Source organism: Sapajus apella, unplaced genomic scaffold (assembly GCF_009761245.1).
Source record: "Sapajus apella isolate SASKATOON/1434 unplaced genomic scaffold, GSC_monkey_1.0 scaffold64, whole genome shotgun sequence".
Classification (NCBI taxonomy): Eukaryota; Metazoa; Chordata; class Mammalia; order Primates; family Cebidae; genus Sapajus; species Sapajus apella.
In genome coordinates this window covers 7,074,672-7,146,760 of record NW_022437004.1, presented here as the reverse complement: position 1 = coordinate 7,146,760, position 72,089 = coordinate 7,074,672, and the positions used below count along the sequence as shown (strand labels likewise).

Here is a 72,089-nt window from a genome sequence, read left to right as displayed (position 1 = left end):
CCTTCTTCCTCTGGAGTACTAGGATGCAATGATTTGTTTGCATATTCAAGTCAACAGGTTTTAACTTTGCTGCTTCCATTAGGTGCTTGGCAGCGAGCTGCACACAGTTAGCAAACACAAACCCACCGCCACCACATCCCAGCACTCACCACCCAGTACAGAGACAGATGGGAAGCCTTTAACTAGAGCAAACATGGTATGAGACAGCTGTCTGGACCTTCAGGGTAGCCATGCAACCCAAGGGAGGAGGGAGAGATTGAGTCACTGGGAGAATCGAACAGCCCAGAAGAAAAGATATCTGTGTAGGGTTTCCAAGGATGAGCTTGTCACCAGGCAGACAGGGGAAGTGAGCATCTTGTTCATGGAAAACAGAAACAGGTTTCAAACAGAGGCAAAAGATATTCATTTGATATTCATCAGCAAGGTGGCACTCTAGAAATCCATGGCATGAAGAGGCTTCTGCAATGGTTGAAAATGGTAGTTTTCAGAAGGAAAATCAGCATGGGGAGCAGGAGGGATCTAGAAGAATAGGGGGTCTTCCCTGGCTCCCATGGCTCCCAGAAACTGCCAGAAGGTGGTATCACCAACCAAGTTTTTAAAAAAACAGTTTAGGAGGGAAAATAAGGAGCCCATCTTAGCTGTCAAGAGTTCAAGGTGCTAGTGGGAGCTCTGGGTGGAGATGTCCAGCACGGAGGTGGGTGTAGGGGGCTGATGGTGCCTGCAGCACAGGGCTGGGTCTGTGTCACAGCTTTAACTTCCAAAGGAAGAGCCTCAGCCTGATTCCCTTGTTGTGTACTGAGCTTGTTTTAAGCTTCTGCTCTGAGGGCTTTACTAAGTAGAATGTATTAAAATTGTGTGGTTTTTGTTTTCTTTGTCTCCTATCTAACTAGTAGAATCCAAACCCTATAAGCTTTTACCACAGTTAGTTGGGGATTACAGCCACACCTGAGAAACTGGTTTTCTCTATTGCATCTAAGCTAGGAAGCAAATTTATTTTAAGCAACAATAAAAATATACAACATTGAAAAAAGATAAAGCATCTGTCCAATTTAGTTCCATGCCATTTTTTTACAGAATAAAATTGGCATAATCTTACAAGCAAGAAAAGTAAGATATGAAGAAGGTAAATGTACAGCTGCCTAAACCAGGGAATCCTGTGATTATTCACAATTGAATTCAATCTACACATTTTCACCAAGTAATCTGTGGCACTGAAACACAACACTCAAATCATGGGAGATACTAAAAATGTAAGTCTAAGAAATAGCACATCAACTCCAGGAGCAGATTACTAATTGACTAGGTAAGCAAAATACAAAAATAATGACAATTTATCTGAGGTCACAGGCAATCCCAGAAGGGATTCTGAAGTGGGAAAAAACATAGAGCATAGGAAGAGTGGGAGTCAAGACAAACAGCTAAACCAGACTGCCAACCAATTATAAGCCAGGGCAGAAAATAATCAGGCCACCAGAGGGGCAGAGCAGAACAGAGGCAAGAGTGGCTTCATAAAGAAGAGAGCATGTGACACAGGTCTTGTAGTCTGGGCTGCTTTTGATGTTGAGATAGGAGGGCAAAGTCATTGAGGCTGGAAAATGTGGCACAGAAGGGGCAAAGGCACAAGGTCCAATTGCCTTAAATGTAGGGCGTGAGTCAGGAGTAAAAGAAGGTGAGGAAGAAAGGTGGCAGGAGCCGTGAGTGCTGGGCTACAAAGAATTTGGACTTTACCCAACAGGTAGTGAGACTCCCTAAAAGTGACTCACTAGACCAGACGCTGTTTTGAGGAACATTTGATGATAGTGCTACTACTAAACATTTGCAATATTCATGGCATTTAAATTTGGTAGTAAGCATGGTCTAGACAGGTCAGAAAAAGTTTCTGAGGCCAGGCAGAAGGGCTGGCAAGATCCAAGCACAAGGTAATGCCTACCTAAATTGGAATGTGGGCATCAGGAAGAGCAGGAAGGAAAGATGGAAGGGACATTGTGAAGGCCTAACATGAAAGACTGAATGTGTTGTGGGAGAGGAGGAGAAGTTGCATAAGCAAAAGAAGTGCTAAGAAGGAAGTTCATAGCAATGAACACTTGCATCAAAAAGGAAAAATATTTCTTTCTTTTTCTTTTTTTTTTTTTTTTTTTTTGAGACAGAGTCTCACTCTGTCACTCAGGCTGGAGTGTAGTGGTGTGATCTCCGCTCACTGCAACCTCCACCTCCCGGGTTCAAGTGATTCTCCTGTCTCAGCCTCCCAAGTAGCTGGGACTACAGACATCGACCACCATGCCTGGCTAATTTTTGTATTTTTATTACAAGTGGGGTTTTACCATGTTGGCCAGGCTGGTCTTGAACTCCTGACCTCAAATGATCTGCTCACCTTGGCCTCTCAAAGTGCTTGGATTACAGGCATGAGCCACTGCTCCCAGCTGTAAAAGACTTCATATAAGCAATCTAACAATATACCACAAGGAACTAGAAAAGCAAAAACATAGCAAACCAAAATTACTAAAAGAAATAATAAAGATCAGAGCAAAAATAAATGAAATAGAGACTAAAAAAAACACACAAAGAATTAATGATGCAAAGAATAGTTTTTTTAAAAAGATAAATTGATAAACTGGTAGCTAGACTAGCCAAGAAAAAAGAAAGAAGACCCAAATAAACAAAATCAGAAATTAAAAAGGAGACATAACAACTGATAGCATATAAATATAAAAGATCATCAGAGACTATTGTGAACAACTGTATGCTAACAAATTAGAAAACCTAGAGGAAATGGATAAATTGCTAGACACATACAACCTACCAAGATGGAATCAGGAATAAATAAAAAACTGAACAGACCAGTAATGAGCAACAAGGTTAAATCCATAATAAAAAGACTCCCAACGAAGAAATGCCCAGGATCTGAAGGCTTCATTGCCAAATTCTACCAAATTTATAAAGAACTAATATCTATTCTTCTCAAACTATTAAAAAAATTAAAGAGGAAGAAATTCTCTCTAACTCATTCTAGGAGGCTAGCAACAGCCTGACACCAAAACCAGAGAAAGACACACAGGAAAGAAAACTACACACCAATATCCCTGATGAACATTGATTAAAAAAAAATCTTTAACAAAAACCTAGCAAACTGTACATCAAAAAGATATTATACCCCATTGTCAAGTGGAATTTATCCCAGGGATGCAAGGACAGTACAACATATGCAATCAATAAATGTGATTATGTCATATCAACAGAATGAAGGACAAAAACTGTATGATTGTCTCAACAGATGTTAAAAAAAAAAAAAAAGAGCACTTGATAAAATCCAACATCCCTTCATGACAAAAACTCTCAAGAAACTAGGCATTGAAAAAATGTACCTCAACATAAATTATATGGTTTGGCTTTGTGTCCCCACTCAAATCTCATCTTAAATTGTAATTCTCTATAAAAAAAAAAATCCCTAAGAAAGAACCCCATACTTAATTCCTGAAAAATCTGAATGCAAACCAAACACCTGAATTAAGCTAAATTCTTACTAGATAGGTTAGTGGCATCCAATCCTACAGAGAGTTAACTACTATTTCTAATCAACTGGCTTCAATCTACTTCTGTCATTGAGGGAAAAAAGGTGGGAGAAACTGTGGAAGAATTGGAGAAGCTCTTTTGAGTTTGCAATTCACTTTAAATATTCACCACAAGACTTGGTATAAAGAGAGCTCAATCTCTGTCTTTAGATTTATAGTGTAAAGCTTACTCAGCCATTTTTCCCTTGGTCACTGTTGGTGTATAGAAGAACTACTGATTTGTGTACATTAATCTTGTATCCAGTAACTTTGCTGAATTCTTTTATCAGCTCTAGGAGCTTTCTGGAGGATTCTTTAGAGTTTTCAAGGTAAATGATTATATCATCAGGAAACAGTGATAGTTTGACTTCCTCTTTACCGATTTGGATGTCCTTTATTTCTTTCTCTTGTCTGATTGCTCTGGGTAGGACTTCCATTACTATGTTGAAGAGGAGTGGTAAGAGTGGGTATCCTTATTTTGTTCCAGTTCTCAGAGGGAATGCTTTTCAATTTTTCCCCATTCAGTATTATGTTGGTGGTGGGTTTTTCATAAATGGTTTACATTGAGATATGTCTCCTGTATGCCAATTTTGCTGAGAGTTTTAATCATAAAGGGATGTTGTATTTTGTCAGTTGCTTTTTCTGCATCTATTGAGATGATCATGTGATTTTTGTTTTTAATTTTGTTTATGTCGTGTATCACATTTATTGACTTGCATATGTTAAACCATCCCTGAATACCTGGTTGAAAACCACTTGATCATAGTGGATTATTTTTTTGATATGTTGTTGGATTTGGTTAGCTAGTATTTTGTTAAGGATTTTAGCATCTATGTTCATTAGGGATATCAATCTGTAATTTTCTTTTTTGGTTATGTCCTTTCCTGGTTTTGGTATTAGGGTAATGCTAGCTTCATGAATGAATTAGGGAAGGTTCCCACATTTTCTGTCTTGTGGAGTAGTGTCAATAGGATTGGTACCAATTCTTCTTTGAATGTCTGGTAGAATTCTGCTGTGAATCCATCTGGTCTTGGACTTTTTTGTTGTTGGTTATTTTTTTTTTCTTTTTTTTGGAGACAGAGTCTTGCTCTGTCGCCAGTCGCCAGGCTGGAATGCAGTGGCACGATCTCAGCTCACTGCAACCTCCGCCTCCCAGGTTCAAGCAATTCTCCTGCCCCAGCCTCCCGAGTAGCTGGGACTACAGGTGCACACCACCACACCCAGCTAATTTTTGTATTTTTAGTAGAGACGGGGGTTTCACCATGTTGGCCAGGATGGTCTCGATCTCTTGACTTTGTGATCTGCCCGCCTCGGCCTCCCAAAGTGCTGGGATTACAGGCATGAGCCACTGCACCTGGCTGTTGGTTATTTTTTAATTACCATTTCAATCTCGCTGCTTGTTGTTGGTCTGTTCAGGATATCTAATTCTTTCTGACTTAAGGTAGGAGGGTTATATTTTTCCAGGAATTTAGCAATCTCTTCTAGGTTTTCTAGCTTATGCACATAAAGGTGTTTGTAGTAGCCTTAAGTGATCTTTTGTATTTCTGTGGTGTCAGTTGTACACTCTCCTGTTTCGTTTCTTATTGAGGTTATTTGGATTTTTCCTCTTCTTTTCTTAATCGTGCTAAAAGTCTATTTTATTTATCTTTTTCAAGCACCAGCTTTTTATTTCATTTATCCTTTGTATTTTTTTGGTGTTGTTCTTGTTGTTTCAATTTCATTTAGTTCTGCTCTGTGGTTATTTTCTTTCTTCTGCTGTGTTTGGGTTTGGTTTGTTCTTGTTTCTCTAGTTCCTTGAGGTGTGACCTTAGAATGTTAGTTTGTGCTTCTTCAGTCTTTTTGGCATTTAGGTATATGAACTTTCCTCTTAGCACCGCCTTTGCTGTATCCCAGAGGTTTTGATAGGTTGTGTCACTATTGTCATTCAGTTCAAAGAATTTTTTAATTTCCATCTTGATCTTGTTTTTGACCCAATGATCATTCAAGAGCAGGTTATTAATTTCCATGTGTTTGCATGGTTTTGAAGGCTCCTTTTTGAGTTGATTTCAGCTTTATTCCACTGTGGTCTGACAGAGTGCTTGATATAATTTCAATTTTCTTAAATTTGTTGAGGCTCATTTTGTGGCCTACCATATAGTCTACCTTGGAGAATGTTCCATGCATTGTTGAGTAGAATGTGTATTTTGCAGTCGTTGGATGGAATGTTCCATATATATCCATTAAGTCCATTTGTTCCAAGATATAGTTTAAATCCATTGTTTCTTTGTTGACTTTCTGTCTTGATAACCTGTCTAGTGCTGTCAGTGGAGTATTGAAGTCCCCTGCTATTATTATGTTGCTGTCTATCTCATTTCTTAGGTCTATTCATAATTGTTTCATAAATTTGGGAACTCCAGTATTAGGTGCATATATGTTTAGGATTATGATATTTTCCTGTTGGTCAAGGCCTTTTACCATTATATAATGTCCCTCTTCGTCTTTTTAAACTGCTGTTGCTTTAAAGTTTGTTTTTTTTCTGCTGTAAGAATAGCTACTCCTGCTTGCTTTTGGTGTACATTTGCGTGAAATGCCTTTTTCCACCCCTTTAAGTTTATGTGAGTCATTATATGTTAGGTGAGTCTCTTGAAGGCAGCAGATGGTTGGTGAATTCTTATCCATTCTGCAGTTCTGTAACTTTTAAGTAGAGCATCTAGGCCATTCACATTCAATGTTCATACTGACATGTCAGGTACCATTCCATTCATTGAGCTATTTGTTGCCTGTGTACCTTGGATTTTTGGTTTTTGTGTTTTTTTTTTCTTTTTAAATTGTATTTTTTTTTATAGGTCCCATTAGCTGTATGCTTTAAAGAGGTTCTCTTTTGATGTGTTTCCAGGATTTGTTTCAAGATTTAGAGTTCCTTTTAGTATTTCTCATAGTGGTGGCTTGGTAGTGCTGAATTCTCTAAGCATTTGTTTGTCTGAAAAAGACTGTCTTTCCTTCATATATGATGCTTAGTTTCACTGAATACAAACTTTATAGCTGATAATTGTTCTGTTGGAAAAGGCTGAAGATAGGGCCCCAATCTCTTCTGTATTGTAAGGTTTCTCCTGAAAAATCTGCTGCTAATCTGATGGGTTTTCTTTTATAGGTGACCTGGTGCTTTAATCTCACAGTTCTTAAGATTCTTTTCTTCATCTTAACTTTAGATATCCTGATGACAATATGCCTAGACAATTATCTTTTTGTGATGAATTTCCCAGGTTTTTTTGTTTGTTTGTTTGTTTCTTGCATTTGGATGTCTAGGTCTCTAGCAAGGCCAGGGAAGTTTTCCTTGATTATTCCCCAAAATATGTTTTCCAAACTTTTAGATTTATATTCTTCCTCAGGAATGCTGATTATTCTTAGGTTTGATCATTTAACATAATCCCAGACTTCTTGGAGGCTTTGTTCGTATTTTCTAATTCTTGATTCTTATAGTTCCTCAGGCTGTACAGGAAGCATAGAAGCTTCTGCTCAGCTTCTGGGGAGGCCGCAGGAAACTTAAATCATGATGGAAGGCAAAGGGAAAGCAGGAATATCTTCACACCGCCAGAGCAGGAGGAAGAGAGGGTAGGTGGGAGGTGCTATGAACTTTTAACTAACCAGATCTCATAAGAACTCTATCACAAGAATAGCATCGAAGTGATGGGGCTAACCCATTCATGAAGGATCAGCTCCCATAATTCAATCACCTCCTACCAGGCCCCACTCCAACATTGGGGATTACATTTCAACGTGAGATTTGGGCAGGGACACATCCAAACCATATCACTATTCTCACAGGAGTTAAAGTATCTAGCTGACTAGCAACACTACCTGGAGGTAACATTAAATGACCTTCAGCTGTATTATAAGGCTTAGGCTGTATTTCTCTATTTACAGGTGAGCCCTAATAGGAATTTTACTAGTTAACTCATCACTAGACATTGTTATTTGCAGCACATATTACTTTGCAGCACATTTCTACTATGTTCTATCAACAGGAGCAGTTTTCACTATTACAGGAGGATTTGTTCACTGATTCTCACAAATTTTAGGTTACACACTCAACCTGAGCCAAAATTCATTTTAAAATTATATTTGTGGGTATTAACCTGACTTACTTCTGCAACATTTCCTTGGTTTATCAGGCATACCATGATAATACTGTAACTATCCTGATGCATGTACAACATAACAAAATCATCTTATCAATAGGATCCTCTGTTTCACCAACGGAATATTAATAATTCTCATAATTTGAGAAGACTTTGCTTCATAATGAGAAATCTCAGTAGTGGGGCTTTCAGTTACAAACTTTGAATGACCTTATGGCTGCCCACCCCCATATCATGCATTTGAAGAACCTGCTTACATAAAAGCTTAAGATAAGAAAGGAAGGAATCAAAATCGCATAACCAATTTCAAGCCAGTCTCATAACCACTAAGACTTTCTCAACAAGTGAGATATTAGTATAAATATTAAATAACTTAGTTGAAGTTAATGTATACGTTAAAATCCTTTACATCCTTATGGCATACCCATTCTAGTTAGGCTTCAAGGTGCAGCATTGCCTATTACAGAAGAATTTTTGCATTTCCATGGTCATGCTTTCATTGTATTTTTAGTTAGCCATTTAGTCCTTTACATTATTTTATTAACAACTAAACTAACCCGCACAAGTACTGTGGATATTTAAGAAGTAGAGATGATATGAACTATTCTTTTTTTTTTTTTCTTTTGAGACAGAGTTTCACTCTTTATTGCCCAAGCTGGAGTGCAATGGTGCCATCTTGGCTCACTGCAACCTACACCTCTCGGGTTCAAGCAATTCTCCTGCCTTAGCCTCATGAGTAGCCAGGATTACAGGCTCCTGCCACCATGCCCAGCTAATTTTTGTATTTTTAGGAGAGACAGGGTTTTGCCATCTTGGCCAGGCTGGTCTTGAACTCCTGACCTCAGCTGATCAGCCCACCTTGGCCTCCCAAAGTGCTGAGATTACAGGGGTGAGCCACTTTGCCCAGCCGATATGACCTATGCTACCCACTATTATTTTAATCCTAATTGCTTTACCATCTTTACAAATCCTATTAATAACATAATGAATATAATTAGTAACTTATCCCTAAAAAATATAGGCCATCAATGATACCGGTTATGAATACACACATTACAAGGGCCTAAATTTTGATTCCTACATAATCCCTATAACAAATCTAAACCAAGAGAAGTATGACTACTCAATGTTGATTATCAAGTAGTCCTGCCTATAGAAATATCAACTCATATACTAATCTCCTCTAAAAATCTCCTACACTCATGAGCTGTTCCATCATTAGGACTAAAACCTGACACAATTCCAGGGCGTTTAATTCAAGTAACCCTAACACCCACACAACCATACCTGTATTATGGACAATGTTCAGAAATTTGTGGATCAAATCACAGCTTTATACCTATTGTGCTTGAATTAGTTCCACTAAAACACTTTAAAAACTGATCATCTATTATAATGCCACTGTGAAGCTAAAAAACCTTAATTTTTTAAGTTCAAGACTAAGAATATTAATGTCTTCATAATGAAATGCTATAACTAGACACATCAACATGATTTATCACTTTTTTTCTTTTTTACACAGGGTCTTGCTCTGTTGCCCAGGCTAGAGTGCAGTGATACAATCAGGACTCACTGCAACCTCAACATCCTGAGCTCAAGAGATCCTCCCATTTTAGCTAGCTGAGTGGCTGGGACTACAGGTGTGTGCCACCATGTCTGGCTAATTTTTTAATTTTTTGTAGAAATGGGCACCTACTGTGTTGCCCAGGCTGATCTCAAACTCCTAATCTGAGGTGGTCCTTCTCCCAAAGTGCTAGGATTATAGGCATGAGCTACTGCACCATGCTGATTTATAACTATTGTTTCAATATTTCTAACACTATATATTTTATCTCATTAAAATTTTTGAACTAATGGCTCATGCAAGTAATCCCAGCACTTCGGGAGGCAGAGATGGGTGGATCACCTGAGGTCTGGAGTTCAAGACCAGCCTGGCTAACATAGTGAAACTCTGTTTCTACTAAAAATACAAAAAATTAGTCAAGTGTGGTGACATGTGCCTGGAATCCCAGCTACTTGGGAGGCTGAGGCAGGAAAATTATAAACCTGAGAGGCTGAGGTTGCAGTGAGCCGAGCCGATATCACGCCATTGCACTCCAGCTTGGGCAGCAAGAGTGAAACTGTCTCAAAAAAAAAAATATTGAACTATATTTATTTTTTTAATCCATCATCAAAGAACATCAAAGCATCAAAACACCAGATTCCTTGAGGAAAAAAGGTGAATAAAAATTTATTCACTTCTTTCATTATGCCTACAATAATAGGACTACCTATTGTTATTCTAATCATTTAATTTCTAAATATCATGTTTCCTGCCCCCTATCACCTAATCAATAATCTATTAGTTTCTGTTCAACAATGATTCGTGCAACTCATACTAAAACAAATAACAATACATAAAATTAAAGAACATATTTGATCTCTAATATTAATTTCACTTATTTATGAGCTAAACAAATTTACTAGGATTATTACCCCACTCACTCCCACCAGCCACCCAATTATCAGAAAATCTAGGTATAACTATCCCACTATCAGCAGGAGCAGTAATTACTGGCTTTCACCACAGAACAGAGCAATATTAATGCCTCACCTCCTACCACAAGGAACACCTGTCCCACTTATCCCTATGCTAGTAATTATTGAAACTATAATATTAGCCTTTTTATTCAACCCACGGCCCTAGCAGTACAATTAAGAGCCAACATTACAGCGGCCATCTACCATATGCTTAAATTGGTGGAGCCACCTTAGTCCTAACATCCATGCGCCCTGCAACGGTCTTAATTACATTTCCCATTACTTATCATTCCTGAATTTATGGTCTCCCTAATTCAGGTTAACATCTTCACACTTCTAGTTAAGCTTTACCTAGATGATAATACTTAGTCACCGACCAGACCCATGTCTACCATACAGTTGACCCTAGCCCCTAGCTCTTGATCACTTATCAGTTCTGCTTATAGCATTTAGTAATATGATTGTACTTTAATTCAATTATTTTACTATCTTTAGTTGTACTAACTAATACATTAACAGTATATCAATGATAACAAAATGTAGTCCAAGAAAACACATTTCAAGGCCACCACACATTAATTGTTCAAAAAGGCCTATGATACAAAATGATTCTCTTTATCGTATCAATGTAATTACTGGTGTCACCTTTTTTATCCTTTGCTTCTTATGTCAATAACAATTTTTTTTATTTTCCTTTTTTAAGACAGAGTCTCACTCTGTCTTCCAGGCTGGGGTACAGTGGTGGCTCACTGCAGCCTCAGCCTCCTGGGCTCAAGAGATCCTCACACATCAGCCCCTCAGTAGCTGGGATTTACAGGCATGTGCTGCCATGGCCAGCTAATTTTTGTATTTGTTGCAGAGATGGGGTCTCCCTATATTGCCCAGGCTAATTGCAATTTTACTTCACATCTAATCACCCTTTCAGATGTGATGCTGCTGCCTGAGAGTGACATTTTTTAAATGTAGTCTATTTGTATACATCTCTATTTATTGATGAGGATCCTATTTTAGTATTAATCAGCACAACTGATTTCCAATCAATTAACTTCAGTATCAACCTGAAAAAGAATAATCAATCTTACATTAATCTTATTAACTAATACATAACTAGCACTATTGCTTATCATCATTGCATTCTGATTACAACAATTAAACACCTATACAGAAAAATCAAGGGTATACAAATGCAGATTTGATACAATAGCATCTGCCCAACTATGATTTGCCATAAATGTTTCTTAGTAGTTATAGCATTCTGATTATTTAATCTGAAAGTCACCCTCCAATGTTACAATAAGCATCTCAAATAAACAACTCAAAACTCATACTCGTTATGGCACTAATTTTAATCTCCTATCCTTAGGCCTAGCTTATGAATGGATCCAAAAAGGACTAGAATAAATTAAATATGGTTTTTAGTTTAAATTAAAACAATTTCAACCCATTAAATTATATTTTATAATTACCAACATGCCTTCATTTATATTAACATTATTCTAGCTTATATTGCACACTGAATACAGCTTTTAGAATAGCTTTTAGAATACCAATCACACCTAATTATATTCATTATTATGTTTAGAAGGCATAATATTATGATTATTTGTTGCAAGAAAATTATAATTTTTTGTTCGTTTTTGTTTTGTTTCAGACAGAGCCTCACTATGTTGCCCAGGCTGGACTCAAACTCCTGAGCTCAACATATCCTCTCAGCTCAGCCTCCTGCATAATTGGAATTTACAGATACATGCCACTGCATCTGGCCAAAATTTAAAATATTTGCCTTATATCATCCCATCTAAGTCCAATTTGACTACTTTCCCTAATAACTATAACAAATCAACACCATCCCTCAAAAAAATCAGATACATGAAAAAACTATATTTCTCAGTATTAATTTTTCTTTTCTTTTCTTTTTTTGAGACGGAGTCTCACTGCGTCACCCAGGCTGGAGTGCAGTGATGTGATCACGGCTCACAGCAGCCTTTACCGCCTGGGCGATCCCTCCACCTCAGCCACCTGAATAGCCGAGACCACAGAGGCACACCACCATGCCTGGCTAATTTTTTGCATTTTTTGTAGACACAGGCTTTTGCCATGTTGCCCCGATTGGTCTCAAATTCCTGTACTCAAGTGATTCTCTGGCTTCAGGCCTCCCATAAGTACTGGGATTATAGGTTTGAGCTGCCACACTCCGCCAATGTTAATTTTTCTACAAATATTCTTAATCATGACATTTACTGCCACAGAACTAATTCTATTCTATATTCTCTTTGCAGCAACACTAATCCCAACTCTAATACTGTCAGTCAATGAAGAGACTGAAGAGAACGATTCTATGCAAGACTTTATTTCCTGTCTTACATACTGCTTGGCTGTTCAACCCTACTCATAGCATTAATCTATATCCAAAATTCCTCAGGCTCATTAAATTTTTAAATAACCACTGTCAAATTAAAACATAACCAAGCTCCTGATCTAATGTCTCCCATGATTAGCATGCATAACAGCATTCCTAGTTAAAATACCCCTTTACAGCCTCCACCTCTGACTACCAAAAGGGCATGTAGAAGCCCCAACTGCAGCCACATTACTAAAACTAGGAGGCTGTAGTATAAAATGAAATATTGCAATTTTAAATCCACTAACAGAATACGTGGCCTACTCATTTCTTTTTTTTTTCTTTTTTGAGACAGAGTCTCACTCTGTCACCAGGCTGGAGTGCAGTGGTACCATCTTGGCTCACTGCAACCTCCGCCTCCCTGATTCAAGCAATTCTTCTGCCTCAGTCTCCCAAGTAGCTGGGATTACTACTTGCGCCACCACCCCCAGCTAATTTTTTGATTTTTAGCAGAGAGGGGGTTTTACCATGTTGGCCAGCATGGTCTCGATCTCCTGACCTTGTGATCCGCCCACTTGGCCTCCCAAAGTACTGGGATTACAGGCATAAGCCACCGCGCCTGGCCCTATTCATTTCTTATATTATCCCTAGAAGGAGCTATTATAACAGCTTTGTTTGTTTACACCAAAGACTTAAAATCACTCATTACCTGTTCATCCATAAGTCTTGTAACACTAGTGATACTAGCCATTTTTATCCTAATGCCATGAAATTTTACAGGAGCCACAGCCCTACAATTGTCCATGGCTTCATATCATCAATGTTGCTGTGCCTCAAAAACTCAAACTATGAACAACAAATCCATAGTTGAACTATACTATTAGTTCTCAAACAGATATTGGTTCCTTTAATGGAAACATGATGAGTACTAACTTATCTAGCCCAACCACCACTATGAACCTAATTAGAAAATTATTTGTAGTTATAGTATTATTTTTGTAATCTAGTTTTACCACTATCCTAATAGGACTTAATATACTAATTACAGCCCTAAATTCGCTCTACATATTAAACACAATAGAATGAGGAAAATGTACATACCACATTAGTAACATTAAACCAGTCAGGCACAGTGGCTCACGCCTATAATCCCAGCACTTTGGGAGGGCGAGGCGAGTTGATCACCTGAGGTTAGGAGTTCAAGACTAACCTGGCCAACATGGTGAAACCCTGTCTCTACTAAAAATACAAAAATCAGCCGAGTGTGGTGGCAAACGCCTGTAATCTCAGCTATTTGGGAGGCTGAGGTAGGAGAATCACTTGAACTCAGGATGTGGAGGTTGCAGTAAGCCAAGATCACGCCATTGCACTCCAGCCTGGGCATCAGAGCAAGACTCCTCAAAAACAAAAACAAAACAAAACTAAACTAAAACCATTAAACCATCATTCACATGAGAAAAATATTCTAATACTTATATTTCTCTTCTCCTATCACAACTATCACAATCCCCAAATTATTCTAGTACCCACATATTGTAAATATCATTAAACAAAACATTATATTGTGACTAAAATAGCAGAAGTCTAAAGCTCCTTATTTACTGAGAAAGTATGCAAAAATCACTAACTCATGCCTCCATGTAGAATAATATCATTTCTCAAATTTTAAAGCATAGAAGTAATCCATTGGTATTAGGAGCTAAAAAAATGAGTGTAATTCCAAATAAAAGCCATAAATTTGTTCTCTTCTATCATAATTTCACTTATCATCTTAATTACTAACATTTCCTAAGATATCTCTTAACCTCACCACATAAAACTATTTCATATGCTTTTGCTACCAGCCTAATTCCAAGCCTAATATTTATCTATTTAGGCCAAGAAATAACTATTTTGAACTGACACTTGATGACTGTTCAAATCTTAAAGCTGACACTCAGGCAGAGGTCCACACTCCTAGAGGCATAGTTACTGCACTTTTGTGATGCCTGCAGAAGCCAAAGCACCTTCCTCATGGTTGCCTGGGCCAGCCGGGCATCTCCAGCAGGTACCTCAGATGAGAAGTGCATCTGGCCAGCACCAGCAATAGCCTCACCATCTGCAGTTGGCTCACCTGATGCTGTGCCCCGTAGCCATGTCTGATGACCCAAATGACAGCTGCTGCAGCTGGCATGGCTGTCAGGCACACACTGGGTCAGGCCATCACTGGGAGCTTCAGAAGAGTAAGTAATGCTGGGCTCTAACGTCTCTAAATAGGGCCCTCAGAAACCCAGCTGGCACAGCAGCAGCAGCTTGATCCTTGCTTCTGTGAGATAAACAGTTTTTGGAGTGTGCCCAGAACCAGGATGACATAAAGCTCTGTGAGGGTTTCAGTAAGGTGCCGAAACAGTGCAGACTTCCAGATGAATTAGCCTAATCAAAAAGTTCAGATTGAAGAAATGAAAAATTGTCTCACCTGACCAAGTTCATTTAGAATAAAAATATAGTTGATAATAAAAGCATAAAGTATAAAAACATCAGTTAAACTTCTCTTTCATGAATAGCTTCCTTGCTTCAGAATTGCAATGGAAAACAGTGTTTTTACCATAGACAAGTTCATTGAGATGGTATAGAATTTGGGGCTGGGCAAATGTTTTTGTGCCCTCCTTAAGCCTGCCATTGTGGCATTATTGTTTGTGAGATAGTTGGAATAAAGTGATTTTCTTTTTTTAAAAAATTTTGTAGAGAGGAGGTCTCATGCCCAAGCTGGTCTCCAACTCCTGGACTCAAGTGATCCTCATGCCTCAGCCTCTCAAAGTGCTCACTTACAGGTGTGAGCCACCACACCTGGCTGTGATTTTATAAACACACACACACACACACACACAAATGTGACACTCAGTCACAAGTTACATTACTTTTCAATAATATCTGTACTAGTAATACTCTTCATCCCATGGTCAATCATAGACTTTTCAATGTGGGCAGGGCACAGTGGCTCATGCCTGTAATCCCAGCACTTTGGGAGGCCAAGGTGGGCAGATCACCTGAGGTCAGGAGTTCAAAACCAGTCTGGCCAACGTGGTGAAACCCCATCTCTAGTAAAAACACAAAAATTAGCCGGGCATGGTGACGCATGCCTGTAGTACCAGCTACTTGGGAGGCAGAGGCAAGAGACTCTCTCGAACCTGGTAGGTAGAGCTTGCAGTGAGCGAGATTGCGTCACTGCACTCCAGCCTGAGCAACAGAGCAAGACTTTGTCTCAAAAAAAAAATGTTTTTTTCAGTGTGACATATACATTGAGACCCAAATATTGACTCTTTAAATATCTACTTGTATTTTTCATCACTATACCAATTTTAGTTACTGCCAACAACCTCTTCCATCAGCAGATGAGAAGGAGTAGGAATTATATCATTTTTACTTAGCATATAATGACACAGCCAAACATATGCAAATACAGCAGCCCTCCACGCAATCTTACATAACAGTATTGGATATTTTGGATTCATATTATCAATGGTAAGATTTCTACTATACTTAAACATATGAGAATTTTAACAAATTTTCATGCTCAACCCCAACCCTGATATTCCCATTGGGACATTCTCCCATGACTCCCTATTGCGAAAATAAACTATTTTGCTTTGTCTAAGTAAATCTTATCACTTTGTGATTCCATCATGGTAACCTGATCCCTTCCTTCCCACTAACTAGGGCAAAATGAAGGCACATGGGCTCTGTCTTGACTCATATTCACAGCCTATGTTCAGTGTGGGTCATGTTCTCACTAACCTGCGTCTAGGTGACTACTGGAGTCCTTCACTGGTCTCTTAGCATTGAGTCATTCTCCACTGGAATTTTATATACCACTTGCTGATTATTATATTTGTACTCCTTCTTCATGATAACCACCACAGTATAATTTTACATTTACTGTAATTATATGATTAAAATCTTCCTCTACCACTAGAGTATAAATTACTCAGAACAGGAACAATGTGTTTTGAAGTGCCTAGATCAGTACCTTAAGTATTAAACACTGGAGAAATATCTATTGAGTAAATGAATAACATTTGAAAATATAGGGGGTGTGGGATTTTTTTGCCAAATTATTACTCTGAGTTAAGACTCTGCCTTACTCAAGCTTAAGAGGTTTCCCAGTACCTCTCAGACCAAACCCAAAAAATTCTTCTTGATAATGGTCCTCTATTGCCACACCCATGTTCCCTTCACCTTTAAGGGGTACCACGGCTCCAGGAAGGTGCCTCTATCCAGTCTTCAGAACAAACTGTGGTAATTTCCACTCCTCTGCACTTGTTCATGTTCTATTCCAAACCACGGTTCTGTTCCTCCAAATCCTTAAGATGGTAACAGGTCATGACAGCTGTATTACTTTCAAGGGATTTACGTTTCAGAAAAATCCTAGAAAGTCCTTTTAAAAAAGAACCTTAGGCTGGATGCAGTGGCTCACTGTAATCCTAGCACTTTGGGAGGCCGAGGCAGGTGGATCACTTGAAGTCAGGAGCTCAAAACTAGTTTGGCCAACATGGTGAAATCCTCTCTCTACTAAAAATACAAAAAAAAGTAGCTGGATGTGGTGGTGCGTGCCTGTAGTCCCAGCTACTTGGGAGGCTGAGGCAGCAGAATTGCTTGAACCCAGGAGGCAGAGGTTGCAGTGAGCCAAGATCATGCCAGTGCACTCCTCCAGCCTGGGTGACACAGTGAGACTTTGTCTCAAAAAAAAAAAAAGAACCCTCACCTCTAGAGGGGCCAGGATCCATTTAGTGGCTTCTGAATATGGTAACATAAATGTAGCAGTTACACTAATTCCAGGAATTAAAATTTGAGAATTTAAATCCGTTTTACCTTGTTAAGAATAAAATGTACCAGGTGGTTTCTTAATAAAGTAAAATTAATTTTAATTCATTTTGTTTGTCTTGTATAAAGCAAAAAAGGCTATGAATGAAAATATGAAAATGTGATTACTTCCTGCAGCAAATTAATTCATCTGTGAGACATTTTTTTGCTGTTTGCTTTGTTCTAAACACTTAAAGCTTGAGCTCCTGATGGGCTTCCAACAGTATATTATAATTTCAAATGTGTTCTATAATCAAATACATTGGGGAAAGTGATGTAGGATATTACAGGACATACAAAGAGACTGGTTTGTTTTGTTTTTATTTTTTTGAGACAGGGTCTTTGTCCCCCAGGATGGAGTGCAGTGGCACAGTCACAGCTCATGGCAGCCTCTGCCTTGCAGGCTCAAGTGATCCTCCCACTTCAGCCTCCCAAATAGCTGGGATGACAGACACATGCTGCAACATATGGCTAATGTTTAAATTTTTTGTAGAGATGGGGGTCTTCCTTATTGCCCAGGCTGGCCTTGAGCTCCTGGGCTCAAGTGATCCCCACAACTTAGCCTCCCCAAAATGCTGAGATTACAAGTGTGAGCTATGGCGCCTGTCCTAGAAGAGTGGTTTTTTTTTTTTAAAGGAAAACAAAAACAGTTGAATATCAGATCCTGTAAATGTCAAGGATGAAAAAAATAAAAAGCAGCCAATGTTAGTGACACTATATTTATACAGCACCTGTAGAAGAGCATTAAAGCAACTAAAAACAAAAATATATTCCCAAAGATAGAAATGTTATCAATATTATCTGTCTTTTCTAGATAGGAGAAAAATAACTTACTAAAAGTGACTATAATCAAGTTCTGATTTGCATTCCCCTGGTTTTTCCCCAAAATAAGTTTAGAAGATTAAATTTCCCTTCCTAAGAACTGTGGTGCTATGGCAAGGGTATCATTAAGTACAAATATGTAGTAAATTAAAGCTGTACAGGCATTAAAAACATATAAATCATGTATAAGCACATTCAAGAATTTAAATTATCGGTAGTAAGGAAGAGTAAAGAATTTGAAGTTGAAACATCTAGGCTTTGATTGTGGCCACAATACTAATTACTAACTAAGATTTTCAACAAGTTACTTAACTGAGTTGCTGCGAAGAGCAAATTAGTTTACATATGCAAATCTTAAAAACATAACATGATGGCTGCTATGCATTCATGTTATATATTTACCAATGTTGTAAGAACTGGATTGTAATGGAGAAACAGTAGAGGCATTAATAATAGGAGCTCTCACTTACTGGGCATTTACTAAGGGCTTTTCACACCTTTTCATTAATTCCTCACACCTACCCAATGTGGTAAGTGTTGTATTTGGTGGAACCATGGGGACTTTCCATTTCTGTGGGTTAAAAATGGTCAATTATGGGCAGTTTCATGTGGTTCAAAGTATCCTCTTCATAGTTTAGAGAAACTGAAATACAGAGAGACTTGGCTGAGACAAAAGAGCTAGTGCCTGGTTAAAGCGAGGTTGGTAAGCCAATACCGGTTTGATGTTGGCACCAACATTCTTGACCAATATGTTATATAAATTCCCAGCAAAGAGGCAAGTCTAGTAGTTTAGGAGATATAAACTCTAAGCTCTTTTTTTTTAATTGCACTTTAGGTTCTGGGGTACATGTGCAGATCATGCAGGATTGTTGCATAGGTACATATATGGCAGTGTGGTTTGCTGCCTCCATCCCCCTGTCACCTACATCTGGCATTTCTCCCCATGTTATCCCTCCCCCACCTCCCTACCCCTCACTGCCCCTCCCATAGTTCCCCCAACAGACCCCAGTGTGTGATGTTCCCCTCCCTGTGTCCATGTGTTCTCATTGTTCAACACCCGCCTCTAAGTGACAACACGTGGTGTTTGATTTTCTGTTCTTGTGTCAGTTTGCTGAGAATGATGGTTTCCAGATTCATCCATGTCCCTACAAAGGACACGAACTCATTATTTTTTATGTCAGCATGGTATTCCATGGCATATATGTGCCACATTTTCCTTGTCCAGTCTATCATTGATGGGCATTTGGGTTGGTTCCAGGTCTTTGCTATTGTAAACAGTGCCTCCATGAACATATGTGTGCATGTGTTTATATAATAGAATGATTTATAATCCTTTGGATAGATACCCAGTAATGGGATTGCTGGGTCAAATGGAATTTCTATTTCTAGGTCCTTGAGGAATCACCGCACTGTCTTCCACAATGGTTGAACTAATTTACACTCCCACCAATGGTGTAAAAGTGTTCCTATTTCTCCACATCCTCTCCAGCATCTGTTGTCTCCAGATTTTTTAATGATTGCCATTCTAACTGGAGTGAGATGGTATCTCAATGTTGTTTTGATTTGCATTTCTCTAATGACCAGTGATGATGAGCATTTTTTCATATGTTTGTTGGTCTCATATATGTCTTCTTTTGAAAAGTTTCTGTTCATGTCCTTCACCCACTTTTGAATGTGTTGGTTTGTTTTCTTCTTGTAAATCTGTTTTAGTTCTTTGCAGATTCTTGATATTAGCCCTTTGCCAGATGGGTAGATTGCAAAAATTTTTTCTCATTCTGTTGATTGCCGGTTCACTCTAATGATAACATTAGGCTCAATTTCTAACTTCCTAGAAGGATCTTTGTTTCTATTCCTCCCCTAATTCTTACCATTTTACCAACTGGTTCATCTCTCTTTTCAATGGCTATTGTCCCCACTTATAATGAGAATCTCCTTTTGCCTTTAATAATCTGATTCACCTCAAGGAAAGTGAAAGATTGTTGAGGAAAGCTCAACAGATGTTCAATTTTATGTTTACACTGAGTCCACCACCACACGTGAAATTTGATAGGGGTAAATAATTTCGACCACCTCTAAAGGGGTGGGTGATAAAAGCTTTCTGTGATCTCACCGGCTCAAGTGCCCTCTTTAATCTGAATTCATCTGGAGAGTAACTGCCTTATGATATTATAAAATTACTTGTTTCCTGTGCTTAGGCCTTGTCTCTGGGTAGAGTTTATGTGTCTCAAGGACAAAGACACAGTCTTGTTCATTGACTTCACACACTGCCAGCAAATAATGTGAATCAAGACCTTTAATTAATGGACATGAAGAAAAATTAGTCGTTTGGGAGAAGGTCCTTGAACGCAGCAAAGCGAAAAGAAGAGGATGCTTGCGCATTAACACCTGCTTCTGAGAACGAAAACCAGGTAGTATTTCCGGGCCTCGGTGTCCTCTGAGGCGGCCCTTTAAAGAGATGGAAACCTTCAGCCTGGGAGCGGTGGGCGGAGCCACGACCCGAACGCCTGGAGCCCGCACCAGGCGTAGGCGGCGTCTGGGGCGCGACGTCCTCTGACCGCCAGGGGGAGCCCTGCCGCGCGCTGCGCTCCGGGCCGCTCCGCCCCGCTCTCTGGGCCCGCGCGCCCGCCGCGCACCGCCCGTTGCCACGCCCGCCTCAGGCTGAGGGCCAGTCACTCGCGGGCCGGCGTCCCGCAGCCCGTTCGCGCCCCGCCCCTGTCCCGCAGCGGGACGAGTAACGGTTACGAAGCACTTTCTCTGCCGCGATTTCTGCTTAGTCATTGTCTTCCAGGAAACAGCTCCCACAATTTATGGTCAGCTCTCTCTCAGCGGCCGCAGTAGCCGGAGCCACAGCCGCAGCCACCGGTGCCTTCCTCTCCGGCCGCCGCCGTTTGGCCTTTCTCGGGCCCGAGCGCAGGCCGGGCTCCAGCTGCGCGGCACCGGCAGCCTCGCGCTCCCTCTCGGGCCTCTCTCGGGCCTCGGGCACCGCGTCCTGTGGGGCGGCCGCCTGCCCGCCCTCCTGCAGCCCGGTCGCCGCTCGCCCCTGGCGGCCGCTGCCATGGGCACCGACAGCCGCGCGGCCAAGGCGCTCCTGGCGCGGGCCCGCACCCTGCACCTGCAGACAGGCAACCTGCTGAACTGGGGCCGCCTGCGGAAGAAGTGCCCGTCCACGCACAGCGAGGAGGTGAGCGCGGCGAGCGTCACCGCGGGGCTCCTGGGGCAGGCCTCAGGCCAGGCCGGGCGGTTCCGGGAAAGAAGCAGCTCCCGCGGGTGAGGGAGGGTGGCAGGGCCTTGGGCGCACCTGGGCTTCGCCCGCGGGAAGATGCCGGGGCGAGTGTAGGCGCGATCTGGGGTCCAAACCCGCTGCTGGGGGCAACGCGTCTTAAAAACTTAGCGGGTGCAGCTGCGCACTGAGTGACGCCTCTGTAGGTGCTTAAGGCTGGAAGCAGAACTCTCAAACATCCAGGGTCCCTCTTCCTAGCACGGAGGTCAACAGAGGGCCAGGACGTCGCTCTGTCCCTCTCCACGTCTCTTGCTTCCTTCCCCCACCCTGTCCAGGTAAAGGAGTATTTCGGAGATTATCCTTTGGTGCATTCAGATGAAGTAGTATTTCTAGTACACCTAGCTTCTAGAATGTTGACATTAGACTCTATGTTGCAGTGAGGCAAATGAGTAGGCACTCAAATTTGGCTTTGAAATACCCTAAATACCCTGACTTTCGTTATTACACTTTTTTTTTTTTTTTTTTTGAGACGGAGTCTTGCACTGTCGCCATGGCTAGCTGAAATGGAATGGCGCGATCTCGGCTCACTGCAACCTCCATCTCCCCCCGGGTTCAAGCGATTCTCCTGCCTCAGCCTCCCGAGTAGCTGGGATTACAGGCATGTGCCCCCATACCTGGCTAATTTTTTGTATTTTTAGTAGAGACGGGATTTCACTATGTTGGCCAGCTGGTCTCGAACTCCGGATCTCATGATCCACCCACCTCAGCCTCCCAAAGTGCTGGGATTACAGGCGTGAGCCACCACACCTGGCCTGACATTGCACATTCTATGCACTTATCTGTGCATCTGTGTATGCTTTATCATTACACATTCTATGCATGTAACAGACTATCATACATTTTATGCATGTAACAAAATGTCACATGTGCCCCGTAAATATGTACAAATATCATATATCAATTAAAAAATAAAAGTTTCGTAAAAACTGGAAAATAAAAAGACTAGTCACTAGTTGGAGGTGACAGTAATTAATCTGGAATTACAAACGTGTTATTCCTATTTGTTGTTGGCTATTTCTGAGCAGATAGTCATCCACAGACTGCATATTGTGCATATTGGTGGTATGGGACAATTTTAGTATTTAAAAAATAAGAAAACCTTTAGATTTAGGAGCTATATGTCTTTCAGAAAGTTACTTAGCCTCTCTGAGTCTGTTTACATGGCTTTAAAGTTGGGTAAAAACACCTTCCTCATCAGGTTGTGAGAGAATACGTGAAAATGCTCACCATGGCATCTATCTCCCTGTCATCTGGTTCCATCAGAAAGATAAAACAAATCTTAATTAAAAGAAAAAACTTTCCTAAACTATGTCATATTATGGAATCAGCTGTGTTCATAGGCGGTTTCTGCTCTCTTATATGAGATGTTGATAACAGACCATGCAGCAGCACACAGCATCCCTCTGAGTAAGTGCTGGACCTCTGCCCAGGCCTGGTTGGGGTCAGTGCCCATCAAGAGATGAGAACGCTTGCTTGTATCTTTAGTAGGAATCTGAGTCTGTACTATATTCTGTGTTCACGTTCCAGCCTAGTGTGTACGTTTTGTTTTATTTAAACCACCTACTTTGGCTGTTTCTCCCAAAGATAAATATTTCTGTATTTGGTACATAGACCCTTAATTTCTTCCTGTACTGTTGGTGATATTGGGTGAAATTTTATCTATCTCACAATAGCATACTCTAGTGACTCAAGAGTTTCCGACTGCAAACACAGTAAGAAGTACATTTTATCTTGCAATCCAGTTAATAGTTGTATATCAGTATATCTGAAACAGGCTTCACAAAAAGATATTAACCGTTATTTTATACTGTGTATTCTGATTTTTTCTGTCTTTAATTTTTAAAATGTTGATTTCTCGATGCACAAAGTCACACACCACAGTTTGTAAAACATTGTTCAATTGACTAATTCTGGTTTGTAATGTTTTATTTAGGGTGCTTCATAAGAGTAGGGCAAAACTAAAGAAACTAGAAAACATTGGAGGAAAACCTGAAGGAATCATATTATAGGGAAACTATAAAAAGGGGGCACATTTTGTTTCTATGTAAAAAGAACTTTGTAGCATCCAGAGCTCCAAATTGGGATGTACTACTTGGAACAGTTCAACCTCACTAAAGAGATTAATAAATGGAATAAATCACTTATTTTTGAGAAAATGTATATATTGGGTCGAGAGTTCAGTTAAATTTCTTACAAAGTCTCTTCTAGTTCTAATTTAAAAAAAAATGTTATGACTTCTGTCCAGATTTTTTGTTTCACTGGAATTTTATGAAATCAAATAGTTTTTTAAGTAGATCATTATAGAACTGTTTTGCCCAGTTCTTTGTTGTAAGGGTGTTTGACCAGTTAAATCGTGGTATTTTAAAAATTCTTACACAATTCCAGATCTAATGATAGGCTAAGTTGTGGTGATGCTTATCCTCAGTGATATTGTGTGCGTATGATAAGAATGAAGAGCGCAGAGGACAAACATAAACATTAAATGTTAATGACAAACATTAACCCAAGTACAAGGTTAATGTTTAGTCAATATAGAGAACATGTAATTTACAAGATTAAAAATCATTAGGTTTGTGATAAAGTCAATGAATTTTTTATGTAATTATAACATTAGACTGTTTTATGATTTGTCCTGACATTTTGCAGAATCCAAGATTAATTAAAGAAATGGTTTCAAGAAGGAGGTGAATACTCTGAAAATATACTTCCTTCTTGAATTGAATTCATCAGGAAAGCCTCAAGTGTACAAATGAGCCATCCTTCCAAAGGGAAATTTCTTAGAATTCTCCCACAATTTGAGCCAAAGCACTTCCAATAGAATTTTTAACCTCTAGTTGGTTCTGCTCCTTCAATTTTTACTAATTTTTAAGAGAATATTATGATTTGTAATTCTTTCTGGAATGATTATCAACTCATTTTTATCCACTGACTTAAATTTGGTTATAAATATGCTTTACATAAAGATGTAGACCATGTAACTTGAATTCAAGTGTATTGTTGTGAATAGCACATAAATTATTGTTAAGTATCGTATATCTTAATATAGGTAGTTCTGTGCCCTTAAATTGATAAACTTGTACTAAGAGATAAGTAGTAAAGTGCTTATATCAATTTTTATCATAAGCAATCATAGTTCAGATAGTTCAGAAGTTTGGTCTCTGCTGTTTCTATTAGGAAAGTGCTTTTGCAATTCAGGGGCTTGCTTCTAGTTACTCATTTGTTTTTGCATTGATTGCCCACAGAAGAATGCAAAACACGGTGTCCTTGGTTATCTAATAAGGCAATGATTTCAAATAGCCAGCATTGGCCCATTATCGATCATAAATCAGTTCAGTGAGTCATGGAGCAGTATATTTTTTTCTCATTAATATATTAGAAGCCATTAGGGTACCTGGCATGTTATGAGCCTAAATGTTGTTTTGTGGATGTTTTGTTTCATTATATGTATATACATATAATGCATATGGGTCTTTGCTTACTATGTGAATGTATGTCTTTGGACTACTATGAAATAAGTTTGAAATACATTTTAGTAAAGTATGTTTGAATTGATTTACAACATACCATACTGTAATATTTGTGTAAAAAATTTTTTTGTTTATCTAAGAAAACAGTGAAGATAGGTTAGAGGTACACCTAAATGTTAGGAAATGACTTCTGGACTGTCATACAAATTGACTTCTGCAAGATATGTCTATCCTGGTGGTTCTCAGACTTTAGAGTACATAAAGTACTCTACATGGGACACTTGTTAAAATGAAAACTCCAGACTGCTCTTGGAGAGTGATTCGGTGTGTCTAGGATTAGGCTCAGGAATCTGAATTTTTAATAAACAACACAGGTGAATCTGAGGTAAGAGTCCTCCAGCCACACTTATTCTCCAATAATTTAACTTGTTTGTCGATCTTTAAGAAATGTAGCATAGTTGTGATATGAATTCTAGTCAGACAGCCTGGGCTTGACTCCAAGTTTCTGTGTTTATAAACCTTATTTTTGTTTCTTTATGAATGCCTTTTTTTTTTTTTTTTTTTTTTGGAAATAGAGTCTTGCTCTGTTGCCCAGGCCGGAATGCAATGGCACCATCGTGGCTCACTGTAACCTCTGCCTCCTGGGTTCAAGCAGTTGTCCTGCCTTAGCCACCCAAGTAGCTATTATAGGCCTGCACTACTACACCCAGCTAATTTTTGTGTTTTTAGTAGAGACAGGGTTTCACTATGTTGGCCAAGCTGGTCTTGAACTCCTGACCTCAAGTGATTTGCCGGCCTTGTCCTACCAAAGTGCTGGGATTAGAGGCATGAGCCACTGCACCTGGCCTATGAATACTTTTATGTCCCAACAGTTCACTTAAATTTTCACTGGTACAAAAACACTTTAAAATAATTAGACAACTGGTTTAGTTCAAGAATATTTGAGAAACAAGAGTAGGATGAAAAAAAGCCTGAATTTATCTATGTTGAAAAAACAAAAACCTTGTAGAATTAAAGTTGAGGTTTCTATGGCATTTCCTGTTGCTGTCTTTTTTTCTGCCTATCAAATTAATATATTCTTATTGTAGGAGTATAGAAAAGTGTATAAGCTTTGATTAACAGTTTCAAAATGCATTCCTTTTGCAGCTTCATGACTGTATCCAAAAAACCTTGAATGAGTGGAGTTCCCAAATCAACGCAGATTTGGTCAGGGTAAGTGAAATGTGAATGCAACCATCACGCAGGTCAAAAAGGAAGTAAAGTAAACAGGAAGTTAATTTCTTCAGTTTTGTGAGGGAAGTCAAATAGGCAATTAGCCATAAAACTCTCTGTGGTTGATTTACTGAGACAGCACTCTCATCCAGTAGGCTTATACATAAAACAGAAAATCTAGACTGTAGGCAACTTGTTAGCCAGACAAGATACTAGGATTCTCATGCTTATTTATGTTCTCACCATGGTTTCCTCACTATCGGTGTTTTATTTTCATTTATATTTGGTCTAGTAGAGGAATGATTATCAGTTTTGATTGGTAGATTGCTTTGGTAGACTCAAAGTCACTGGAAATAATTTTTCAAATGTCAGTTTCTGATGAAGCAATAAGGAATTGTGCCCATTAAATGTCAGTATACGGCTACTATCAGAAACGTTAATGTACAAAACACTAAACCACTCTTTGGTATACAACATAGTCAAAGGCTCATAGCACATTACTTAGCTACTTTAAAAGTATGGAAAAGGACATGTGCTGGGAATATTGGTTCCACCGGGCATACTGCAACTATGTAACTCCATAGCTGCTATATAGACATTGAGTAATTTTTTTTAAATCAATCTCTGTTTCTCTGAAATGGCTATTTATTTTACTTATGCTCGACATGTAAACACTTACTGAACTCCTGATGTGTGCTATAAAAGTGCTCAAGAATCATGGGAAAGCCCTTGCTGTTTACTTTGTGTAATATTATAAATGTAAGTTAATGTGTTTCTGATTTATATGTACTAATACTTTGTGATTATCCTGGTAATTATTCATTAAAATATGTTCAAATGACCTTTGCTTTTTTCTGCCACACTCCGAAAAAAGTTTTGGTTTAAAATGCTTGTGATTATAGGCTGGCCGCAGTGGCTCACGCCTGTAATCCCAGCACTTTGTGAGGCTGAAGAGGAGATCACCTGAGTTCAGGAGTTCGAGACCAGCCTGGCCAACATGGCAAAACCTCATCTCTATTAAAAATACAAAAAAAAAAAAAAAAAATGGCAGGGCATGGTGGTGCATGCCTGTAATCCCAGCTACTGGGGAGGCTGAGGCAAGAGAATCACCTGAACCTGGGAGGCAGAGGTTGCAGTGAGCTGAGATCACATCACTGCACTCTAGCCTGAGTAACAGAGTGAGACTTTGTCTCAAAAAATAATAAAAATAAATAAATAAAAATAAAATTCTTGTGATTATAACACTAAATACACTATTGTCATACAATCCAGCAATTCTGCTCCTTAGTATCTACCCAAAGGCGCCAAGAACTTATTTCCACACAAAAACCTGTGCAGGGATCTTTACAGCAGTTCCATTAATAACTGCTAAAATTTGAAGCAACCAAGATGTTCTTCAGTAAGCGAATGTATGTATCAATTACGAATGCATGTATAAACTATCCAGACAAGGCAATATCAGTCAATGCTAAATAGAAATGAGCTATCAAGCCATGAAAAGATATGAAAGAACCTTGAGTGCATATTACTAAATAAAAGATCTGAAAAGGCTACATACTGTATGATTTCAACTATTTGATATTCTGGAAAAAACAAAACTATGTAGACTATAGCTTTGCTAGTCTAGTTAAAAAACAAAAACAAAAACGAGTAAAGAGGCCAGTGATTGCCAGGGATTAGCATAGAGGGATAGATGAATAGGCAGAGCACAAGTTTTTTATGTCAGTGAAACTACTGCGTATGATACTGTAACGGGTATGATACTGTAATGGTGGATACATGTTATACGTTTTTCTAAACCCATAAAACATGCAACACCAAGAGTGAACCCTAAGATAAACTGGACCTGGGTGAATATAACATGTCAATGTAGGTTGATCAACTGTAACAAATGTATACCACTGTGGTGGGTATGTTGATAATGGGGGAGGCTGTGTGTATGTGAATCTGGAGGGTAAATGAGAAATCTGTTCAATCTACTTTCTGTTTGATATTGTTGTGAACCTAAAACTGCTCTAAAAAATAAAATCTGTTTAAAAAAAAAAAAAAAAAACGAAATCCACTTGCAGGTTAAAGTCCAATAACATTAAAATCCAAATAAATTAAAAAGTAAAAGAAAAAGTTTGTAATTAATGTAGAAAGTTTTTAATATGTCATCCAGATGGATAATATTGTTTTTCATTGTTTTTTAGGGTAAAGTTATCTGCTGTGCTAGTGGTTCTGACTCCTCACATATCCCCCAATTGCTTGTTTAATTTTTTTGACAATGCTTCCTTCTAAATACCTGGTCAAAATGAGACACATTTTCCCAGAAAATAGATAAAAACACACACCATTTAACCTTTATTTCAGAGCTTTACAACCCTTGTGAAGCCCACCCAGGCCTTATCTTGCAGGTAGACAATCCTGCAAGATAAGTCTGTTATCCCATCTGTTGTCTTACAGGTTCTCTGCTTCTAAAGGGCATTCTGGATTATAGACAATTTTATAATTAGAAGCATTAAATTTTATGTTTATTTTAAATATTATGTGTTTATTATAGGAGTTTCCAGATGTCTTGGAATGCACTGTATCTCATGCAGTAGAAAAGATAAATCCTGATGAAAGAGAAGAAATGAAAGTTTCTGGTAAAATCCAGTCTTTTCAATTTATATTGCTACATAGTGGAAGTGATAGGTTTTGTTAGGCATTAGAATAAGCCTTTCTTTGGTCAAACACTAAATGTGGGAAATACAAATATTCTTTTTTAACATAATTTTACTTAAACTCCAAGATGGAGTTATAGGAGGTCAGTGCTGGCTATTATATAAGAGTCATAGCTGGGCGCCGTGGCTCATGCTTGTAATTCCAGCACTTTGGGAGGCTGAGGTAGGCGGATCACAACAACACAGCAAAACCCTGTCTCTACTAAAAATACAAAAATTAGCTGGGTGCAGTGGTAAGCACCTGTAATCCCAGCTACTCAGGAGGCTGAGGCAGGAGAATCACTTGCACCTGGGAGGTGGAGGTTGCAGTGAGCCAAGATTGTGCCACTGTACTCTAGCCTGGTGATAGGGCAAAACTCTGTCTCAAAAAAAAAAAAAAAAAAAAAAGAATCAGAATTGAACTTCAACTTGCTTTTCTCATGATGATGTCATCATGTCATGTAATTAATGTGTCAGACTTCAGTAGAAAGAGTAAGGTGAAGGAGATGGAAAGGATAAAGGGAAGGCTTAGGAGCAGTGTCCCCAAAGCAAGCATAAGCACCCCTTTCCTGGTAAGATACTGGTAAGCAATGTCTGAGGTCACCTGGGAATATAAAAAGAAGTCTGGGCAACAGTTACATGAAGAAAAAGAAAATATTGTAACACCCATTCAGGAAATGTAGTAAGTGACAAATTCCAGAAATTGTACTACGCTCAAGGAATACACAAATGAAAAGATGTGCCATTTCTGCCCTTACCTTACAATCAGCATAGCATAGTCATTAAAAGCTTGAGCTTTGAAGTTTCTGGATGTGCAGATTACAAGCTAGTATACTGTTGGGCTAACAAAGACTTTAACCTCCTTGTGCCTCAGTTTTCTCTTCTATAAAATGAGGATGTATCTGTTTCTCCAGCTTCTTGTAAATTGGATAAAATAACAAAAGAAGCACTTAGCACAGTGCTTGCCTCAAAGTAAGTTCTAGGTAGCTATTATTTGCTACCATGTTGTTACTGTGGTTGTTAATAACTACCATTTATTGAGTCTTGCTTTGTGCCAGGCACTGTACTTGGCACATTATGGTTATATTTTCTCATTTAATTCTCAAAACAATCCTGTAAGATAAGTCTGTTATCCCATTGCATTAGTGATATTAAATAACTTGAAAGTTGTCATACAACTAATAAGTGGTTGAATGAAGAATCCACTCAGGTATGCCTAACTCCAAAACCCATTTTTTCCTTTTAATATCACAACGCTATTTGTGTCAGAAAGGATGTAAAGCAACATTCTTTCTGAGGTTGATTGTAATTCATGATTTAGTTCTATCTTGGGTCTCTTAGAAGTTATACTCAGTTCCTATAGGGCTTGAGATTTTTTTTTATAGGTATCAAAATTCTCCCCATATTAAGAGCTTTCCTCTTTCTACCTATCCAAAAAGGCTTGTCTTTTAGAGAAAGGAGGCTATTTCAGATGGCACAAATTCATGGACAGAGAAATAGTAGTGGGGAGGGTTTTCACAGTTATAGGGGCTAAAGTTAGCCAAAATAGTAAATACTGACTCTCAAATAGTAGGGAAGCTGGGATGGCTGTTCAATAGGGAGTAATCTCAGGGAAGCAGTGTTTTTAGAGAGATTATCTAGCAGTAGGAATGGACTGATATAAGAAACATACAAGAAAATGTGTTGCATATATCAAATGTCAGGTACTTTATATAAGGGTATTTCATTAGCCCTATTTTTTCTCCATTTCCTCTCTTCATTTTTTTCTTTTCTTGCTCTTCTGCTACTCTACCTGTTTGTCTATTGAGCAAATTTATTTTTTTGAACAGTGAGTTTACATAAAGTAAATATGTACATATAAAATTGAGTTTAAATGAAGCGAAAGCCTCAATCTTACAAATAGAGAAAATGACTCAACTTTCCTAGTAACCAAAGAAATGCCAATTAATGTGGTCCTGGGTACGTATGGTATTGTACCTACTAAATTAAAAAAAGAATTTAATAATAGCATCCTATGTTGTTAGAACAATTCTTAATTGGTGGTGGTGTAGTAAACTGGCACACATCTTTTAAAACATAGCAAGACTTACACAAAACTTCACAGTGCTTTGACTCATAATTACATTTCTATCTATTCATCCCTGGGAAATGATACAGTATAATGCTGAACAAAAAGTTACTAAGATGTTTGTTTTGGCATTATATATGTGAAAACAGAAAGCTGGAACTACTAATGGAACATTTACTAACCTAAATGTTAATAAGTAGAACTCATTTCATAAATGACACTCTTCAAAATTACAAAACAGTATTCAACCATTAAAAAATGTGTATGTAAAGTTGGCTGGGTGCAGTGGCTCATGCCAGTAATCCCAGCACTTTGGGAGGCGAGGCGGGTGGATCACTTCAGGCCAGAAGTTCGAGACCAGCCTGAGCAACATGGCAAAACCCCATCTCTACTAAAAATACAAAAATTAGCCAAGTATGGTGGTGCAGGATCCCAGCTACTCGGGTGACTGAGGCACGAGAATTGCTTCAGCCCAGGAGGAGGAGGTTGCAATGAACCAAGATGGCACCACTGCACTCCAGCCTGGGCAACAGAGTGAGACTCTGTCTAAAAAAAAAAAAAAAAAACATATTTAAAATTATACACTAAAAACCCAGAATACATTCAAGGCCACCCCTAAGTGGAAAAAACAAAACAAAACAAACAAACAAACAAAAAACACAGAATGCACAGAAATCTAAACAGTAATTTGGGTGATGAGACTGGCAGTTCTTTTTGGTCTTTACTTTTATAGGTCTTCATTTCTACAGTAAGCACATGACTATTAGGATAAAAAAAGAAATTTGGCCTGGTGTGGTGCTGTAATCCCAGCACCTTGGGAAGATTGCTTGAGGCCAGGAGTTCAAGACTTCCCTGGGCAACATATCAAGGCCATGTATCTACAAAAAAAAAAAAAGAAAGAAAGAAAGAAAAAATTAGCCAGGTGTAGTGGTACATGCCTGTAGTCCTAGCTATTTGGGAGGCTGAGGTGAGAGGAACACTTGAGCCTGGAAGCTGGATGCTGCAGTGAGCTGTGATCGCATCACTACACTCTAGCCTGGATGAGAGTGAGACCCTGTCTCAAAAAAAATTGTGGTGATTCACACCTGTAATCTCAGCACTTTGGGTGGCTGAAGTGGGAGGATCCGTTGAGGCGAGGAGTTCAAGGCCAGCCTGGGCAATATAATGAGACCCTGTCTCTACAAATTTTCTAAATTAAAGAAGTTTTAAGATAACCAAATACTACATAGAAATATATTTAAAATATTTATTACATAAAGATAAACCAAATAGAAGTAGAAATAATGTTATGCTCTACTTTATATGACCAAAACTAGAACGTAATATCTGAAAATGAAAATAATTATATTAGGAAGGTAGAATTGTGGATTCTTTTTGTTTGTTTGTTTTCTTTTCATTACATTTTTAGTTTAGTCTTTGTATATAGATTTTAGTTTATTGGAGAAAGTATATAATGTGCTCTATTAATCTTTAAATCATAAAAATATAAATTTCAAGTAATTTAATTTCCAATAGTTACCTGACTTGCCTTCAATGGGAAATAAATATTTGCTTTTTGTTTTGTAAACAGATATTTGTTGGCACCTAGCACATGATTTTAAAAGTACAGTGGAAATATATATATTTATGTCTTAAAATTAAAACTATAAAGTTATGTAACTGGGAAAGGAAAAATAATTCATTCAAGATTGTCTGTCATCTTAGTATTGCAACAGTGTTAATACTAGCATATAGTGAAATGTGTATCCAAATGTAGTAATGGGTTTCGTTTTCTTTGTTACCCAGCAAAACTGTTCATTGTAGGATCAAACTCTTCATCATCAACTAGAAGTGCAGTTGACATGGGTAAGTAAAAACTGAACTTTTTATCTTAATAGTGGACTTTAAATTAGTATAAGTGTATTAGTTATAACTTGTGTTTAGGTTCAGGTAGAAAGAAAATGAGTTGATTCCAATTTTACCTTCTAAAGTTCTAGCCTAATTTCTTAAGGCTTCTATAAAATCATAGTGACTTAGGTATGGTCATATTTTGATATGCAAGAGGAATGTGAAAGGTGTAACGTAGTTAAATATTCACTGTCTGTTTGGAGATAGAAGTTCTTAATCGTATTCTTAGCTCTTTTAGTACTATAGGTGAAATATAAAAATGAACAATGGCAAAAAAAAAATCCAAATATTTTATATCTATTTTTAGCACTTAGGTTATTGTGATATTAAAGTTATTCAATACTTTTAAAAATTATTCCGTGTTTACATATATTGAAAACGTAAATGACTGGCTCTTTAATATAACTTTAGAATGAATAATCATTTAAAATAAGCTCTTAAATTATTTTTACAGAAATTAAGAAATTATGTATCTTTATAAATGTGGATTAAGACCATACATTCAGTTTTCCAGTGTCTCAAGCTTATTCTTTGCTGTGACTACCAGTTACAGAATATTGGGTCATTATTCAGGTGATCATCTGTATGTGATAGTAGTGAGCAAGTAGAACTGGAGAAGAAAATTTTATGAAGATAAGGGAGCTACTAAAGACTTCTGGGACCTAGGAAACAAGAAGACATTTTGTTCCCCAGAAGGAGGAGCATGTAGTAGCTGCAAACTGCCTAGGAAAAAGGCAGGTCAGAGAAACCAACTTATCTGCCACACAGAGCAAGTAGGCAAATGGGCACTTAAACATTTTTAAAAGATGGAAATGTTCTAAATAAAAAGTAAACTACAAAATAATCTGTTATTTTGAAAACTAGTGAAGAATATAGACAGAATTCAGTGGAATACTTTGAAAATATTAGAAATATTTGTTTTTATGATGTAACAAGCATTTATTCTCTTTGTGTTTTCCTTCCTATCAGCCTGTTCGGTCCTTGGAGTTGCACAGCTGGATTCTGTGATCATTGCTTCACCTCCTATTGAAGATGGAGTTAATCTTTCCTTGGAGCATTTACAGCCTTACTGGGAGGAATTAGAAAACTTAGTTCAGAGCAAAAAGATTGTTGCCATAGGTACCTCTGATCTAGACAAAACACAGTTGGAACAGCTGTATCAGTGGGCACAGGTAAGGGATGGCAGGATCATAAGCACTCTGGGAAGAACCTGCCCTTTTCAGTCTTTGCTGCATGCTGTTGAGCATCGTGCACATAGTGGCCGCCCCTGCAGGGGACTTTTCCACATGTGGGAGTTTTGTTTTGTTTCTGCAGGAGTTTTGAGGCAGGTTTTATCTAAATCATTTGGGGTTTTTGTTTGTTTTTATTTAAATATATCTCTGATTTAACTGAATGTTAATCCTAGTTAAAATGAGTGACAAAAATACTAGAAAAATGTGTGTTAAAACATTTATAGCCAAATGAGTTAAGGCCATTTCCTCCGGTTGTACTTACGTGCTAAAAACAATAGTACCTAAAAAAAAAATGAAGGTTTTTCTTTAGGTACTATTAGACCAGGCTCTAATTTCCTAAGTAAGGGAATATTATGTATAACAAATATTTTTCTGTTATTCTAATAGATGTGTAAGACTCTCAGTTCATACAAGTTGATAGGGAGTGAGTGTCATAAATTAATTATTCCCACTCTCAAGTCTAATAACCTACAGAATTATTAGGAAAATCACTTACTAGCATTTTACCTTTACTCTCAGTATTTTTCTTTATTCCTTTTCCTTCTTCTTCAGCCTTCTCCTTTTCAGAGCTTTCATAGTTTCTTGTGGACAGGAAGACCCTAGAGAAAGTATTTCCCCTTCTCCCTTTGACTTGATGATAGCCGGAATGTGATCAAGAAACTTCTAGAGAGACTTAGATGATTCAGAATGCAAATTAACCAGTGCAGCTACTGGAAGCTATCAGTTCTTCTCTTTCAAAATGTGTCTGATTAATAGCCACATTTTACACTTTAACATTAAATGTATTTACTTGCATTTGATCCTCTACCTTTAAGACCTATTCCCTCTGTAGCTGAAACCATCACACTTAACAAACTAACAAAAATCATGTTTGTTTTCTAGGCAGATGTACTAGATTGTTAAATGGTTCTAACAGGGGACTTTTTAATAGTGTAATACAGGCCGGGTGTGGTGGCTCACACCTGTAATCCTAGCACTTTGGGAGGCCAAGGCAGGTGATCACCTGAGGTCAGGAGTTTGAGGCCAGCCTGATCAACATGGTGAAACCTCGTCTCTACTAAAAATACAAGCTGGGTGTGGTGGTAGGTGCCTGTAATCCCAGCAACTCAGGAGGCTGAGGCAGGAAAATTGCTTGAACCCAGGAGGTGGAGGTTGCAGTGAGCGGAGATTGCACCACTGCACTCCAGCCTGGGTGACAGAGCAAGACTCCATTTCAAAAAAAAAAAAAAAAAGTGTTGTACTGTGTTGGCTTTTTCCTCCTGCTAGAGTTATATTTCCTTTCCCTATTACATAAGGAAAAGGTAATAGGGAATGTCTAACCTTACCACTAATCTAGGTTAGAAAAGCATATATTAATAAAGATATTCATGTAAAAGTATTTTGTAAACTTTAAGCACTGTGGATTGTGATTTTTCATATATTCTAAAATTATGTTATTGCTTATTGCTTTCTACTTTTGGTATTATATTTAATTTAGTAGTGATATCATGATTTTATTTTCACTTCTAGGTAAAACCAAATAGTAACCAAGTTAATCTTGCCTCCTGCTGTGTGATGCCACCAGATTTGACTGCATTTGCTAAACAATTTGACATACAGCTATTGACTCACAATGATCCAAAAGGTAAAACTGATATTTTCATTATAGAGATTGATCATAAACTTTTGTTTATGATCAATAATAGAGATTTTCATGATATTGATTGATCATAAATGTTTTGCAAAAAGGTACTTGTTGATATTTAATTTTAAGTGTGGACAGTGATAAAAATACAGTGTTATCCGAACTGTTCTTAATGATTGGTTCAAAACATATACGCCTTTATTTTATTTTCAGAAAACTTTATTTTTGTCTCTGTACCAATGGTGAAAAAAAGTGAAGGGATCATTTCCTGAATATCTGGTCTTTTGAGGTTCACAAATACTAAACTACACAGAAAAGATCTTTTGAGACGTTCCAAATAGCAATATTTATAATCCTATCTAGTACAGCAAAGACTGACCAGAAGGCCACTTGATTATTTATTTAGTTATTTATTTTTGAGATGAAGTCTTGCTCTGTCACCCAGGCTGGAGTGCAGTGGCATGATCTCAGCTGACTGCAATCTCCACCTCCCAGACTCAAGCTATCCTCCTACCTCAGCCTTCCGAGTAGCTGGGACTAGGTGCATACCACCACACCTAGCTAGTTTTTGTATTTTTTGTAGAGAGAGGGTTTCACATGTCACCCAGCCTGGGCTTGAATTTCTGGACTCAAGAAATTCCCCCACCTTGGCCTCCCAAGGTGCTGGGATTATAGGCGTGAGCCACTGCAGCTGGCCAAAAGGCCACTTTATTTAAGGGGATAAATATCTGAAAAACATGGCACATGTAATTTAATTCAAAACTTAATAAGTATCTTAGGATAGGTAATTAGGTATTTTATTAATGGTTACTATCAAGCCATATGTTTAGTGTTAATCAGAAATATTATTTGATTAATAAAACTGGCTTATCTGCCTTTTGTAGAATAATTTTTTACAACATTTTATAAGATAACTAGAAAGACTTAGAAGAGAATATTGAACATAATTTGCAAAGATAAATGTTTCAGAGAGCCTGTATGTTACTATTTTTGGTTATAAATGAAAAATGTTTGGTTATAAGTGAGAAATATCTTGTGAAAGTTTTACCTCTTGATGACATTTTTATGGAAGTTCTGATTTAATAAATATTAGAGGAAATTATATTTTAGAGATAATTCCCGTCAAAAAAATGTTCAGCTTTTACTTCCATACCTAAAAAAATGACATAATATCAGTGGGTTGATTCAGTTTGCTTATTTTAAGATTGCTGTGAATAATCTGTTAAGACTTTATATTATTTATTAGCAGTCTACTTCATTCTCATTTCTTCACTGTTTCATCAGAGGAGGGGGAGATGGAGAAGAAAAAATTTTAATAGTTATTGTTCCTTGAATGCCAAGCATCAAGCCAAATGCCTCAGAGAGATTATCTATAATCCTCACAACACCTGAACCTATGTATTTTTTTAGTCAGGAAATAGAGCCTCAGAGTGAAAGGAACTAGCCAAGGTCACCCAGCTGGCTTTGAACAAAGTTTGAACTTGACCTAAGTCTTGGATTAGTTTGGACCCTTTTCCACTATATTATCTCTCTGATTTGAAATGTTAGTATTACAGTATTTCAATATGAAAACTTTATCCATTTTCATTTAAATCACACCAGAATAAAATACAGTGACTTTCGCCTCCCCAGTAGAGCTTTCACAACGAAGTAAATTGATTTTTAAGCCATTTTAGTGAAAAATCTAACAAACTGTTATGCTGATTTATTCTGAACTATGAGTGATTTAAATTTTAACTTTCCATATGTTGGCAGGTGTCATGTGTCTGTTTACTTTTTGGAGGCTCTTCTGACAGTAACTGTTACCAACCACTGATGATCCAGCCTGTACTCTCTTCTAGCTTCACTTGAAAAAAAACTCAATCTAGTAGTAAAGGAAATAGGAAAAGATGAAGGTGTCTAGTGTTTTATTTTCACATATCTAAATGTTGCATTTAGAAATTATGGCAAAATATATTGTATATGTATATGAGGAGAGAGATTTAATCCTTTTTTATATTGTATTACTGATATAATTTGATACTTGGTTGTCTTTTTAAATTCTAAGACTTTTGGTGAAAATGCAGGCTTATCCTGCATTTATCATTAATGAACCTTCAGACACTTTATAATGATGCAACTTTTGATTTAATTTGTCATGTTTACTGACTAAAGAGTTCAGCCACAGCTGAATTTTAAAAGTATATAGTTAAATGAATAGCATAGTCTCTGATTTTGTGTCAAATTTTTTATTTTTTTAAACAACCAAATTGTAAAACATTTAACTCTGCTTGTCATTTAAAATAGAATTTTGTTCATAAATTCCCTGAAGGTCTACCCCCGTTCTAAAAATTACTCTTACTCCTCATAATGGGTTTATTTTCCATTACCCTTTGTTCTAGAAGTTGTAGTAACAACTTAACTAGAGAGTAAAATTGTAAAGTAGGTGATCCTGAATTTAGAACTTTCTGTTTTTATTTGCTTCCTGCCTCCCACTTGAATTAAATCCAATCTGTATTACCTCTCTTTCCCTCGGTGGTCCTCTTCTCTGTTAGAGAATCTGATAAACCCGTAGTAATGTTACTTTTCCAAGGAGACATTTGCATTCTATTTATGAAAACTACCATTTACTAGTAGTGTGACCTAGACCAAGTTACCTAGCCTCTATGCCTCAGTTTCCCCCATAAAGGAGATAATAGTATCTATCTCATAGGGTTAGCATGTGGATTAACTGAGTTAATACATGTAAAGTACTCAGAAAAGTACTTACCACATGTAAAGTAATGCCAAACAGCTAACATTAATAAACACTGATTGACTGTTTATTATTAATGTTATTCAGGTATCACAGCAGTTCATTTGGGAATAGGTGTATCCTTTAGCACTCCCAAATCAAACTGTAAAGATGCTTACTTAATCCCTATCTGTAGGTTGCTTCTGACCCCACTGGAATCTTTGCATATTGATTGATTCATTCAATGGACATTTGAGCACCATTTGCCAGGCATTGTTCTGGGTACTAGAGATAAAGAACCAAGTCAGACAAAAACCAGTCCGCGTGGAATTTATATTCTAATGGGAGGAGACAGACTATAAAATAAATGTTACATACGATAAATGGTAGTACATGCTATGGAGATAATTTGGCTGAAGGAGAAAGAGTATCCAAGTTAGTCGTCGTTTTATGTTTTAGGTCTCTCTGCTAAGGGAATATTAATCAGAGACCTGCAGGCAAAGAGTGAGCCATGTGAATATCTGGAAAAAGTGTGTTCAAGGAAGAGGGAGAAACTGATTCAGAGGCCCCAAGGTGTGAATGTGCTTGAGGTTTTCAGGATGCAGTAAGGAGGTGAGGCCAGTGTGGCCAGAGAAGAGGCAGTGAGGAGAGGAGGGTAGGATATGGGATCAGAACAGTCATAGAGAGCTTGGGTATAAACTTGGAATTTGCTGGGCACGGTGGCTCACACCTGTAATCCCAGCACTTTGGGAGGCCAAGGCAGGGGATCACTTGAGTCCAGGAGTTTGAGACCAGCCTGGGAAATATAGTAAGACCTCATATCTACAAAAAATAAAATAATTAAATTAGTTGGCCTTGGTGATGCATGCCTCTAGTCCTAGCTATTCAGGAGAAAGAGGTGGGAAAGCTGATTGAGCCCGATAGTTTGAGACTGCGGTGAGCTATGATTGTGCCACTACACTCCAGCCTGGGTGACAGAGTGAGACATTGTCTCAAAAAAAAAAAAAAAAGTATTGGCACTGCGGCACTCTAAAATTATCAGCTGCTGGTGCTGGTGGAAGTGTAAACTATAGCCTTTCCTGTAGAGCAGTTGGCAATATACTGTGTATCTAGCTTTAAGAATGTACTTGTACTTTGGCCCTTCACTCCATAGCCAGGCATGCATTTTAAAATGTTCATCATCTGGCATCACTGTGATACCTGGAGGACATTGTTTCTTCCATATTTGGAGATAAATTTATGTCTTGATTGTTTTTTTATAAGATATAGTTGATAAAAATTTATTTAAATGGTCTTGCAATGATATGTATTCAGATGCTTAAAGCATTGTTGGTATACATATTTCTATTTTTAGAAAGGGTTTTTATGGATCAGTGCCCCAGTTGTCATCAGAGCCATTGGTGTTTTCATTGTTTAAAATATCGTCTGTAAAATGGGCATTTTTTATTTAAAAAAAAAGCCATTATTTATGTGTATATGGCTTTTTTTTGGCATTTCTGATAATTGTATTATATAAAGAAAGTCTATACATTGGATAACATTATGTATATTTAAACTTACAGACTTATTTGTAATGCAAACCACCATTTTAATGTACTGTAATTAGTATGGTTATAATATATACAGTCTTTACCTCTTCCCATCACACAACTTTGTGTGTGTGTAATAAGCCAATTTTGGTTTGAAAATATTTTTTGAGGCCAGGCTCATGCCTGTAATCCCAGCACTTTAGGAGAACGAGGTGGGTGGATCACCTGAGGTCAGGAGTTCGAGAACAGCCTGACCAACATGGTGAACCCCATCTCTACTAAAATACAAAATTAGCCAGGCATGGTGGCACGCGCCTGTAATCCCAGTTACTTCGGAGGCTGAGGCAAGAGAATTACTTGAACCCAGGAGGCAGAAGTTTCAGTGAGCCAAGATTGCGCCATTGCATTCCAGCCTGGGCAACAGAGTGAGATACCGTCTCAAAAAAAAAAGAAAAGAAAATATTTTTTGAAAAAGAATATTTATTTTGGCCTTATTCTTATTAGCAAAATATTAGGAAAAAAACTAAATGTTTTGACCAATGATAAGGAGATATATAAATTATGATATCTAATATAGTATTGGGGAAATTATTAAAAATTATGTTTTCACAGATTATTACATGGGAAAATATTCACAATATAAGTGGAAAAAGTAAATAAGGCTATTGTAACTACAGTATGATTTCTAGTTTTGTAAGATATGGATATATATATACAAACACAGATACAGATATAAGATATGGAGATATATATTCAAGATATGGATGGAGATATATATGAAGATATATACCCATATACGCCAAAAAAGTTGTAAGGAAATACATGACAATGGTATCATCTCCAATTGATAGGATTATCAGTGACTTTTTTTTTTTTTTCTTTAAACCCTGACTATACATTAGAATCACCTGGAGATCTTTAAAACCTGCGGATGTTTAGGCTCCACTCCCCAAAAGTTATGAATTAAATAGGCTGGGGTACAAGTGTAGATACTTTTTAAATAACTGCCTGGGAGTTTCTAATATTCTGGTTCAGCTTCATAGCACACACATGAAGGATAAGCATATTTTATATTAAATTTTGAGGTGTTTCTTTATTATTAACTGCCTACCTGCATAGTAAAGTACTTTTGTTTTCCAATTAACATGCTGGAGTTTTGTTTGTTGTTGTTTCTTTCAGAACTGCTTTCTGAAGCAAGTTTCCAAGAAGCTCTTCAGGAAAGCATTCCTGACATTCAAGCACAGGAGTGGGTGCCACTGTGGCTACTGCGATATTCAGTCATTGTGAAAAGTAGAGGAATTATCAAATCAAAAGGCTACATTTTACAAGCTAAAAGAAGGGGTTCTTAACTGACTCAGGAGCATAACTTACTGACCTGTAATTTCCTTGAATATAAGATAAAATTGGGATGTGTAAAAATCTAGTTATTGCCTGTAAATGGTGTCATTGAGGCAGATATCCTTTTGTCATATTTGACAGTATGTTGTCTGTCAAGTTTTGAATACTTCTTTTGCCTCCCTATCAATCCATTCTCATGAACCACTGTATTGGTTTCCTTAAACTATTGTTTTCTAATTGAAATTGTCTATAAAGAAAATATTTGCAATATATTTTTCCTTTATTTTTATGACTAATATAAATCAAGAAAATTTGTTGTTAGATATATTTTGGCCTAGTTATCAGGGTAATGTATATACATATTTTTTATTTCCAAAAAAATTCATTAATTGCTTCTTAACTCTTACTATAAGCAATTTAATTACAATTGTTAAAACTGAAATACTGGAAGAAGATACTTTTCCTGTTATCGATAAACTACATCTCAGAGTAACTGGAGTAGCTGGGATTTACTAGTAGTGTAAATAAAATTCACTCTTCAATACATGAATGGAAGCTTAAATTTTTTTTATGTGTTCTTGCATATAGTATAGCTGTAAAGATTTAACCATGTATTCTTGTGCCATATTCTATTACTTATAAAAAAAAAAAAAGTAAATCTGAAAAGGAGAGGAGAAACTTTGAAATTATTGTTTGGGGGTTTTATAAAAGCAACTACTATCATCTCCAGATTCTTTTAAATTATTGATCCATCCTTAGTATATATTGCTACTCATTCAAGAATCTTCAATAAGTGACTGGGCCCAGTGGCTCACGCCTGTAATCTCAGCACTTTGGGAGGCCGAGGTGGGTGGATCACCTGAGGTCAGGCGTTTGAGACCAGCCTGGCTAACATGGTGAAATCCCATCTCTACTAAAAATAGAAAAATTAGCTGGGCATAATGGCGGGCACCTATATACTCAGGAGGCTGAGGCAGGAGAATCACTTGAACCAGGAGACCGAGGTTGCAGTGAGCAGAGATCGCGCCATTGTACTCCAGCCTGGGTGACAAGAATGAAACTCCGTCTCAAAAAAAAAAAAAAATCTTCAATAAGTATTGAGTACTTACCATGTGTTGGGATACTGTGGGCTCTGGAGAGACATTATCTACTTAAACAACTTTGAGATACAGTTTTAACTATTTTAAAGCCGAATAATATAATTAAAATTTTATAGCTTAAAAGAGACTAAGTCATTTCGTATAATTCCTCATTAGTTTAAAAACCACAAAATTGCAAATAAATAAGCTATAACCTTTGATATACACTATAGGTCTCCTTAATTTTATAAACTGGTATCTGTAACCTGAATAGTTTGAAAACTTCTTTAAAAATCTCTTGTGTCTCAGTATTTTTAAACCATGGGCCTAAATAAAACTAATCTTGCTCAAGTTTTCTCAACCTAGGGAAAAGAACTATGGTTCCATATTCAAAATAAATATAACAGACCTTTTTCCTAAGTAAGATTTTGTGGTTTACTGATTGGATAATTTGATCATTAAAATTATGTGAAATCTGGCCGGGCACAGCTCACACATGTAATCCCAACACTTTGGGAGGCCAAGGCGGGTGGATCACCTGAGGTCAGGAGTTCAAGCCCAGCCTGGCCAGCATGGTGAAACCCCATCTCTACTAAAAGTACAAAAATTAGCCGGGCGTGGTGGTAGGTGCCTGTAATCCCAGCTACTAGGGAGGCTGAGGCACAAGAATCGCTTGAACCCCAGAGGCGGAGGTTGTGGCAAGCCGAGATCACACCATTGCACTCCAGCCTGGGTGACAGAGCGAGATGTGAACAAACAAACAGAAATTGTGTGAAATCATATGATTTGCCTGGTAAAACTTGTTTAGACGTTGAACTATTTAAACCATCTAGCTTTATATTAATTGTATTTAATGTTATTAAATATATATAGTTCACTTTTAAATTTGGAAATGTACCACCTTTTTTTTCCATATAAGTCCTTAAACAAGTGTTCATTTTATTTTAAATCTATACAGTAAATTGGCCAAGATATTTTAAGAGGAAACTTTAATAGCACATTTATTGCTTTTATAACCCTGGACTTATAAAAATGGATTGTTTGAAGGGTTATTCTGAAAATGGGGAAAAAAAAAATCTTAGTTTCTAATATATCTAAACTTCAGCAGAGATTTCTGGTGATCTACCCGCACCCTCAACTCTTGACAAAGAAACAAGACTATAGATTCATTTTCTGAAGGGGATCATGTACGGAATTTTTAATGAGCTTTTAATTTTACCTCTGTACTCTTGATTTTCTGTTATTGAATAATCTTTTTTAAAACACTGATTTTTAAGGCTTTATATAGAAGTTTTCCAAGCTGATGTTCACATCTTTTTTTCATGGACTATCAGACTATAGTGAACACTTTTCAAATATTTAAGGACTTAATGTTTAAAAAGCCATAAAATAGAGAGTAGTAATACTACCAAATAATTACTTAAAACTGAAACTAAGTTATCAACAGTTTATATAACATGTTTTTTGAGATGTAAATCCAGTGTGACAAAGGTAGAAAAAGTTTATACAATTGTTTTTTTTCCAATAAATATGAAAAAAAGCTGTTGCTTATTCATTACATTTTCAAAATACACTGGAGCCTTACTTTAACACAGTGTACTGTAACTTGGAATTTTTTCTGAGTCTTTCTTGAATTCCCATCCAGGAAACTGTAGTCACCAAAAGCAACCAGTATTTTCACATGATGTAAAAGATCATATTGTGCTAGTACATTAATAGAATATCCATTTGGAGATGGCCATTGCTAGAACTTGAATCACAAATAATAGCTAATAATTTTTCAGGTTTCAAAAAAGGTCATTTGGATAACAGCTATTTATAAAATGGAAAATAAAAAATTACTCTATTTTGCATGAATAGTTCAGACTTTCCCATACCAGAGCCAAGTAGTAACTAAAATTAGGATCTTAATTTTCAATGATAAAAGGTCTAAGGCTCATTTAATGATGCTCCTTTAACATTTTCTTTCTAGGTTTTACAGCCAGTACTTTCAGTATTTGGGAATGTAAACAGTTGATATATTTATTGTATATTGGCTGACAGTTCATCCTTCTGCAAAATATGCATTTAGAGAAATGTGAAGCTGTTTTAATGAGTATTTAAATCATTTGTATCATTTGTGTTTTCATATTCAAATACACCAACTTAAAATTCTGAACCTATTTTTTTCATCATTAACTTCCTATTATACCAGAACTTATATCTTTTTCCTGTAAAGTTGGTGATGGGATATGGCAGCTTTATTTTTGAAAAATATATAACATGACTTTAATGGTTTTATAGTTTTTAGAATTAGAAACATAGGAAGGGAAAATATTTAATTAGATAATTCAACTTTTTATGTGTCTGTAGTATACTATAAAAGCAAATTATAAAGTATTATTAAATATTTATAATTTTTAATATTACTTACATTATGAATTTAACTAAAATAAAGTGTGAGTTGTATATTTTTTAATTGGATTATTTCAATAGCTGGAAACATCCTGAAGCATTATATTGATTTTTGAATTATTTGAATTCAAACTGAGTATGATTCGAATATAATAATTGTAAAACATCCAAGTCATAAAGCTATTTATGCATTCATTCATACCACAAAGATTTATTGAATGCCTGCTATGTGTTAGGCACTGTGCTACAGATGGACACAGGTGAAAAACAACTCCTATCTTCAAGGAACATACGGTATATTTGGGAGAAAAGGAAGGAATCTGTATATGAATAAAAGCAACAAAAGGCTGCATCTGCTGGCTGGGCGCCGTGGCTCATGCCTGTTATCCCAGCACTTTAGGAGGCTGACGCGGGTGAATCACTTCAGACCAAGAGTTCAAGATCGCCCTGGCCAACATAGTGAAACCCTGTCTCTTCTAAAAATACAAAAATTATTCAAGAATGGTGATCCATGCCTGTAATCCCAGCTACTTGGGAGGCTGAGGGACAAGAATCACTTGAAAATGGGAGGTGGAGGTTGCAGTGAATTATTCACAGATAATTTTTGACTCCCCCAAAACTTAACTAATCGCCTACTGTTGACCAGAAGTCTTGCAGATAACTAGTTGATTAATACATATCTTATATGTTGTATACATTATATATTGTATTCTTACAATGAAGTAAACTAGAGAAAAGAAAAGTTTAAGAGAATCATAAGGAAAAGAAAATACATTTACTGTTAATTGGAAGTGGATCATCATAAAGGTCTTCATCCTTGTCTTCATGTTGAGTAAGCTGAGGAGGAACAGGAAGAGTTGGTGGAGACAGAAGAAAGTGCGTAAGTGGAACCTCCCAGGTCAAACCTGTGTTGTCCAAGGGACAACTGTATTGTATATATTTGCCTAAAATTAGGCATACTGTATTTGCTCTAAATCCACTTCAGTTAAAGAAGATAGGCAAAGAACAGGGCAAACCTGGTAAGCCCACGTAAAAACACTTTTTTGCCTATGGTATATTTGTTGATAGACCAACTCAGTCTTCTCATATTATGAATATGTACTGACAATTTTAGTTGCTTATATTTGTTTCTTGACGTTAGATTATATGAGTTGCTTTTCTCCTTTCTCTCTTTTTTTAACTTGAAAGGGGCCATGATTGCAAATATTAGACATTGAATGATTTTCTAATATTCTTCCCAATTTTCTACGCCTCCCTCTGTCTTAATTTCTGTTTTCATGAATTTGCTCAAATTAAAGTTATGGAGATTAAATAAGTGAATACATGTAAAGCACTTCGACTAGTATCTAGCAGATATTAAGTGCCCAGTACTATTATGATTGATGCTGTTCTTTGATGCTTTGATCTTTGCAACCTACATCCAATTAGTTCACTTTTTTTCTACACCATTTGTCTCCTCTTCAAATCTAGCCTTTCTCTTCTATTCATCTTCTTACATAGTCTCATTGCTACTTGGCCCTACCAAAATTTATTTTTGCTCCTCACTACATTTGCCACAAGAGTTTATCTAAACCATTTCCATTCTTCTGAGATGTATCACCTACTTACAGAAGTTATCATCTATCCCAAATCTCCTCTTCTCTCCAATTGAACATCCTTGCATTCACATTCTCTGTTTCAAGTATCGACTCTTCCCTCATGCCTTAAAGGAAGGTGCATTCTTTTATGGCTACACCCACATGTCTTGTTTTTTTATCCAATTCTTCAGTTAGCATTAGGCTCTGCTGCAAATAGAAAAATCTCTAAGTAACAGTTTTTAACAAGGTGTTTCCCACAGGTGAAAAATCTAGAAGGCTCTTGAGGGCTCATAGGACAGCTCCACGAGTTGATTTTTTCCTTCTCACTGCTATGCCATCTCTAAAGCATGCCTTCATCCTTATGGCACAAACTTACTGCCTGAAAACCCGCGAACCCAACTTTCTAGGAAGTAAAATTCACTTTAAAAGGTCATGAGGGCCGAGTGCAGTGGCTTACGCCTGTAATCTCAGCACTTTGGGAGGCCGAGGCAAATCACCTGAGGTCAGGAGTTCAAGACCAGCCTGCCCAACATGGTGAAAGCCCATCTCTACTAAAAATGCAAAAAAAAAGAATTAGCTGGTAATGGTGGCAGACGCCTGTAATCTCAGCTACTTGGGAGGCTGAGGCAGGAGAATTGCTTGAACCTGGGAGGCAGAGGTTGCAGTGAGCTGAGATGACACCATTGCACTCCAGCCTGGGCGACAAGGCGAAACTTCATCTCAAAAAGAAAAAAAAAAATAGGCCGGGCGCGGTGGCTCAAGCCTGTAATCCCAGTACTTTGGGAGGCTGAGGCGGGCAGATTGCGAGGTCAGGAGTTCAAGACCAGCCTGGCCAACATACTGAAACCCTGTCTTTACTAAAAATACAAAAATCAGGCGGGCATGGTGGCAGGTGCCTATAGTTCCAACTACTTGGGAGGCTGAGACAGGAAAATCGCTTGAACTCGGGAGTCGGAGGTTACAGTGAGCCGAGATCATGCCAATGCACTCCAGCCTGGGCAACACAGCGAGACTCCGTCTCAAAAGAAAAAAAAAAGAACAAACGCGCCCAATTTATACCTAATTGGCTAAAATGTAGTCACTTAGGCACATTTGGCTGCAAAAGACTATAAAAGAAGCTATTTTAAGCTGGGAAGCAGTGTGTCCACTGAAGTCTGTGTTCTGTGACTTTAAATAAAAAAACTGGTTTCTGTTACAATGAAGTAGAGACTAGGTTTGGTGAGGCACTCATCCATCCTTGCTCACCTCCAACAATTTGCGTTTACTTATTTCTTCAATCCCTTTCCATCCCCTCTTAGTTCTCTACCTTTTGTCCTGAAAACCCCAAAAATCTCTTGATTCTGGTCATTCTCTTCCTTTCACTGCAAATAATAAAAAATAAAACCTTATTTCTCTTTACAATTTCTTTCACTTTTTTTCTTTTGTGCTGTTCCCAATCCCTAAACACCATCTCACGTTTAGATTACACAGCTTCCTACTTCGTCTCAGAGTTCCTGCGGGCACTTTATAACCCTTTTACCCCAACCAAATTCTTAAATTTTATTTTATTTATATTTAGCGTCACAAATAACACACGAGTAAATTATTGTTGTTTTTTTTTTTTAAAAAAGTATAATTATCTCCAACGTCTCCCTTGGACACACCAATGGCTACGTTAAGCTCTTTAGAATGTAGAAATGAAAGAACGCCTCCCGGGTTCAGGCCGTTCTACTGAACAAATGAACGGATGGCACGTAAATGCGTTTTTACAATTTGTTCGTGTGAAACCGGTACACTAAGGCCCTCTGTCATTGCGGGCTTCGCTGCCACCATGAAGGTCTTTCCCAACAAAAAGCGGGCTTCTCTGCTACAAATCTGAAGCGCAAGCATAAACCCATGCCGTGCCTGTTACCGCCCAGGCCTGAGCAGGCGGGGCGAAGGCAGGAATGAGATTCTCGTGAGTTCTCGGATCTGCCCGGAAAACGCCCTCGAGGCAGTACTCTGACGTATTTCCGTAGCGCCAGGGAAGAGGGAAGTCGTGGTGGTCGCGGGGAAGCGGGGAAGATGGTGGTCACCAGATCTGCACTGGCTAAGGCCGGCATCCACGCCGCGTCGGCTGAAAGTTCCGGGCAGAAGGTAGGAAATCCCGTCTTCCCTACTTCTCCCCGCTCCGCAGAGCCGCACTCAGTCAGGCCGGGCAGCGCAAGGGTCAGGCTGAGGGCGAGAACTGCCGGCGCAGAGGACCCGAGCTTGCCGCGTGCTGCGGTGTCCCAGGCCCCGTCCTCAGCCTGTCACGGAAACTGTTTAGTCCTTGCCACAGTCTTTTAAGGCGATTTTTAGTATGGAATAGGGTTAGGTAACTTTCTTTGGGTCGTTCAACTCCTTAATGCAGAAGCACAGCTCAAGCTTTTAAACCATACTAATAACACGGTACCCAGGAGGGCTAATTTTGGCCACCATTCTCAAGCCCCATTTAGGGGAGCTGGAGGAAAAGCTTCGTTTTCACGTGGGGAGGTTGGCTGCGGTCCAGCACCACCTCGTTAAGGCGTGAGAAGGGCCGTGATGACGCCGCCTGGTGACTCTTAGTGGCGTTTGTCGACTGATTCTGATTGTGCAATGCAGGGAACGGAGCGGCGGCGATTTTTTTCTGTATGTGAAGGTAGGGATGGCGACCTTACAGTGTGTTCCTAAACACATCGTTGTTCAGAGTTAATATTCCCCATCTCCCCTCTTCTCCTTTAGGTGGGTCGAAATGTTGGTTTACCCATTATATTTGACTTAAAGCAGAAACATTTTAATTGTTCTGCTTCCCGAGGTTACATCTAGGAAGGATGAGGCAAGTGAAGTAAATGCAGGGTTGGACCCTATGTTTAAATTTTGATTTATTTTTACTTTTATTTTTATTTATTTATTTATTTTGGAGAAGGAGTCTCACTCTGTTGCCCAGGCTGTAGTGCAGTGGCATGATCTTGGCTCACTGCAACCTCCGCCTCCCAGGTTCAGGCAATTCTCCTGCCTCAGCCTTCTAAGTAGCTGGGATTACAGGCGTGTGCCACCACGCCCTGCTAATTTTTGTGGTTTTAGTAGCGACGGGGTTTCACCAAGATGGCCAAGCAGGTCTCGAAATCCTGACATCGTGATCTGCCCACCTCGGCCTCCCAAAGTGCTGGGATTACAGGAGTGAGCCACCACACCCTGCCAAATTTTGATTTTTTTTAAATCATGAGTTGGGCGGGTTTTTTGTTGTTGTTGTTGTTGTGTGTTTTTGTTTTTTGAAGTGAAAGGTCTCACATATTTATTACTGAACCCAGGCAACCAAAACCTTGTTGTTGTTGTTTTTTTTTTTAACATGAATAATGGAAGCACTGTGCGTTGTACTAATGCCTTCATAACAGATACAGAAAGGAAACTGTTCAAACTTCTCCAGATGGCAGTGACATTTTTCAGCTTGATTTGGTAACACAACTGTGACCTACAGACAGCATAAATATGTGTGCCATCACATGTGTAATTTCTTACAGACCAAGTTTGGCTCTTCTCCAATGTCTCCTTTTGGAGTTGTACCTGATTTTATTACCAGTTTTCATCCGAATCCACTGGGGAATGGGACGGTTTTGCTTTTGTTTCTTGGCCAGGAATCGCTTAATCCTGAAAGTCTTGTGAGAAGACATGGCGAGAAACGGAGTAATGCACACACCACGATGGCGGAGAAAGGAAGAGAGCTGTTGTTGTTGTTTTCGAAGATTATCTTGTTTACTTGGTTTTAGCTTTTAGGGTCTGTACTTCATTTGCTTTGCCCTTGTTCCAGCCCTACCTAAATTACTGTGTGTTTTCCCTGCCTTGCAGAGTTCTGCTGCTAATGAGATTGAAGCACATCCAGAAAGTAGTACTGGATCTGATGACCGAACTACTGCTGAGTCGCAGACCACTGGGAAACAAAGTTCAATCCCTAGAACTCCTAAAACTACAAAGAGAAAGAGCAGAACTACAGGCTCACTACCAAAGGGGACTGAACCATTCACAGATGGCGAGACCTCTGAGGCAGAGTCAAATTATTCTTCTGTGTCTGAGCACCATGATACCATTTTAAGAGTAACTAGGAGAAGACAGATCTTAATTGCATGCCCCCCAGTGTCCGGTGTTAGGAAAAAGCTGAAAGTAACTCCAACAAAGGAGCCTTATACTGAGGAAGTAGTCTCTGAAGCAGAATCTCATGATTCAGGTATTTCTAGAATTGTGCTTCCCACAGAAGAAACGATAGGAACTAGAAGAAGTAAAGCTAAATCTCTGACAGATCCAAGCCAAGAATCTCATACAGAAGCTTTATCTGATACTGAGATATCAAGCTTAGACATTTCATACTCTGGAATTGCAACTAGGAGAACAACCAGGAGTATGCAGAGGAAATTTAAGGCATGCACTGAAAAGAAAGATATTAAGATTGTACCAGGAAATGAGAAACAGATCATGGGAACACCTGTGAATTCAGAAGATTCAGATACCAGACATACTTCCCATTTACAAGCAAGATCTCTTTCTGAGATAAATAAGCCAAATTTCTGTAATAATGACTTTGATGATAACTTCTTCCACAGAAGTTCAGAAAATAAACTAACAGTGCAAGAACAGGCCAATGTTGAATCTGTTAAAGAAGTAAAACAGAATTGTAAGGATTTGGATGAAGATGCCAATGGAATAATAGACGAGGGGAAAGAAATTAATGAGAAAAGTTCTCAGCTGAAGAATTTTTCTGAACTTCAGGACACTAGCCTTCAACAGTTAGTTTCTCAGAGACATTCAACCCCCCAAAATAAAAATGCTGTATTGGTGCACTCTAATCTGAACTCTGAGGCGGTAATGAAATCATTAACTCAAACATTTGCGATTGTAGAAGTAGGCAGATGGAATGACAAGAAAAAGAGCCCCCCAAAAGCAAGTGACCTGATAAAGTTTGGTGATTGTCGTGGTAGCGATGATGAAGAAGAATCCACAGTTATAAGTGTCAGTGAAAACATGAACAATGAAAGGAATGTAGATTTTGAATGTGATACCAAACTATACACCTCTAGACCTAACACATCTCAGGATAAAGATAATTCTGTCTTATTAGTTCTCAGCAGTGATGAAAGCCAACAGTCTGACAATAGTGAGAATGAAGAGGATACTTTATGTTTTGTTGAAAATAGTGGCCAAAAAGAGTCATTAAGTGGAAACACGGGAAGTATGTCATGTGACAATGCATTGTTTATAATTGACACAACTCCTGGAATGAGTGCTGATAAAAATTTTTACCTGGAAGAGAAAGACAAGGCAAGTGAGGTTGCCATTGAGGAAGAAGAGGAAGAGGATGAAAAAAGTGAAGAACAATCATCAGACCGTGATGAAAATGAAGATGAATTTAGTGATGAAGAAGACTTACTAAATAACACAAAAGCTAAACTGTAAGTTTTTTCCTTGTTTTACAAGCTTTTTGATACATGTATTTCAAGTGGTTAATTTGCCATAAAAATATGAAATGTTAGCATGGGGAATGAGAAAAATCACTGCCTTGGGTTCTTCATGGAATAGCTCTTCTATCCAGTATGTCCCTTGTATTTTTTGATACCTATTTTAGTAATATTTTTCTGCCAATCATAGCTAAAAGTGCTCCTTTTGGTGACATGTTAGAAATCATCTGCTGGATGCAGTGACTCATGCCTGTAATCCCAGCACTTTGTGAGGCTGAGGCAGGAGGATCACTTGAGCCCAGGTAGGTGTTTGAGATCAGTCTGGGCAACATAGGGAGACCCTATCTCTACAAAAACAATTTTTTTTTTAATTAGCCTGGTGTGGTGACCTGTGCCCCTGTGGTCCCAGCTACTTGGGAAGCTGAGGTGGGAGTATTGCTTGAACCCAGCAGATTGAGGCTGCAGTGAGCCATGATTGTGCCACTGCACTCCAGCCTGGACAAGAGGGAAATGTTTCAGAAAAAAAAAAAAAGACATTATATGTTAAGATTTTTGTATGTGAAAATCATATGTTAAGATTTGTGTGCATGGTTAAGAGCAATAACTGGCTCACACCTGTAATCCTCGGAGGCTGAGGCAGGTGGATCGCTTGAGCTCAGGGATTCAAGACTGGCTTGGGCACCCATCTCTACAAAAAATTAAAAAAATAAAACAAGCTGGGCATGGTGGCAAGCTCCTGTGGTCCTGGCTACTGGGGAGGTTGAGGTGGGAGGATCACTTGAGCCCACGAGGTAGAGGTTGCAGTGAGCTGAGATCACACCACAGCACTCCAGCCTGGGTGACAGCAAGACCCTGTCTCAAAAAAAAAAAAAAAAAAAAGAATACAGTATGTTCTCTTGTGTGTCTGCCGCCTTTCACTCAGAATATTGTTTCTGTAATTCATCCATGTTACTGTGTATGCCAGTAGTTCATTCTTTTTATTGCTGAGTGTTATTCCATTGTATGACTATACAACAATGAATTTATCTGTTCAACTATTGATAGACATTCGGGTTGTATACAGTTTTCAGTATTGTATTTATGTCAAACGATCATTTAAAGTTGAATGCAAACTCACTTTGGGAGACTGAAGCAGGTATATCACCTGAGGTCAGGAATTGGAGCCTAGCCTGGCTGCTGGGCGTGGTGGTGGGCCCCGGTAATCACAGCTACTTGGGAGGCTGAGGCAGGAGAATCACTTGAACCCAGGAGGCAGAGGTTGCAGTGAACTGAGATCGTGCCATTGCACTCCAGCCTGGGCAACAGCAAAACTTTTCTCCAAAAAAAAAAAAAAGACTGAGTGCAAACCAAGCTGGGTTATGGTGTCATCCACCTGTATATATGTAGTCCCTTAGTTGGGACTATATATACACATTCAGGGTTGAGAATTGCTGCTAAGACACTGCACTAGAATGATTTCGCTTTCCAGTAGAGGTTGATTATGCTTTCACTTACTCAATGTATGTGGATAATGAGGGAGGAAAGTTACTATAAGTCCAAGTATACTTATTAAAAGGACCCTTTCATAATATAAAGTAGAAATTATCATTACATAAATATAGCAGAAGCCCAGGTCAACTCTAGAAGATCCCAGTTTGGTAGGTCTGGGGTATGACATTTGTATTTTTAAAACACTCCTGTGGGATGGATGCTCATATCTGTTGGAGACCCACTTTAGAGATACTAGCAAATACCCTTAGTCACCCAGGAAAAAACATTTAAGTTTTGATAACTTGGAAGTTCAAGAACCTGCCTTTCTCAATGGTTTGAGAGATGGAGATGTGTACATTTATTAACTCACTACCTATATATGAAGGTGAATTGTCAGGTATATTTCCTTCTCTCTTTTTCTGTAATTCTTTATAAACTCTCTTTATGAAATCTATTGCTATTTTATATGGCCTTAATCTTCTTTTTTTGTTGTTTAAACAGAGTCTTGCTCTGTTGCCCAGGCTGGAGTACAGTGATGTGATCTTGGCTTACTGCAACCTCTGTTTCCTGGATTCAAACGATTCCCTTGCCTCAGCCTCCCTAGTAGGGCTTACAGGTGTGCACCATCACACCTGGCTAATTTTTTTGTATTTTTAGTAGAGACGGGGTTGCACCATTTTGGTCAGGCTGATCTCAAACCCATGACCTCAAGTGATCCACCGGCCTCAGCCTCTGAAAGTGCTGGGATTACAGGCGTGAGCCACCACATCTGGCCTGCCTTAATCTTCTCTAAAAAAGTCTGGGGAGTAAATATGGATGTGTTCCCCCAAAACCTTTTCTTTTTAATTCATTGTTTTGCAAGAGTTTCTTCTAAATGAATCTATTTTTACTAGATTTAAAATACCCATTTTCAAGGGTTTAAGATCACTTTGAGCAACATAGTGAGACCCTGTCACTAACAAAAAAAAGGAAAAGAAAAAATGAGCCAGGTGTGGTGGTGCTTACCTGTAGTCCCAGTCACCCAGGGAAGTTGAGGCAGGAAGATCACTTGAGTCCCAAGAGTTCAAGGCTGCAGTGATCACCACTACACCCCAGCCTGGGCAACAGTGAGACCTTGTCTCAGAAAATAAAATTATAAAACATATTCAGAGTTTTTTTAGGAATTCCTTGTAAACATAAGATACTTTTTTTTTTTTTTTATCATTGATTATACAAGGGAAGAGAAGAATAAGTGATATTTTTAAGTGCAATCTTGTCTCCATTTTGATTTAATTACTTGGTCTTTAAGTGATGATTTCTTTTTCAGTCTAAAGTTGACAAGCAGCAGCATAGACCCTGGTCTGAGTATCAAGCAGTTGGGTGGTTTGTATATTAATTTCAATGCAGATAAACTACAGTCTAACAAGAGGACCCTAACACAGATCAAGGAGAAAAAGAAAAATGAGGTAAGTTAATTGTGCTTAGGTTTTCATGGAAGTAACTAATCACTTTAGAAATTAGTCCTGGGTAAAAGACTAATTTTCCTACAGTGAAACCACATTGTTCTAATGTGTTAGGTTTTTCCTCCTCTCTAAAAGTCATTTCTTTTTACAATAAAATCCTGTCAATGATAATGCTTTAAAAATAAATCAATGCAGGGTCAGTGTTCATCATCTTACACCCATGAATAATGATCCCAGGGATTTTGTTTTCTTCTCCTTTCGTGCTATACTTTTAGTTCTTAAGTTCTTAACTAATGTAGACTCTGTTGAAAATCTGAAAGCTGTGAGTGCCTGCCTCTTCCACCAGGAAAAAATACACATGTGTATATAGACGTTTTACATATAATTCCAGAAGGAATTACTATTGGGGAAAACTTACGCAAACCTTAGCTTTAGCCAACACCTTGCACTGCTTTCTCCTAAAACTCTATTTTCTAGCCTTGATGCCTCCCACTTTCACTTTCAGACCTTTAAATCCAAGTGCCTGTTTGTTAATTTAGATGTCATCAGGCATTTGACCTCACTAATTCCCCTTTCCCTGCTTGAACCAGGAATCTTTTGTATTCTCTCTTTTGGCTGATGAGAACAAAATCTATTTCCTTTTGTAGTCAGTCACTAAGTCTCTAGGGGAAGATGCTTCTCTGCTTCCTCCTTTTCAAGCGACTGTCACCAGCTAGTACAGGCCTTTGTTTCTCATCTAGACTATTCCAGTGGCCTTACTGATCTAGTTTTCATCGTCGTCTTCAAGCCATCCTCCATACTTCTGCCAGATTTCTCTTTCTAAAAACACAGATCCGTCTGGGCAAGGTAGGTCACATCTATGATCCCGGCAATTTGGGAGGCTGAGGCAGGAGAACTGCTTAAGCCCAGGAGTTTGAGACCAACCTGGGCAACATAGCAAGACCACATCTCTCTTTCCCATCCCCAGAAACACACCACACACAGCAATGTGACATGGTATTCACTTAAATCATTCAAGGTACGTCTCTACCCCATGCCCAACTGTCATCTGCTCTGTTCTTGCCACTGAAGACTACTGTAGTTGCCTGAAACTGCTTTTCCGTAAGCAAGTGCAAAAATAATTGATTGTTGCCTTTGGGGAACATTTTACCTCCAGTCCTGCCTCTACAGCCCCTCTGTGTTTCCATAACATCTAGAATAAATCTGATTCATTATTGATCATGTGATATGTTAATTCACCATCTTTTATTCCTAAAACGGTTTTTTCAGTCTTTTTTTTGGGCTGCATAATTTTGTTGTTAGATGTTCTGTGCATTGTAGGATGTTTAACAGCATCCCTATCTTCTGCCAACTAGATGTCAGTTGCATTCTTCCCTCTCCTTACCACCACCAAAAATGTCTCCAGACATTGCCAGATGCTCCCAATTGAGAACCACTGTCTTTGAGCCTAGTACGGTACTTGACACACAGCAAACTCTTAATCATTTGTTAAGTAAATATTATGCCCCCTTTTATGAGTGATAGGAAAGCTTAGACGGCTGCCCGTACCACACAGAAACTTCTAGGCCTGAGTCTGAATTGTGTGGCTGTTAATTTCTGAGTTGATCATTTCAAATGTCAGTCCCAAATTAATGCTTGTACTATGTTCCTGTAAACTATTTCGAGGGCTACAGGGCAGTCTTATTTGGTTCTTGTACTGAGAAAAATGCTAATTAACCTGAGGTTCTTTTAATCACACAGAATTTTAGGAGAATATAATTATCCTAGACAAGTAACAAAAGTACAGAAGTCATTTAGGAAAAGATAAATGGATTTGACTGCACAAATGTATTTATTTTGGAGAAATGTGGTTTCCCTGTGTTACCTAGGCTAGTCTTGAACTGCTGGCCTCAACTGATTCTCCTGCCTTGGCCTCCTAAAGTGTTGGGATTATAGGGGTGAGCCACTGTACCCAATCTTTTTTTTCTTTTTCCTTTTTTTTTTTTTTTTTTTTGAGGGGGGAGACAGGGTCTCACTCTGTTACCCACGCTGGAGTGAGTGGCAGTCATAGCTTGCTGCAGCTCAAGTGATCCTTCTGCCTTAGTGTCCTGAGTAGCTGGGACTACAGGTGTGTGCCACCATTCCCAATTAGTGTGTGTGTGTGTGTGTGTGTGTGTACAGTCAGGGTCTTGCCATGTTGACCAAGGTGGTCTAAAACTCCTGGCCTCAAGTGATCCTCCTGCCTCGGCCTCTCCAAAGCACTGGGAATATAGATGTGAGCCACTTTGCTGGGCTGACTAAACAAAATTTTAAAACTTACCTAACTTTAAACTATTGAAAAACTTATATAACATTCAGATTATTATTTTAAAACCAATTTTATGTTTTTATAGCTTCTGCAGAAAGCCGTCATTACACCTGATTTTGAAAAAAACTACTGTGTTCCACCATATAGTGAATCAAAGTATCACCTTCAGAAAAAACGCAGAGTAAGTACAGCGACTTAATTAAAATGCTTAGATATGTTTGACTATATATTTTCAGCTTATACAACATAACTGCACAATTAAACTATATGTATCTGTTGGTCTATATATGAGTCCAAAGAAAATAATTACAGATTTCTAAGGGCTGTAAAATATAGTACCATAAATACATTATGTATAGATTTCACAGCCACAGTGGTGCATATATAGGTAGAGCTTTTTTTTTTTAATAGATTGCTTCTATCTGCCGTTTCAACTAGTTATCCAGAGAGCTTGGAGGAAAGTTGAGGATGGTACTCTAGTAATGTCACTAATATGGAGCATCCTGGCACATGGTAGGCACTCTAGACTAAATATTTGTTGTATGAATGAAACAAAAATAACTTGCTAGAAGTTTTCAAAAGAATAGTAATTTTTTTTCAAATCTGAACCCCCCCAAAAAAGAAAAAAAGAATAGTAATATTTTGTTTTATTATAGAAATAACACAAGTTTCTGGATCATTGTTGTGAGTGGTTTTATGAGACTCAAGTGACTGAATAAAAATGTTTACATTTAAGCTCTAGAAATGAAAGTGTTTTTGTACATTCTTTTACCGCATATGGTCTGTGGTAGACAATAAAAATTGAAGTTGTGTATTATTCTCCCAGCAAGTCAGCAGTTACTCTCTGAGACAGAAAATAGATTTTAGGCCAGGTGCCATGGCTCATGCCTGTAATCCCAGCATATTGGGAGGCTGAGGTGAGTCACGAGGTCAGTAGTTCAAGACCAGCTTGGCCAGGATGGTGAAACCTCAGTTCTACTAAAAATACAAAAATTAGCCAGGCATGGTGGTTGGCACCTGTAATCCCAGCTACTCAAGAGGCTGAGGCAGGAGAATCACTTGATCCAGGAGGCAGAGGTAGCAGTGAGCCAAGATCGTGCCACTGTACTTCAGCCTGGGAGACATCAAGACTCCATCTCAAAAAAAAAAAAAAAAAAATTTTTTTTAAGGAGTCCTCATTTACGAAACTGATAATCCTGTGCCTAATTTAGCAGAGAAGTCACTTTTTGTGATTTAATCCCTTTTATCGCTATGATTCTGGAGATAAATGCTTTCTATAAAGTAACCATTTGTTTTTAATTCACAGAATTTTCTGTATATGTTACTTCAGTGGAAATGAATTCTATTCTCTTAGCTGTTAGAATGTTTATTTTTGAAATGTGAATTTCAGAAAGAACGACAAAAAACGGCAGGGGATGGCTGGTTTGGTATGAAAGCTCCAGAAATGACAGATGAACTGAAAAATGATCTTAAAGCACTGAAGATGAGAGCCAGCATGGACCCGAAAAGATTTTACAAGAAAAATGATAGAGATGGCTTCCCCAAGTACTTCCAGGTATTAAGCAAACAGAATAGTGATGATGATCTGTGGATTTTAGTTTGGAAAGCACTATAGTGATCTTTAAAGTTTACTCCGGAAGTAGAGGATATTTCTATTGTGCCTGCTTAATGTATCGACCATATCTTCATAGGCCATGTAATAATGGCCATAATACAATTCAGCCACTATTAATTTGATCACATTTAGAGAGACAGTGTTACAAATGGTTTCCAGGTCAACTCTCTAAAACATGTTGAACCTGTAAAGTTCAGTATGTGAATGTAATAGTACTAGCCTAACAGCAAGAGTCCATACAGGATGGAGGGGAAAAGAGGGTATGATGTGTACTAATTCAAGTCGGTTTTTAAAATGTTTTCATCTGTTCATATTACACCTCTGCTCAGAAACGTTAATTGATGAATTATGACATAAAGGATTGAGTCTATATCCCTTAATAGAGCCATTAATAACTAGTTCACCTGCCTTTTGTCATATAGCCCAACAAATTCCAACACATTCAGCTACTCAGTCTTGTAAGAATGTGTACATACCAGTCCTTGCATTATTTAACTTTGCATATGCATGATTCTTGTTTGCTTGGTGAAATTTTACCCATACAAATTCAAGCTAAAATATCATTCTTTGTTAAATCTTCTTTACCTTTCTTAGGTAGAATTGGTCGGTTTGTCTTGAGCATCTATAAGTGTTTTGTTCCGCACATCCCCCCGTTATGCTTTAATTTTTTAGTTACCTTTCTGTGGGGCTTCCTTAAGACTATAGGCTCCTCACTGCGGAAACCAGATGTTCTAACATGTAACACAGCATCTGGTGCATAGTGGTCACTGTAAATTTTAGTTAATTGAGTATATGAACAAATGCAGAATGATCACTAAGTAAGCTAAGCTGTGGCAGCCTTTGTGATGACCTAGGAAACCAAATAGGTATGCAGTAGAATTTATGTCTTAACTCATTGATTCGGGAAACTAGAACAAAAAGTATATATTATCTGTTCCACTTTTCTCCTTTAGTTATACTGTTCATCATGAATTTTGTGTTTAGCAAAGAAATTTTGGATCTACTATAAACTAATGAAGAAACATCATTAGTAGCACCAGTATGCTACTTTTTTTTTTTTTTTTTTTTTTTGCTTTAAAAAATGGCAAAATTTACATTACTATTGGTGTAATTGTAAGCTTGTGCTGTCCATTCCTTTCTCTAAATATAATTAGAGCTACACTGAAGTATGAAAGCAGCTTGGCAGTCAGGTAGTGCATGACTTATTTCAATCAATTGTTCACAGATTGGAACCATTGTTGACAATCCAGCTGATTTCTACCATTCAAGAATTCCCAAGAAGCAAAGGAAAAGAACTATTGTGGAAGAACTGCTGGCTGATTCTGAGTTCAGAAGGTAAAGGAATTTATATTTATTTTGTAATATGTATACTTTGCTTTAAAATATGTGTAAACTTATAAAATTTCAGATAATTGAAAAATAACTCATTTAAAATAACCCATGTTAACATGAATATATATTTCTATGAAAATAAATAATGTAGTGCAAATCTCTTTACTGCCTGGCTTAACTAAAGAAAGAGGCTCATACCTGCTTCTACAGATACCACACATCACATAGACCCTGGAAAACATTGTACACTCATAAGACAGTGATGGTGAAAAAAAGCAATTAATGCCTTAGTATTCTTGAGAAAATAGTTTTTAAATAGTTTTTACCTAGTGGATTCCTTGAAAGGGCCTATTCCACAGACCACATTTTGAAAACCATTGGTTGATTCTAAGAAATATATATCATACTGTGCATTTTCAGGGTAAGTGTGACTTTCTTGTTTTGCTTATTCCTTATTTTTGCACTTTTACTCCTCAAAAATGTTTAAAGCATTTGATACTGCCTGGTAGTGGATATGGGTCTTTAGTGGTTGAAAGTTTTCAAAAATTCTTCCTATGACAGTTGGCATTATTTCTCTCTAGATTGCAAGCAAGCTCTATGAGGCAGAGACTATACTTGTCCACCACTCCATTCCCAACTTCTACCCCAAGGTTATATTAACTTGTAACTTCTGATATATCAAACATAAAGGTCTGATTTTGCTTTTCAGATACAACCGAAGGAAGTACTCAGAGATCATGGCTGAAAAAGCAGCAAATGCGGCAGGAAAAAGGTTCCGAAAAAAGAAGAAATTTCGCAATTAAGATTTGCCATGCAAACTGCAACATTTTACATCGCTCCTTTATTTACTTAAGACTTTTGTTTGTTTTTGTTTTTGTTTGAGACGGAGTCTCATTCTTGTCACCCAGCCTGGAGTGCAGTTCTGTGATCTCAGCTCGGCTCACTGCATCCTCCGCCTCCTGAGTTCAAGTGATTCTGCTGGCTCAGCCTCCAAAGTAGCTGGGATTACAGGCACATGCCACCATGCCCGGCTAATTTTTGCACTTTTAGTAGAGAAGGGGTTTCATTGTGTTGGCCAGGTTGGTCTCGAGTTCCTGACCTCAGGTGATCCTCCCACCTCAGCCTCCCAAAGTGCTGGGATTACAGACGTTAGCCAGTGCGCCCAGCCTATTAAAGATGTTTTGAAAACTAACACCATCATCTAAATTAATTTACCATAGACTGGTCCTGTTCATACAGGAATTCCTATTTGAAAAAAGTTGATTTAAGAATTGATTACATGCCCTTGGAAAATAGGGGTGTCTACAAAAGACCCACCCTGGCTTAGACTCTTTAAGGAAAAAAAGAAAAAAGAATCCCAACCATTTTAAGGTAACTGAGTTTGTAAAGTTTTCAATGCTTAGTTATTTAAAGAAAATTTAATTCAAAGACATTTAGGAAGAATAAAGTTTGCTAACATATTCAAAGAACTTTTAAAAATGATCAAAGATATCAAAGATATATAAACATTATAATTAATAGGTATTTTTATGTGTGTATGTGTGAGTGTGTCTGTGTAGGGGATGAGAGGTGGTAGAGAGGCAATGTCCTATAGTTAGCTATAGAATTCAGATCCACGCCAGGTGTGGTGGCTCACTCCTGTAATCCCCCTGCACTTTGGGAGACTAAGGCGGGTGGATCACCTGAGGTCGGGAGTTCAAGACCAGCTTGACCAACATGGTGAAACCCTATCTCTACTAAAAATACAAAATTAGCCAGGCGTGGTATGTAATCCCAACTACTTGGGAGGCTGAGGCAGGAGAATCACTTGAACCCGGGAGGTGGAGGTTGCAGTGAGCTGATATCATGCCATTGCACCTCAACCTAGGCAACAAGAGTGAAATTCTGCCACCAAAAAAAAAAAAAAAATTCAGATCCAGAAAGTTGGGATATGAAAAAATGACCTAGAAAGCTTGGGTGAAGATCTGTTTTCCTTCTTTGGCAACTGAAACAGGAAGGAATAACTGGTTTTTATCCAGATTCAATGTTGTGGTCCAAGTAAAATGGGATTAAACAATATTTTAGGTTGGCCAGGAGGTCTTCAAAGTAATCCATCTTATGCCTATTCTACAGTGGCATAAGTATGCACCCTGGCTAAACTGCTTTCTGGCACCCAAAGAGTGCTTGTCATTTCTGTTGATACCTGGTGAGTTGTAGCTTCCTTTACATAACTATTCACTTTACCCCTATTTTTCCAGCATACCACTTCCTTGAGATTTCAGCAAATATGAAGTCTCATATTTACTGCTTGGAGTCACAACCTAGTAATAGCAGAACTGACAATAACATTCATAAGTGGAGTTAGAGAAGCTTCTATGTCTGTTCTCTTTTATTAAAAAAAACTACTTTTATTTCTGGAATAATTATGTTTTGCCTTCTACTGGATAAAAGTAGGACCTACTATGAGAGAATTGTCTCCTTTAGTGGTTCTGGCCTTCTACAAATATCTGGATATTTAAATAATGAATGAATTTGTGTTTCACTTTTTAATAAGCAAGTCTTTTGAAAAACAGGTTTTACTGACTTTGGCCTGTGTCACTAAACTCAGTTCACCTACTGGAATTTTTTTTTTTTTTTTTTTTTTTTTTTTTTTTTTTTGAGACAGTCTCACTCCATCACCCAGGCTGGAGTGCAGTGGCTCCATCTCAGCTCACTGCAACCTCGGCCTCCCAAATTCAAGCGATTATCATGCCTCAGCTTCCCAAGTAGCTGGGACTACTGGGCATGCCACAATGCCCAACTAATTTTTGTATTTTTAGTAGAGATGGGGTTTTGCCATCCTTACCTCAAGTGATCCACCTGCCTTGGCCTCCCAAAGTGCTGGGATTATGGGTGTGAGCCATCATGCCCAGCCAACTGGAACTATTTGAAGGCTTAAGATATATAAGAAAAGTGTAAAGAGTACAAAGGGCTGCCACAGTCAGGTGTGCTGGTGAAAGAGACCTTCAAGATACCCAAGAAAGATCTTGAAAGATTTCTAAAAGAATGCTATATTTATACACCATCTGGCTTCCAAATGCCTTTTTTTTTTTTTTTTTTTTGAGACTGTTGCTTTGTTGCCCAGGCTGGAGTGCAGTGGCACGATCTCAGCTCACTGCAGCCTCCGCCTCCCGGGTTCAAGCAATTCTCCTGCCTCCCGAGTAGCTGGGATTACAGCCGCCTGCTACCACCCCTGGCTGATTTTTCTATTAGTAGAAAGTTTCACCTTGTTGGCCAGGCTGGTCTTGAACTCCTGACCTCAGATGATCCACCTGCCTTGGCCTCCCAAAGTGCTGGGATTACAGGTGTGAGCCACCATGCCTGGCCCAAAATGTTTTTAAGACAAAGTAGATGCTGTTAAGACTACAGTTGATAAAGGTGGGCTCTGGCTAGTTTCTAACACAGTCAGTTTTGTGTTCAGTGTTCTACTGTATCATAAACTAGCTGCTCTAGAGAAACACCAATATTCCTGTTACTGAAAACTGGGAAAATGTCCTTAGTAACCGGTATAAATTAATGAGATTCCATTCTTGGAAGCAGCAGGTTAAAATATAATAGGGAAAAACGTTAACATTTCTGAGATATGTACCAGGTATTCAGTCTTTCGGGCAGTGACAACTATCGTTCAGAATAATTACCTATAATAGATCCCAAACCACTGAAAAACATCCAGTTGTTTACTTAATAGAATTTGTGCTTACTATTTAATTAGATTAATATCTTTATTGAAAGTTTTCAGTAAGGGTTGAAACAAAATGGGCTTTCTAATTAACCAATTCCCCAAGCATCTAATTAAAATGTAAAGTGCAGTTCTTCTCATTGTCACATAGTTTTTAAAGTGGAGAAATGCTCCCAAGAAGTAGGGTCAATACCATGACCTATAATTAAATTTTACAAGCAGATCAGTGCTCTATCAAAGAAATGAGACATCTCGAACTATGAAATGTAAGATTACATAAGTTTGTGCAAAGAGAATTCCTAGGAGGAGATACAAGATATACCTTCAAATCAAGATGGCACTATAGTTCCTCAAGCTCAATTTTATCAATTCCAGTTACCCTCATTTCCAGTTCACTTTAATGAATCACCATCATGGCCTTAGACTCATTATTTGAGAATTCAGTGGTCAAGATTCTTAGACTACCCAAATCTATTATCCTGTTAGCCTTCCCTTCAGTTCTCTCCAATTTAGCCTTGGCTGCACTTTGGAATTACCTATGATGGTTTCAAAATTCTGATGCCTGGTTCTCGCCCACTAAACATTGTGAAATGATCTCAAGCCTTTCAGCCGTTCATTCTCTGAATCCTCTATCCCCATGAAGATACATTTTTCTCCCTAACAAATCTGGACCCAATTCATCAAATATTTCAAAAAGTCTGTATGCCCCACTAGTCTCTTTATTCTTAATAGTCTTTTTTGGTTTCTGTTACTCTTCACCTACCAATCCCAGTCGAGGAAAACACTATTATCAGTCTATATTATTGAGATTCAGGAAAGGATTGACCCTCTTCTGGGTTTTCACTGCCACTCCACAATGCATTTATTTAACTTTAAATACTTCCTGCCAAATTCATTCATCCTGCAAGTCAGCTAACACTAATAATTGAGCCCTGTGCATTACATAAGCACTGGGTACAGCAGTGCAGCTAATGCAGCCTCTATAACCAAAGAGCACACAGGAGATAAAGGACACTTCTGTTCTCCCAAAACCCAACTTTCACGCCTAGGCTTAGCAAACTACTTACTTCTTCACTAAATTACTCACGGCCATCTGATGAAAACTGCCTTAGCTCATGGCCCCACCAGAATAGAGAAACTGTTCCTTCCTACCTCCTTACTGCTATAGTCAGTTTTTCCCTCAGTCTTCATCCCTTCTAACCAAGCAATGTCATTTGACACTACTGATCTTCCCCCCTTCTTGAGGCTTGAGCTTCTCTGCTTCTACAAGAAGATCAGCTTTTCTGCTTTGCTTCCCTGCTCTTTATTTTCTTACTCTATCCACCACTTAGTGGTTTCCCTAATGCCTGCCCTCATCTTTATACTGTTTGGCTTGAGTATCTTGTCCTCTCGCTCCTTCAACTTCTGCTCTCACCTCTTCAGAACACCCCAGAGTCTCCATCCTTACATCTGTATCTCCCACCCTCTGTTGCAGACTCACATTTCAGATTAACTGTGCAAATTACCCATATGAAGTACTAGGAAGTTACCTCAAAATTAACATACCTAGAAACAGGCACATCATCTTTCTGAGATGATTAAATAAAAATTAGCACTGTGCCTAGCAAGTAACAAGTACTCAAAGGGAAGCTTTGTATTTCCCTTTTCTCCCCCAGCCTCCCCATTAAACAGTTTTAATGGGGCCATACTGCTTTTTATCTTCTATGGCTCACTTCTGCCTAATGAAACACAGAAAGCCCTAAATTCAAGACCTGACATTCAAGCCCCTCCAAAAAATGACACCGCCACAGGTTTATATTCACTGCTTCCCTGCTCATGCCCTAACTTCACTTGTGCTAGTTTTTTGCCTATTTCTCTCTCAGCTCTTTTCACAGCTCCTTCTCTCCTCTGCTCTGGAGTGTCTGGATTGCAGGAAGCTCCATTTTCCAGATTCCCTTGCCAACTGGCTTCCCAGTAAGACACAAAAGACCTAGGGGCAAAAGGAGGAGAGAAACCAGGGTAGTTCTCTCTTCTGCCTTGGTTTGGGCTGCGGCCCCACCATGTTCCAAGCCCCCACCAGCCAGATGACTCGGGCTTCCAGGTTCTGGTAACACCATCTCCCATTGTCCCTCTGGCACTAGGGGTGACAGGTTTCCTACTGTTGTAGTATCTGAGTTGCCAACACTTTCAGCATTTCTGTTCCCTGTGGAACAATTCCCTGTATTAAATTCTCTAGAGTGATGTGTTTTTCTGTCTGAACCTGACTGATACATTTCAGCCAAACCAAACTACTCAATCTGAGCGTTCAATCGACATATACTGAGTTGTATGCACATTAAGTACTGTGACAGGTTCACCCTTTATGTCTTTGTTCATATGGTTAATTCCACCTAAAATATCTTTCCGGCCTCCATTTCACCTGACAAAATAGTAATGACGTGAAGCCTGTTCAGCAGCCAACACTTTGAGCATCTCCTCTGAGCCAGGCACCACACTAGGTGCTGGGGTGCACAGGAAAGGCAGTCATCCTAGCCACCACAGAGCTGATAGTCCACATGCTTCAGAACACCTTTTTCAGACTGTCTCCACTGATGTGTATACTCCCATTAGCCTGTGCTTATTTTTCCTCCACTTATTTCTATTTGATAAATGTCTATATAGCACTTAAGAGTCAAGGACTACTCTAAGGACTTAAAAATAAAACTTTTAAGTGAGAAACTGAGACACAGGTTAACCTGTAGTCACAGAATTAGTAAGCGTACATCTCTTTGTCATACTTTTATTCTTGTCTTATACTACAGCTGTCTGCACACCTCTTTCAGCATCACTAGCAGAAATTGCTGGACTTGTTCTCTTTCTTCTGTAGTTACAGGACACTTGATTTTTAGCTGACAGTGTGGCCACCTGAGCGAAAAGCTGTAATTCCCACCTTCCTATGGGATGTGAGTAGAAAGAAGTGGTATGTGTAACTTTTAGGAACTGTCCTTCAGAGTTGGATGAGGTTGGAGTAGGTATATTGACCAGAAGCAGCCATCTTGGAGCAGGAAGTGGAAGCTGCATTTTGAGGATGGAAGAATAAGAAGGCCGAGGTGCGGTGGCTCATGCCTGTAATCCTAAACTTTGGGAGGTCGAGGTGGGCGGATCACCTAAGGTCGGGAGTTTGAGACCAGCCTGACCAATATGGAGAAACCTCATCTCTACTAAAAATACAAAATTAGCCACGTGTGATGGTGCATGCCTGTAATCCTAGCTAGTCAGGAGGCTGAGGCAGGAGAACTGCTTGAACCCGGAAGGCGGAGGTTGTGGGGAATCAAGATTGTGCCATTGCGCTCCAGCCTGGGCAACAAGAGTGAAACTCTGTCTCAAAAAAAAAAAGAAGAAGAAGGAGGAACCTGGATCTCTCATGATTAAGTAGCTGCTATTCCCTGGTAGCTGCTATTTTTACATGAGAGAGAAAAAGCTTTTATCTTATAAAGTCCACTGTTACTGTGGGTGTCCTGTCATACAGCCGAAACCAATCCTAATTAATAAAACCACCAGTCTGTTCTCCTTGTCCCTCACTAGGCTCAACTTTTAAGAAAATGCACTCTATCTCACTCATGTTTGTATTTCCTTCGTGCATGGTTCATTGCGCAAACTACTACTCAAAAGTTACATATTGAAGGCGAATGGATTATGAAATATAAACTGATGGATGTAGAAGGCCCCAAATAAGGAGGAAACTGGTATGAAACCGCTCCTGACCTCTGGTCTTTTAGAATCTTTTAGAATCTGTATTGGTCACAGGTGACAAAAAGATGGGAGTGTCTCATCCTTTAAGGCAGCTTCCGCTTTGTCAGTACCTTCCTTGGGTCCTAGGTATGAGGTAGAGCTGTAGAAGAGAGCACAAAGAAACTAGGTCTTCAAACATGAACACCTTCAGCTGTCCCCTCTCTACCTTCATGCTTTTATGTCTGCCCCCTTCCCTCTTGCCTCAGGACAGCCATTTTTCTACCATTCCTAGGCTAACCATTTCACCTGACTGCCAGGACATCTTTGCATCTTAACGTTCTCCTCTGTAAAATGGGGATAATGCACACTTCTTAGAATTAGGGGATAAATGGTAAAGGTTAAATAAAGTTTCTGGCATAAAGCAGGTGTTCAAAAAATGTTAGGTGTTTCTCTTTTCCTCTTGACTCCCTTCTCCTCCAGAGGAAACTTGCTCCGTTGGTTCTTGGGCAAACACCTTTCCCCTGCATCTCTTCCTATCTCTCTGGACACCTTTTCCTGGTCTCTTTGAAGGACTTGTTCTTTGCCTGTCCTTCAAATGTCTGTGCTGGGTTTCTGTCCTCAGCCCTCATCTTTTCTTGCTGTACACTCTCCCTGCAAGATCTCATCTATGTCCAGAGCTTCAAGTGCCACCGGTAGGATAATGAAATTTATATCCCAAGCATAGATCTGTCTCCTGAGCTGCAGACCTTCTCTTCTTTTCCTTCCCTCTCCCTATACATGTCCCTTCCTATAATTCTCCTCCTGATATTCTTTCATTCTATAAATACTTACTGAGAGGCTGTTATGTGCTTGGGATTGTATATCCAGCTGCCAGATGTACATCTCCAGGATGTTCCACAGAGACCTCAAACTCAACATCTGCAAATCTGAACTCATTTCCACCCCCATCCCCAAACCCAATTCTCTCACCTTTATTTGTGGTCTCGGTGACTACTTTAGCACCCACCCATCTGCCTAATTAGAAGTGGGAGTCATTCTGACTGCTCCCTCTCTCTCCTTTACATCCCTAATTCATCAAGGCCTATCTATTTGGCCTCCCTTGAAACATCTCCAGTTTGTATACTTAACTTGCTGTCCAAACCACCTCCCTGGTTCCAGCCCTCATCATTTTCTTACCTAGATAGCTCCAATTGCCTTGGACTGGTCTTACAGCCTCCGGTTTTGTTATTCCAATTCGTGATCCCTGTTGCAGCCAGACAGATGATACAAAACACACATCTAATCCTGCTGCTTCTCAACTAGAAACTATTCAGTGGTTTCCCATTGTCTTTAAGGTTAAAGTCCACACACTTCAACACAGTGTACAAGACATACAGGATATAATCTCTGCTGGAATAACTCTGAAAAGAGGTATTTGGTTTCTATGTTTCTCCAGTAGTATCAGGAGGAGTTCCTAGAGGTGCTTAACAGATGGGCTCCTAATGGGCTTATTAATCACTGAGATCCAGCATATAGTAGAGCATAAGGGATCAATAAATGTTTTTTAAAAACAAAGTTTGAGAAATCTTTAATGGATAAGCAGTATTGGAGCTACCTGTCTGAAAGTGATCCAGGAACAGGTAGATACTCTTTTTTCCTTCCTCCTTAGCATTAAGATTTTTTTTCTTGCTTTAACTTTTTAAAAATTAATTTTTTATTATAAAGATAAGATGGGGGCTGGGCACAGTGGCTCACGCTGTAATCCCAGCACTTTGGGAGGCTGAGGTGGGCAAATCATGAGGTCAAGAGTTTTTGAGACCAGCCTGACCAACATGGTGAAACCCCATATTGAATAAAATTACAAAAACTAGCTGGGTGTGGAGGGGGGCGCCTGTAATCCCAGCTACTTGGGAAGCTGAGGCATGAGAATCACTTGAACCCGGGAGGCAGAGGTTGCAGTGAGCAGAGATCATGCCACTGCTTTCCAGCCTGGGAGACAGGGCAAGACTCTCTCAAAAAAAAAAAAAAAAAAAAAAAAAAAGATAAGATGGGCTTATTAAGAAAAAAACCTGAAACATTACATACAGTATATAGTAAAAAGGAAGGCTCCCTCCCTTCATACCACTGCCTCCCCCTGACCTAGCACTACCCTAAAGTAACTGTTAACTGAATATCTTTCTAGAAATTATGCATATACAATGATAGTAATAAACATACATAATTACTACTGTTACTATGGGCATTATTTAGCATAAATGGAATCTCATTTAAAATATTCATCTGCATATCTTTTTTCTTATAATCTTGGATATTCTTCCACAGCAGTATATATGGATCTTTCTCACTTTTTAAAGGTGTGCATTGTATTTAATTCTATGCCTCTACCACACTTTCTTTGAACAGAATATTATGGACAATCATCTAGGCTATTTCCAGTTTGGGAGCCATTACAAACAATGCTGTGTTTCCTATTCATTTAAGGTAGAGATTCACCACTTTGGGAGGTCAAGGCGGGTGGATCATGAGGTCAGGAGTTCGAGACCAGACTGGCCAAGATGGTGAAACCCCATCTCTACCAAAAATACAAAAATTAGCCAGGTGCGGTGACACACGGCTGTAGTCCTAGCTACTCGAGAGGCTGAGGCAGGAGAATCGCTTGAACCTGGGAGGCGGAGGTTGCAGTGAGCCGAGATCATGCCATTGCCCTCCAGCCTGGGTGAAAGAGTGAGACTCCATCTCAAAAAAAAAAAAAAAAAAAAAAAGATAAAGTCAATCTTTCTAAATATGCAAAAATTATGTTAGAATATTAAAATAAGTATACATCACAACCAGATAGGATCATTTCAAGAATGTAAGATGAGTTAAATATTAGAAAATCTGTTAATATATCAGACAATATTAGATCAAAGAAAAATCCCCATAGTTGATAGACAAATAGGGATAGGTATTTTCTTAATGTGATACAATATGCATGTGTGTATGTCACACCAACCCCAAAAGCCAGCATCATGCTTAGTGGAGAAACATTTCCATTTCTATAATGACCAGAAACAAGTCAAAGAAGTCCACTCTCACCATTATTATGAAAAATTATTTAACATTTTCTGGACATACTGTACTCACTGATGCTATGACAGTAAACATAATATGAAGCATAACAATTAGAAAGGAAAATATAAACTTATAATCTGAGGCTATTTCCAGATAACACAACTTAGTCAACTGAAAAACTTTTCCTTTTTTAAATTCAGCCCCTTTGAAAAGTGTATAATTCAATGGATTTTTATATATTCACAATTGTGAAACTATCACCCCTACTTCCAGAACATTTTCATCATCCCAAAAAGAAACCCCATACCCATTAGCAGTCAGTCACTTCACATTCTCCCCACTTCCAATGCCTGGAAACCACTAATTTACTTTCTGTCTCTATGGATTTGCCTATTTCAGACATTTCATATAAATGGAATCACACAATATGTGGTCTTTTGTGGCTGACTTCTTTCACTTAGCATGTTTTCAAGGCTTATTAGTATTGTAACATGAATCACTACCTCATTCCTTTTTATTGCTGAATAAAATTTCATCAAATAGATATGCTAGATCTTGTATATCCAATCATCATTTGATGGATATTTGGATTGTTTTTACTTTCTGGTTATTAAAAACAATGTTAGCCGGGCACAGTGGTTCACACCTGTAATCTGAGCACTTTGGGAGGCTGAGGCAAGTGGATAACTGGAGCCCAACAGTTCGAGACCAGCCTGGGGCAACACAGCAAAACCCCATCTCTACAAAAAATACAAAAATTAGCTGGGCGTGGTGGTGCATGGCTGTAGTCCCAGCTACTTGGGAGGCTCAGATGAAAGGATCCCTTCAGATTGGGAGGTTGAGGCTACAGTGAGCTGTGACCATGCCACTGTACTCCACTGCACTCCAGCCTGGGCGACACAGCAAGACCCTGTCTCAACCACCACAACAAAAATAATGCTGCTATGGATATTCCTGTACACATTTTTGTGTGGACATTTTTTTAGTTTTCTTGGGGATATACCTAGGAGTGGAATTGCTAGGTCCTATGGTAACTCTAATATTTAATTTTTTGAGGAATTGCCAAACTGTTTTCCAAAGAAGCCACACATTTTACAGCCCCACTGGTATTGTATGAGAGTTCCAATCCTTGCCAATGCTTGCATTGTCTTTTTTTTTATTATTTTTATTTATTTATTTATTTTTTTATAAAGATAGGGTTTCACCATGTTGGTCAGGCTGGTCTTGAACTCCTGACCTCAGATGATCCACCTGCCTTGGCCTCCAAAGTGCCTGGATTACAGGCATGAGCCACTATGCCCAGCCTATCTGTCTTTTTTTTCTAGCCATCCTACTGGATGTGAAATGGTATCTCATTGTGATTTTGAACTGAAAAACTATTTTAAATAGTAAGATAATTTAATGAGATATAAAATTATTATTTAAAATATCAAAAGCCTTCTGATATATAAATAATAACCAGTTACAAAATATAGTGGAGGAAACAATTCCAAAAAAAAAAAAAAAAGATAAACTATCAGGGAATAAAGTTAAAAAAAAGTCAAGATACACACTCCAGAAGAGCACATACAATGATAGTAATAAACATACATAATTACTACTGAACAATGAAAAGGCATAGGTGTTCTTTATTTCCTCTTGCTGCTCTTACACAGGAAGACTCAACATCCTAATTGCTTCAATTCTCATTCTCCTCCCCCCCCCCCCCCCCCCCCCCCCCAGCAGAGTCTGGCTCTGTCATCCAGGCTGGAGTGCAGTGGCACAATCTCAGCTCACTGCAACCTCCACCTCCCAGGTTCAAGGAATTCTCGTGCCTCAGCCTCCCAAA

At 38.5% G+C, this 72,089-nt stretch overlaps 2 protein-coding genes, 2 long non-coding RNA genes and 1 pseudogene across 4 annotated transcripts; 3 read left to right on the top strand and 2 right to left on the bottom strand.

Moving 5' to 3' along the window:
• Positions 1–20,823: 20,823 nt before the first annotated feature.
• GCLM (glutamate-cysteine ligase modifier subunit) lies at positions 20,824–41,772 on the top strand. Its single transcript, XM_032247913.1, has 7 exons — positions 20,824–21,369; positions 26,082–26,147; positions 28,690–28,774; positions 32,685–32,744; positions 33,756–33,958; positions 35,528–35,642; positions 41,064–41,772. The coding sequence occupies exons 1-7, from the start codon at positions 21,244–21,246 to the stop codon at positions 41,231–41,233; spliced, it is 825 nt and encodes a 274-aa protein (XP_032103804.1). The 5' UTR covers positions 20,824–21,243; the 3' UTR covers positions 41,234–41,772.
• On the top strand, positions 36,238–37,839 carry LOC116529977. The gene is made up of 2 exons (XR_004259767.1): positions 36,238–36,683; positions 36,715–37,839. It is a non-coding gene; the product is annotated as an uncharacterized LOC116529977 (long non-coding RNA).
• Positions 41,773–48,235: 6,463 nt separating the features above from the next.
• DNTTIP2 (deoxynucleotidyltransferase terminal interacting protein 2) lies at positions 48,236–60,705 on the top strand. The gene is made up of 7 exons (XM_032247912.1): positions 48,236–48,387; positions 50,098–51,692; positions 54,475–54,613; positions 56,983–57,078; positions 58,288–58,452; positions 59,738–59,847; positions 60,554–60,705. The coding sequence occupies exons 1-7, from the start codon at positions 48,316–48,318 to the stop codon at positions 60,645–60,647; spliced, it is 2,271 nt and encodes a 756-aa protein (XP_032103803.1). The 5' UTR covers positions 48,236–48,315; the 3' UTR covers positions 60,648–60,705.
• On the bottom strand, positions 49,587–50,071 carry LOC116529975 (annotated as a pseudogene).
• Positions 60,706–63,570: 2,865 nt separating the features above from the next.
• Positions 63,571–68,914, bottom strand: LOC116529972. Its single transcript, XR_004259766.1, has 2 exons — positions 67,265–68,914; positions 63,571–66,453 (listed from the first exon to the last, which is right to left on the bottom strand). It is a non-coding gene; the product is annotated as an uncharacterized LOC116529972 (long non-coding RNA).
• Between the last annotated feature and the right edge of the window lie 3,175 nt (positions 68,915–72,089).

Bases quoted from the DNA above. Each gene is read 5' to 3' on its own strand.
- GCLM (XM_032247913.1), top strand. From the start codon at position 21,244: ATGGGCACCGACAGCCGCGCGGCCAAGGCGCTCCTGGCGCGGGCCCGC. The intron at 32,745-33,755 runs GTAAGTAAAAAC...CCTTCCTATCAG, and splicing joins TAGAAGTGCAGTTGACATGG to CCTGTTCGGTCCTTGGAGTT. The intron at 33,959-35,527 runs GTAAGGGATGGC...TTTCACTTCTAG, and splicing joins AGCTGTATCAGTGGGCACAG to GTAAAACCAAATAGTAACCA.
- DNTTIP2 (XM_032247912.1), top strand. From the start codon at position 48,316: ATGGTGGTCACCAGATCTGCACTGGCTAAGGCCGGCATCCACGCCGCG. The intron at 48,388-50,097 runs GTAGGAAATCCC...CCTGCCTTGCAG, and splicing joins CTGAAAGTTCCGGGCAGAAG to AGTTCTGCTGCTAATGAGAT. The intron at 58,453-59,737 runs GTATTAAGCAAA...AATTGTTCACAG, and splicing joins GCTTCCCCAAGTACTTCCAG to ATTGGAACCATTGTTGACAA.